Below are 60,948 nucleotides of genomic sequence, written 5' to 3'. Positions count from 1 at the left end.
TTATTTCCTTTTTGAATGTCAGGAGCAGAGGGATGGGTTCATCACACTCATTCCTTCATAGTAGACCATCATCACTCTTTTCCTCAAGGCCCCTATTTTACTTTACTTATGTACATATTTTTTGTTTGTTTTAATTACCAGTTCTCACCCTCATTCCCATCCCTCTATAGGCAACCATTCTAATGTACTCAATATGTATTCTTTAATATGTAAATATCCTTGTTAGATTTGCAATGTTGCTATGTAATATGTACTTCTTAAATTTATTTTATTGTAGTATAGTTGATTACAATGTTGTGTTAATTTCTACTTACAGCAACATGATTCAGTTATACATGTATACATTCTTTTTCATATTCTTTTCCATTAGGGTTTATCAGCGTGATATGTGCTTTTTTTTAACATTTTATTTTTTATTTTTTAAAATTTATTTATTTTATTTATTTATTTTTGGCCGCATTGGGTCTTTGTTGCTGTGCGCGGACTTTCTCTAGTTGCGACAGACAGGGGTTACTCTTCGTTGCGGTGCATGGGCTTCTCATTGTGGTGGCTTCTCTTGTTGCAGAGCACGGGCTCCAGGCACGTGGGCTTCAATAGTTGTGGCACGTGGGCTCATTAGTTGTGGCTCATGGGCTCTAGAGCACAGGCTCAGTATTTGTGGCACACAGGTTTAGTTGCTCCACGGCATGTGGGATCTTCCCGGACCAGGGCTCGAACCTGTGTCCCCTGCGCTAGCAGGCAGACTCAACCACTGCGCCACCAGGGAAGTCCCTGATATGTGCTTTTAATCTATATAAATCATATCACACATTTTTCTTAATGCTCAGCTCTATGTTTTAAAGATCTACACATGTTGATGAGGGTAGGGGGATTATAAGGGATGCAGTTGCTGCCCCACCCAGATCCCCTTTACCAGACATAGTGGCCTGACCACCAGCTGTTGTGAGTATTGGCTAAAAAACACTCACAGCTGCCACCTTCTCCGGAGAATTGCCCTTGGTCAAACAGAAGCCAACTGGCCAGGGAGACTCCCCACCTCCCTCCCTGACCCCTAGACTTGGCCAGTGACTGACAGATAACAGGGTTACAAGAGGCCTCAAGGCGGGAACAAGTCTGTGGCAAAATTTGTGCCACAGAGGTCCCCATGAGGTCATGCTGGAGCGAGTCCCTGGCAGAGACCCCATCCTCACTTGGCCTTTTATCTCCTGCCTTCCTTCCTTCTTCCCTTCCTCCTAAGGACACTCCCCACCAAAGGCAGTTAAACAAGAATACTCATCTCTGGCTCTCTGACCTGTGAGAGTGACCGTGCATTATCATCCAAACTGGTACACATTTGAGAATGCAAGGAGTTCTATTAATAATCAGCCAGGGCAATCTTATGGTAAACCATAATGGAAAAGAATATTAAAAAAAAAGAATGTATATATATATATGTATAACTGAATCACTTTGCTGTACAGCAGAAATTAACACAACATTGTAAATCAACTATAATTTGATAAAAAAATATTGAAAAAAAAATCGTCCAGGGCAAAGGGCAGAAGCCATGACTGTCCTGCCCAAACCAGGACATGCACTGACCGAGCAGGCACTTGGCTCATTGCTTCTCGTTGCTGCCTAGTATCCCATGGTATACACCCAGCACATTTTGTCTATTTGTTCCTCAGGGACACCCACCTAGGTTCACTCTAACTTCCTGCTACCACCAGGAAAAAAAAAAAAAAAAACACTGCAGGAAAATCCTCAGACATGTTCCCTAATAGACCTGTGTGAGAATTTCTCTAGGATGATGGAACTGAAAACACAAGCCACGTGAGCAGTTTTAGCCTCCAAAAAAATCTTCCCAAATGAGAATTCCAGTCTTACTGTAAGGAGGTATAGGGGCACAGAGAGTATTTCTCCCTGTTTCTTCTATCTTAGTAAAACCCCTGTGGCGCTTACTGCTGGCTCCACGCTGCTAGAAATACTGGAGTTCCCCGAAGTTCCCTGAGGAAATCACATTTGACTCAAGCTTTGAGGAATGAGTAGGGGTTAACCAGTGTTGTGAGGAAAGATAAACATGGTTAGGTGGAAGGAACAATAAACTCATTCATTCACATATAAATATTTATTGAGCACATATTTAAAGGTCCTGTAGCCTCAGTAGATAATTTAACAGTAAACATTTACACAGAGTTTTACTGCTTCCCTGCCCAGAGTCTCCCAAGAATTAAGAACACAGGATCACCTGGGCTCCTGAGGCAGGACTATACCTCCTACAAATACAGAGGGTCTCCTACACCAGCATTTGTCAAACTAAACGTGCACTTAGATCACCTGGACATCCAGTAGGTCTGGGTGGGGCCTGAGATTCTGCCTTTCTGATAGGCTCCCCACTGCTACTGCTAGTCTGGGGATCACGCCCTGATTAGCAAGGTCCTGCAGAACCACAATACCATTATCACTCCCAAACAATCCACATTCAAATTTCCCCACGCATCCAAAAATTTTCTTTATAGCCTTTTTTAAAATGTTGTGATCCAGGATCCAATCAAGGATGATAGATTACATTTGCTTTTCCCCTCCCTTCATTCTCCTTTCATCTACAACATAGATTTTTTTTTTTTTCTCTTTCATGGCACCAACATTTTTGAAGAGTTCAGGCTAGTTGTTCTGAATATGCCACAGTCTGGATTTTTCTGATTTTTCCTGATGTTTCCTCATGAGTAGATGCAGGTGAAACATGTTTGGCAAGAAGACTACGCAGGTGATGTGTCCCCCACATTGCATCACGTCTAGTCATTTTGTCCCATCCCATTCGGTGATGCTAAATTTGATCGCTTGGTTAAGGGAGTGTCCACCAGGTCACTCCACTTTAAAGGGAAGCTTTTCCTTTTATAAATAACTAGTAATCTGTGGGGTAAATTGTGTGACTATCCTGTCCCTCAAAAACCTTTCTCCCAAGGGTTAGCATCCACTAATGATCCTTGCTTACTACTTTCAGAATTATTTAAGCATGTAAGTGTGTGTGTGTGTGTGTGTGTGTGTATATGTGTGTGCGCATATATGAGAAAAAAATTGGAAAAACTGAAATCCATTCACAGTGACTGAACACAGTAATAAGAGAAATGGGGTGGGAGTAAGGTCTGCATCTTTCTTTGGAACAAGTGTTTGGTAATTTAACCATCCCAGGCTCTAAACAGGCTCCATTACTGACCTCAGCTCAGATCTCCTCTGGGAAAGTAACACCATACAGGAGGCTTGGCAGATGAAGCCTCGGGGCACCACCCCCCCACCATGCACAAGATTGTCTCATCCCTGTCTCCAGAGAACACCAAGACAGGCTGGCTCCAAGCCAGAAATCCAACCCTCCAGAAGCCTTGACAGGAGCTTTCTGAACTTGAGTCGACCCCTCAGTTCCCTGGGTCATATTCACAGTCTCCCATGAGTGTAAAGGGAGATGGCCAGATCTGCCCCAGACCAAACTAAATCAAGTGCTCAGCCTTGCATGAAGCAGGAGTGTCTCTGATTTCCAATTGTATGCTCTCAGATGAAGAGGCTTGGAGCCATGAGGCCCAGCTGCTGGGCAAATCCTGTGGCCTGAATTATTGATGGATGAATTCATCAGGCACACTGCCTTCACCCATCCACTCAGGTCATGTCCAGCTTATTGAAAAACAGAGCCTGAAACTGTACACCACCTGCCCAGAAGGAAGTCACTCTGGTCCAAACTGCTTAGCCCTCTTTGTAGCTGGAATATTATAAAGAGCAGAGGCTTCGGAACCCTACAGACCCGAGTTCAAGTCTCTCCTCTTCCTCTGCTGGACTGTGTGACCTGGCTGGCTAGTTTACCTCTGTGAGCCTGTTTCCTCATCTGCAAAATGGGACTAATCATATCTTACCAGTGTTTTTGAGATCAAAGAAAACACCCATAAAGTTACCAGTACAGTGCCTGGCATGAACTAGGCAAACTCCATTATGCAAACTTTAATAGTCTGACTCCTTGCCTTTGTCTCCTCTCACTGTGAATGCTATACTCCAACCCCACCTCACCACCTGTCCAGCTTGGACCAGGCCATGTGATTTTACACTATCAGTGTCACTTATCAACTTATTTCCTCTCTGCTCTAAAACCACTCTTTTTGCCAGCTCTGTGATAATGGAGCCAGATCTCGTAAATATTTCTTCCTTGCCAGCTGACATACGTTAAGCCTTTTCAGTAGAGTGTATTAGAGGAACACTGGAGGAGAATGGACCTTCCCTTCCTGGTTCGAGGTTGGCTCACTTCCTGGGTTCCTGGAGAGCATGCTTTTTTCCCACTGCTTGGCACAGAGTTTCTCCAGTGCTAGGTGCCTGCAGGGTACAGCTTTCATCAATTTGTCTGCTACATACTTTCTCCAGCTCTTAACTAGAGCATCAGTAGCATGGCCAGGAGCCCCAGACAGCTTGGGTCTGCACCCAAGTTCAGGTCACTCCTACCCACACCCTCTCCTCACTCCTGGACACACATACACTGGGAGCCCGACAGAGCTGGCCATCTGCAGAGCAAGCCACCTGACTTTTGTCCTCTGGAACTGGCTGGAACCACCCTGGCCCAAGCCATATACAAAAGTTCACTAGGTTCCTAGAGAGGGAGGTCTCTCTAAATTACTAATCTTCCTTAAATTACTTAATTTAATTTAATTTACTTAAATTACTAATCTCTCTCCAAATTACTTAATCTCCTATGTAGGGCTTCCGTGGTGGTGCAGTGGTTAAGAATCTGCCTGCCCATGCAAGGGACATGGGTTCGAGCCCTGGTCCGGGAAAATCACACATGCCGCAGAGCAACTAAGCCCATGAGCCACAACTACTGAGCCTGCGTGCCACAACTACTGAAGCCCGAGCCCATGCTACGCAACAAGAGAAGCCACCGCAATGAGAAAGCCCACGCACCTCAACAAAGAATAGCCCCCGCTCGCCGCAACTAGAGAAAGCCCGCACACAGCAACAAAGACCCAATGCAGCCAAAAATAAATAAAATAAATAAACTTTTTTAAAAACATGCTATGTAACATATAACTACACACTAACATCCTATAGACTTTGATTTATTTATTTTATTCGTTTTATTTATTATCCTCCCAACAACCCCCCCTCACCACACTAAAAATGCAAGCTTCATGAGAGCAGGGACGGACTTTTGCCTATATTGTTCCCTTCTGTGTCCCCAGAGCCTAGGACAGTGCCTGGATGTGATGGGATACTCAAATACTTAAGGAGTGAGGGAATGATTAAATATTGGATGAATGCCTGCATGAGTAAACAAGTTCTTAGTTATTAGGATCTGCGGGGAGTGGGACATCCTGGGGTTAAGGAAGTTGACTGGGACTGGGGAATGGGGTCCTCAGGTCTCCCTAGGGATGGATACCCACTGCAATGGTCCAGTGTTCCTCTCCCTGCTACCAGCAAGTTGCTTAGCAACCAGCCTCCCGTCCCTCCGCCACCGCTAGAGGGCGCGCGGGCGGGGAGACGTGAACGCGCACGCGTGCGCGGCGCGGGCCGGCGAGGTAAGCACGTCACTTCCTGTTTCTTTAGGGGAACGTGGCTTTCCCCACAGCGTCCGTCTTCCCTTCTGCGTCTCTGCTGCAGCTGCCGGAGCTGGAGTCGGACCCCGAGTGCAGCCTTGCCATGGACTCGGCCCTCAGCGACCCGCATAACGGCAGTGTCGAGGCAGGCGGCCCAACCAACGGCACGACGCGGCCGCCTTCCACGCCCGAGGGCATCGCGCTGGCCTATGGCAGCCTCCTGCTCATGGCGCTGCTGCCCATCTTCTTCGGCGCCCTGCGCTCCGTGCGCTGCGCCCGCGGCAAGGTACGGTCAGCGGCAAAGCCGGGCCCTGACACGGCTGGCACGGACCCTTCCCCCGCCCGCCCTAGACGGGACAGACACCTCTTCTGCCCGGACACTGACCCTTCCCAGCATTGCTCACCACCGCATCCCCAACGCGGGCCCACATCCCGGGGCTGACCTTAGGTGCCCCAGGATCTGAGCACCGATCCGCGAACCAGGTACTGACACCTTTCTCAAAGAGGGAGCGGTTTCCACCCCCGTTCGGACCTTGACACATCCCTCCCTCTGTGCACCGTGCTGGAAGCACTGTCGGCCGACCCTGACACTGTGATTCGGGTACTAATTGTTTTGAGCCTGCTGGACCCAGCCAGACCAGCCTCACCCTCTGCTCTGGCTGCTCATCCCGTCTGGGACAGTCACCCCATCCCAGGCTCTGGGTCAACATCCATCTGTACCTGATGGGGCACTGGTTCTGACACCTCCTGAATGGTACAGCCTCTTGTCATTCCTCACCCTAACCCAGGGCAAATTCTGGCACCCAGGCTCATCCCTAGACTCTGACACCTGTCCAGCTGGAATCTGTGACCCCTAGAGTGCTCTCCTAGAACCCCCAGATCAGGCCTTTGCCCCACCTAAAAAAAAAAAAAAAAAAAAAAAAAAAAAAAAAACTAACACAGGAATATTAGCTCCTGGAACCCCCAGCTCAGCTCCTAGTTTTTTGCATCACTTTCTGGAACCAATTCCGGTCAGCCAACTCCTCAGAACCTGGCACTTTGGTGCCTCTCTTTTTAACCAGCCATAGACCCCTTGGTTTGCTGGTTTCCTCTCCCTGACTACACCCAAGCTCGGACCTGTCCGAGCCTGAGCCCAGACCCTATTCCTAACCCCTAACCCTAACCCTGTTCCCACCCCAGACCCTACCTCAAAGTAGCTCTTCTCCTCATGCCTCTTAAGACAGTCTTTCCACCAAATTGGGCTTACCTGCTGAGTAACTGAGCTGCTGTAGGCCTCTCTTGTGAGACTGGGCCAGAGTTCATCCCTGTCCTTCAACATCTGTCCCATTGGATACCTAAGAGGTCCCCAGGGCCTTCCACCTTCTGACTTCCTCTCTGTCACCCTTCTTCCCTATATTAAGCCCTCTCTAGCCTGTTGCACCAGTGGCTTCTCACTTCCTGGCAGCCTCTCCCATCATCCTCCACCACCTCCTGATCTGCAGCTCCCTGCTGCTCCTCCCCCACCCAGACCTGAAGTTGACTCTTAGCGGAAGCCGTCGTACCCAAAGAGGGCAGACCCATAGAGGAGCTGCCACTTTTGAAACTGCTCAAGCCCAGGTTCTCAAAAAACATTACCCAACTTGAGCAGTGGCCGAGGCCTGCCACCTTCCTTTCTCAAGATCAGAGAACTTGAGGCTGGTTCCCTCTGTGGTCAGATGCAAAGGGGATTGGTCACGCAGGGCTTAGGTGGCCCCATTTTCCTTCCTGTTCTGCCTCTTCTAAGCAGAGTTCTGGTGGCTTTCATCCTCCCTACCTTTGCCTTTCGGGCAAACACTTGGTACAGGGGGATGTTCTGAAATAGATTAGGACAAAGAAGGTGAAGGGCAGCATGGAGTGAGCTGGGCACTTGATGTGAGGGGCTCCCTATACTCAGTAATTCTCCTTGGCACATCTACACATGGGTTAGTAATCTCTTCACAAAACATCATACAGACAACAGAATTTCCTGAACCTCCACTGTTGTCCAGGGCAGACGGATGCTGCAAAGATGAATGGGTCAGAGCCCTGTCACCAAGTTTAGGTGTCTGGATGAGAGAGGAATAACTAGATCTGTGATTGTAGTACAGGTAGTGCTGCAGGCTTTAGGGAGAAAGATTGAGCACACCTGGGGCAGGGCAGGGCGGCTTTGTGCTGGAGGCGGGCTGGAGCCTTGATGTAGAGGTCGAATTTCCGCCAGAAGACATTCCAGGCAGAGGAAACCAGGAAAGCAGCCGTAGGAGGCAGTTTAGGTGATGGTGGAAGGTCTGGAGTGGCTGGAGCAGAGGGTAGGGATAGAAGAGAGCTTTAGACCTACTGAAGCATCTAAATACCTCTCCCCAGCATCTCCAGCCAGACAGGGGGGCTGGAAGACTGTGCATGGAATTGCAAACAGCCTGACCCTTAGTAGCCTGCCGCCACCAGTAACCAGGGTATTCTAAAGTTTACAAGCCTTCGCCCTCTGATTCTCCCAGCAGCTGAGTGAGACAGGCAGAGCCAGTTTTATTTTCACCATTGTACAGAGAAACTGAGAGTCAAAGAAATGACTTCTCTGCCAATTAAGGGCAGAACCAGGTGTCCCTGGTCCTAGTCCGGGGCTCTCTCCTTGATGCGGGTGCCTCTAAAGACGCATGCAAGTGGCGTCTCGGCCTAGGGAGAGGACGGGCCAAACGACTCCCTTTTTCCGCCCTGAGTTGTCTCCCTAGTCATTTGGCAAGGGGAGAAAAGTTAGCTTGGGGGCCCAGGAGTTTTGATTTCCCACGAGTGTTAGACTCCCCCACAGCCAGCTGAGAGAGGGCACGTGAGGACAGCATTCTCCCTGGGGGCAAGTTGTCCATGACAGGCAGGGCGAGTTGTGAAATCATGGGAGGAGAAGTCCAGGAGTGTGTGGGGAAGAAGTAGCCATGGGCAGAGCCATCTGAGAGTAGTGCCCGTCCCTGTCAGAGACCTGTGTTCCCAGAAGGGAGCAAATCCCAGCAGTAGCTACTCATCACCGCTTCAGAGGCCTGTGGCCTGTAACTCAGAGGAGCCCCTCAGCCAGCTGGACCGGGTTCCTGCTCTGGGCTGGGTACCTCGGGTGCCAAGACAAAGAAGGCCAAGCCCTCCCCTCACAGCGCAGTCACCAAGGAGAAACAGCTGTGTGACCAGCCGACTGCTAGAGGTGGCAGCAGTGGTCTTAGGCAGAGTGGATGAGAGCTCAGCAGGCAGGACAGGAGGAGAGGGAGGCCTGGGGCCACAGGTGTTTTCTGGGAGGCAGTGAGCAGTTTGATGTGAGCCCAGTACAGGTACTTGGGTGATGTAGCAGGAAGATGCTGTGGGATCCTGCGGCCCTTCGGAGGTACAGAATCCTGAGGGCAATACACCAGTTAATCTTCATAGTTACTACATGTTTGCATTTGTAAAAATTGAAGCAATGCAGAAGTATAAAGGGAAAGCCCCCCCAGTACCACTTCCGTGGAAGTAACCCAGGTAGCTGTTTGGTGTGCCATCTTCCAGACCTTTTTCTGTATATATACAAACACGTATGTGCCTGTGTGTATATACATATGTAAATTTATTTTTATAAAAGTGGGATTTTGTGGTACATAATTGCTCTGAAACTTGATTCTTTTTTTTTTCCTTAACAATATATCTTGGTCATTTTCCTATGTCAGTACATGTAGATGTACCTTGTTGTTTTATGGTGGGGAGGGTAGGTCACGCACGCCCAAGGTGTAGAATTCCAAAGGTACAGGGGGACAAAGTGAAATCTCCCTCCCACCCCAGCTGCCCAGTTTCCCTCCCCAGAGGCAGCCCCTGTTATGTGTTTCTTGGCTATCCATCGAGAGCCTCTGTGCCTTTACAGATAAATAAGCATATGCTTTCCCCCCATTTTTTGCTATATAACTGTTACATTTTGTTATAGATACACTCTTTTTTACACCTTGCTGTTTTCACCACTTATATGTTGCAGATCTAATATGTCAGTACCCATGGCACAGTTGTGTTCTTTAACAGCTGTGTGGTGTCCACCTGCACTCCCCAGCCATGATTCTCAAAATGTAATCCCAGGACCAGCAGCATCAGTATCACCTGGGAACTTGTTAGAAACGCAAATCTGTTCACAAGCCCTCCTGGCGATTCTGATGCGAGCCCAAGTGTGAGGGCCCCTGATTTGGAGTCCTCCACTGGTCAGTTAGGTGTGTCAATCTTCTGCTATCGCAAACCACGCTGAAATTAATCTCCTTATACATTTGTTACTTCACACTTTTCTGTGTATTTGTAGGATAAATTCCTTGAAATCGATTTGCTGGGTCAAAGGCTCTGTGCATGTTTGATTTAGATGGATTTTATCAAATTATCCACCATGGAGGTTGTACCAGTTTATACTCCCACCCGCAGTGACCTCAGTTCTTGTTTGATGGCTGCTTGGTAGTCCATTCTTCAGAGGTTTCTGAGCTGTTGTGGATGCGATCAGGTCCTTCAGAAAGAGCTCCTGATAGGGGAGGTGACAGGCGGGAAGGGGGCTGGTGAGGTGGTGCTAGTGGAGACTGCAGCAGGGGCGAAGGGCTGGGGTGGGGGGGTGGTAGTTCAGGAGATGCGCAGGTGAATGAGTGCACGTGGCAGTGAGGAGAAGAGACCCCGGGGTAACAGAGTGGTCCACGAATTCCAGATCCTTTCTAGGGCATGACCTGGAAGCAGAACTCCCAGAGCTCCAGCTGAGCCAGTGACTTGAGCGAGCCATCTTCCCTCGCTGCTTTTGCTTCCGCCCTGATAACTGAGCATGCAGAATGTCACTGGAAGCTGAATTTATTTCTGCTCTTTATGTCAGTTCCCAACCCCCCCCTCACCGCCCCCAAGTATGTTTTGCACTTTAGGAGCCATTGCATTTGCATAAGAACGTCTAGTTTAAAAATCCAAATTGAATCAGTGGAAAATCCTGACAACTTTTTGTATTTTTCTAACTACAAAGATTCTGTTGCCTTCAGGATTCTGTTCCTCAGAAAGGTCTCAGGCTCCCTGAGCATCTTGTCATAACTTTCCAGCAGAAATTTCCAGATGGAAAAGGTAGAGGACGTCTAGGGGGTAATAGCCAAGAGTTTGGGCTCTGGAACCAGACTGCCTCAGTGTGAATCCTGGCTCTGCCACTCGTCAGCTGTGTGACCTTAAAGCAAGTTATGTCACCTCTCTGAGCCTCAGTTTCTTCATCTGTAATGTGGAGCTATTAAAAGTACCTGCTTCCTGGGCTACTGTGAGGATGAAATCATGTAAAGCACCTAGAACAATGCTTGGCACCTAGAAAGCTCTCAGTAAGTGTTATCTGTGTTACTGTCATCATTGGTCAGATTTGAAGTCTCCCGTTCTGACTCAACATTGCACGTGGGATATTTCTAATAGTCACCCACAGAGGAGACCAGATTCCTCTGTGTGATGGAGCATCTGTCCAACCTGGTTTGTCATCGAATAATATTAAGCCTCTTCCTGCCCAGGATCCTGGGCTGAATTGAAATGACTGTGTGGAAATGAGCGGTAACACTGGTTTGTAGGTGAAGCCAGAGTCCGTGAATGCTTTTATACCATGTGCCCTGCCTGCATCTACAGGTCCCTCTGCCTGGTAAGCGCTTCCCTTCCTCGTACACAAAGCAAACTCCTCAACTTAGTCAGCGTTTATCTGGCTCCTACTACATACCAGACCCTGTGCTTGGCCTGCAAGGCCTTGCTTAAGTGATATCTGCTCTAACCACCTCTGACCCTCCCCTGCTTCCTTGCGAAAGTAGTGTCCTGTCTGCTTTCTCATGTTTCCCTTATAAGAATAATACAAATAGTTTATACAACTTGTGGGAAGTTCAAGGCACAACACAAGTACTTCTAGTGCTGTGGGGGAAAAAAAAAATCATCAAATCCTGGCAACCCATTTTACAGCTGAGGAAATTGAGGCTCTGAGAAGGAAGATAACTTCCCCAAGGTCCCAAACCTGGAAAGAAGCAGAGCTGGGAGTGCAGCTGGGCCTGCTGACATCAGAGCCCTCCCTCCACCACTGGGCATTCATGCCATGTACCACCGCAGTATGCATGTCTCTGTTCTGTCACATGTCACACTATGTGGTGATACTCTGTTTACATGTCAAGGTCTTGGCCTACCTGCCTGTGAACTCTTTATGGTCAGGAGCTTATTTATTTTTGTGCCCACCCTGCTGCTACACAGGAAATATAATGATTTTATGGAGGTGCACAGAGAGGGTGATGAATTTGCCCAGACCCCACAGCACAGTGCTGCCAAAAGCAGAAACCAAGGGCTGGGAGAGAAGAGGGAAGGAAGATGACCCTGCCTCTCCATGTCACTGTTGCTCACCCACCGCCACCCCACTCCCAGCAAAGCTGCCGGAGAGTGACTCACACAGAGCTACCTGGTCCCTCCACAGGGGCGGGTCTCCCTTCAGCCCTATGCCTGGGCCGCCTCATGCATATGTTGGGGTTTGGTTAAGGGCCTCCCCAGTTGACTAAAAAACATTTTTAATATAAATTTAAACCAGAATTATACTACTATGATGGATTTTTATTGGAAAGTCTTTTGTCATGAAGTCTATGGAGCTGACTTAATTTTCTATGTCGCACTGTTACTCTATTTCCAGTTTTTTTCCATTTTGATTATACTGAAATGATTTTGATTGCCTTCAGTTGTTTTTCGTGTAAATATTTATCCTCCGTCAGCTCTTTACCTAGATCACATTCTTGCCAACTATTGCATCTGCCATTGTGAATTTAATTGTGGCTTTTACTCTGACCAGATTCAGTTTCCGCAGTCACACTTCTTGAGTTTGAGTTTTGACCAGATTTGCTTCTCCTTGCAGTTGGTGTCTTCCCATACTCGGTTTTAGCCATTGTTAAGTTTTGTGTGTTGTTGGTTTATTTCCGCTCATAGTATTCACTGCCTACTGGATAAAAGACTGATCATATTTACATCTCAGCTAATCCATAAGAAAACTGGAGGTAGTCCTCACGAGACCCAGAACTGCTCTCTTGTCACCAGTGTCCAGGGTTTTCTCTTTCAGTTATTACGTACCCACTGCCTCTGCCGCATGTGCCCTGGGTCCTCCCAGGACTGTCCCTGTTGGAGTCCAGGTCTCCTCAATAGCAAGACGATGGGATAAGAGCGTCCTGCCCCAGGTTGGGTGGTCCGCAGCCCAGGCAGAGGGAACAGCACTTGCAAAGCCCCGAGTCAGGAGAACTTGGGGATCCCTGAGGCACCTCAGTGATGGCAGGAGGGGAAGGAGATGAACGAGCTGTTGGGACACCAAATTCCCGCCAGCATCCAGCCCTCAGAGGCGAGAAGCACTCCCCGCACTCAGCAGGGCCTTTCTTCTCTCGTCTAGAATGCCTCGGACATGCCCGAGACCATCACCAGCCGGGACGCTGCCCGGTTCCCCATCATCGCCAGCTGCACGCTCTTGGGGCTCTACCTCTTTTTCAAAGTAAGTCCTTTGTCACCTGTTGTAGCATTTGGTTTGAATAACTTTATTTGATTTTGTTTTATTTTTCCCATCACAGGAGACATGCATGTTCATTTATAGACAATAAAGAGCAGGAAAAATAACAATTTACCCTTAGGCCCACTACCCAGAGACCCCACTGTGATGTCGGGGGCCCCTTCCCACCAGTCTTTATTTCCCTTCCTCGAGGAGCTTTCTGTTTTGTTTTCCTGGTACCGGTTTGGTTTCATTGTACTCTTCATGTTGGGGTGGGGTATAGCTATGTCTCGGACATACCTCTACCATACTAATTGCTTTTTTTTTTTTTAATTTATCGAGGTTTATTTTCCCAATAAAAGTTACACAGGCTCAGTGTTGAAAACCTGGAAAACACAGAAAAGTAAAAAGGGGAAAACAGCAGCCATCCAAAACCCCCCTGCCAGAGACAGTCACAGAGTCCCTTTGGAGGTGTGTCCTTCCTCTGCTTTTCCCTGTGCATGGTTCCTCCATAGCTGTGAACATGTGGTGTAGTCAGTCCTGTAGCTGCTTTTCTCACTTCACATTAATTACATCATGAGCATTTTCTCATGTTACTGCAAACTCTCAAACTTTTTTTTTTAATATAACATGTACTGTTTTCTGATTACAAAAGTAATATATGCAGAAAACTTAAAGAGAGGGAAAAATACACAGAGGTAATCACTATTAACGTTTTGGCATATCTTCTCTCAGGCTTTTCATAATCGTATTTTTAACCTAATTATAATTATTTTATGACTAATTTTTTTTAATAATACATTACAAGCACTTTTTTCCTGGTCATTGAAAATTCCTCAAGGATAACTTTTTTTTTTTTTTCCCCCCGGCCACGCTGCTCGGCCCATGGGATCTGAGTTCCCCGACCAGGGATTGAACCCGTGCCCCTTGCAGTGGAAGCTCAGAGTCCTAACCACTGGACCACCAGGGAAATCCCTCCTCAAGGATAACTTTTAATTCACATTTTAAAAATACATGTACAGAGTTTAAAAAAAGTTTTTTCAATCTAAGGGAAGGTGCAAATGAGCCATAATCCTCTCCCCAACATAGTTTCTTGTGCCTCATTCTATTATGCATAGATCTGCATTTATGTAAAAATTTTAAAACAAATATATGTATCGAACATATGGTTCTTACCAGGGAGATATTTTCGTATCAACACAGTCAGAGCTACCTCATTCTTTGTAACAGCTGCTTGTGGTTGTGTTCGTGGATGTGCCCCTGAGGGGCATTCAGTGGTGGGATGTCCCAGCACTGCTGCCATGAGCATCCTCATGTAAGTATCTTGGCAAGTATATCTGCAGTGGCATCACCAGATCAAACAGCATCTGGAATAGTTGGTGCCAAATCCCTCTGATTGTACCAATTTACATTCCCTCCAACAGTTACAAGTGTGCTGGCTTCACTGTACTCCCACCTACACTGACTAGCATCAGAATTCTTTATTTTTACCAGTCTGTGAGTGAGTCAGAAACATAATTTTTAACGCCTGCTTCCTGTTCCATCACTCCCTCATTATTGGATCAGAACTGCTCTTCTTAATGATTTCAGAATATCCCCACAAGCAGATACACCACGACTGACTTACAGCATCCCCCTCACTTTAAACAGAAAATATCGTTCTGATTTTTACTCTTATAAGTAAGAGTGCATCAAATAACATTAGGTAGGTATTCACTGATTTTTTTTTTTTTTCCTGGACCTCGGGAGGAGAGGTGAATTTATCACATGCTTTGGTTCACAGCACACTGGCATCGGCCCGTGCCAGGCCCCCCTCCTTGTTTCTTTCACCGCCTTCACCCTGATGCCCATCTCCATTTGCCACCTTCATTTCCCTTCACCAGAGGCACCTGCCCTAATGCGTTTGATTTGTGTCCTTGGGTGTGTGTCTTTTTATAAAATATATGGTGTTAATGTATCTGTGTGTATTTAGTGAGAGTCTAGTTTCCATAAGTAGAACTGTGTTCCTTTTCCTCTCCCCTGTGCTCTTGAGATCTCTCTGTGGCTCTGTACACATCTAGCTCATTGCCTCCGACTTGGCTTTTGGCAGATATTTCTCGAGTCTCTGCTGTGCTGAGTGCTAGGAATATACACCCAGGCCTTTGCCTCAGGACCATCTAACATTTTTAGTATTTAGGATTCTCTCCTTAGGCTAGATTCCCCAGAAAGGACTTTCTGGCAGCAGAGGGTGTGAACATTTTTATTTAAGGCTCCGGACGCCTGTTGCTCAGCCTGTCCTCCTCTCCAGGCAGGTAAGCCCCAGCCTGTGCCAGAGGACACAGCATACCTCCTCCCAAGTCACCAGAGTGTCCTTGTTGAGATGTCTGAAAGGCAGCTGCCTGGGTAACACGGCCACCAGATCCCTCCCAAACTCCAGACTGACCGCTGGTTGTGGTTTGCTTAACAGTGGCTCTCACTCTGCCCCTTTCCTCCTCCTTTCCTGGTTGGGGCACTGGAGTTTGTTGCATTTCTCAAAATCATAAAATTTACCTTATCCCACCTCATTTAAACCTGATTGCTTTGAGGCAGCGTATAAAAATTAAATCCAACAGCATAAGAAAAATAATAAAGGAAGAAACTGGCGTAAAGGAGAAAAAATAAAATAGGAAAAGACAGTGAAGATTTGGGTGAGGACCATACCCAGACCCCATGCTCTAAAGTCTAAAGACTTGTACTCTTGCCAGAAGTGCCTCTGACACAGGCGTGACTCTTGATTTTCTAGCAGCCGAAGCACAAAGAAAGTGAGACTCGGTGCACAATTCATAGTCCACACAGTCAAGCCGACCGGAAGCTCAGAGGTGTGGCCGGAGAGAAATTTCTCCCCAGGGCCCACGTTGAAAGAACACTGTGTGGGAGGACACCACGTGTTCACGGGTAAGCACGGTCCACACGCCTGTGTGGATAGGAGCATTCACGTCGCAGCCACTGATGTGCTCGTCCATTCGGTCATTCTTCAAACACACACCAGATCCTGTGCTGGGTGCTGGGGACACTGCAGTGAGAAAAACAGCGGGCCCACCCCTGCCCTCAAGGAGCTTCCTGTTAAGTGGTGGAGACAGACACCAGTCAAGCAGTCACACAGATAAATGTGAAGTGACAGTCCTAGAAAGTGGTGTGAAGGCGAGGTCTGTGGCACCAGAAGAGCACAGAAGAATCTGCTCCTGCCCGAGCCCCCATCTCAGACAACAGCACCTCATCCACCTCACTGCTCAGCCGAAAACCCTAGAAGGGCTCCTCCCTCCTCAGCACGCAGCCCTCGGCACAACCCACTTCTCTAGTCCAGAGCTGATCGGGGATCCGACCCCGGCTCATCACATCCCTCCTACCCCCCAGCCCAGGACACCATCCTCCTGGATGCAGCTTACTCCTCGCTGGGCTGTCGGCCTTGACTTTTGCCCTGTGGAGTCTGCCTTCCACACAGCAGCAGAGGGATCCTCTCAGGCCGTCAGATCAGGTCACAGCCTTGCCCTCAGCCCCGCAGTACCGGCCTGTCTTACCCAGGCGAAGCTAAAGCCTTTTTCACAGTCCATCTCCCTCCTACCTTCCCAGCCTCGTCTCCTGACACTCTCCTTCCTACCTTGGCTTCTGGCCACAGGCCCTCACCGTCCCCTGCACACATGAACGCATGCCCACCTCAGGACCTTTGCACTCACCCTTCCCTCCACCTCAAAGGCTCTTCCCCCAGGTATCACAGCCGCTCCCTTACTTCGTTAAGGGCTCTACTCCTAAATGAAGTCAGTGTCGGAGGCTTTCCCAGGCCACCTGTCTGATGGCCACCCCCCCGCCTCCTTGCACTGCTTTGCTTTTCTTCTTAGTGCCCACCTCCACTGGACAGTGTATTGCATGTTCATCTCTTGAGATTCTCCCTCACTGGCACGTGAACTCCATGAGAGCAGGGACTTTTCTGCCTATTCCAGTGCTGAGCACGACGCACTGCACGTAGCAGACAGTCGGTAAATGTGAGCTGAATTAACGGAGGTCACGTCAAGGAAAACTGCTTGGAAGCCTGGGTGAGGAGAGGAGAGCGTCCTGGGCAGCAGAGAGGCATGTACATGGGCTGCCCCTGGGTGGGAATGTGGCACAACAAGGCCAGTGTGGCCGCAGCACGGAGAACGAGAAGGAGCGGCTGAGGAGGCCTGCGGTGGTCACCATGAGAGCATGAGAGACCAAGGGGAGGATGTGGGCCTTGAGCTCGTGGGAGCACAGGAAAGCTGCTGAGAGGCGTTAAGCAGCGGATCGAGGGGATCAGACAGGTTTAAACAGGTCCGTACTTGAGAGTGGCCAGTGGCCCCAGACCCCACACCACAGCACATTATTCCCTCCCAGTTAGAAAGCCTCACGATAACAAATTAGAAGACGATGCAGGGCTTCCCTGGTGGCGCAGTGGTTAAGAATCTGCCTGCCAATGCAGGGGACACAGGTCTGAGCCCTGGTCCAGGAAGATCCCACATGCCGCGGAGCAGCTAAGCCCGTGTGCCACAGCTACTGAGCCTGCGCTCTAGAGCCCGTGAGCCACAACTGCTGAGCCCGTGTGCCACAACTGCTGAGCCCGTGTGCCACAACTACTGAAGCCCGCGCACCTAGAGCCCGTGCTCCACAAGAGAAGCCACCGCAATGAGAAGCCCGCGCACCGCAACGAAGAGTAGCCCCCACTCGCCGCAACTAGAGAAAGCCCATGCGCAGCAACAAAGACCCAACACAGCCAAAAATAAATAAATTTATGAAAAAAAAAGACAGTGCAGCAACCATGGAGCCATGTGGCACAGCCTGCCTGAAGTCCAGAATTAACAACATGTGACCACTGGCTTTAGCCCTGTGAGAGACAACATTCCTTGGGTTCACCTAACAACAGGACCAAGAAGCAGCTGTGAGGGCCTGCCATCAGAGCTTCAGAATCGCTGTGGGAGGGGTCGTCCAGAGGAGCATGGAGAATGGAACAGGGTGCAGATGACTCGTGACTGGGTGGCCGCTGTAGGGGGCTCCCTAGATTTTTGAGCAGAGAGAAGGAAGCTTGGAAGAGTGCATTCTGAGGTTCAGACCGCTCTCTTGGGACTCTGAGCTTCAGACTCCCCTCCCCCATGCAGGACCCTCGACACGCACACAATACTGCCTGTCTGCAAATAATGGAGCCACTAAGCGCAAACCTACAGACTCCTTTGGGAGGTGCATCTGAGGGCTTGAAGTTCCTTCCCTTTTTCCTGTTACCATAGAAACTAGAAGGCCCCCCCCCCGCAGTACCATTTGAGAGTCTTTCTGACACCATTCCCCAACTCCAGAAGAGAAGCGTGGACTCTGGTTTCCTCATAGCCACTGGCAACCCTGACTTCCTGTTTCTCTTTGTATTTCTGCCTCAGATATTCTCCCAGGAGTACATCAACCTCTTGCTGTCCATGTATTTCTTCGTGCTGGGAATCCTGGCCCTGTCCCACACCATCAGGTCAGAAGGCATCTCTGCGACATTTGAAGCAGCTTTCTCAAGAGCAAGTACAGGGTCTCGGATGAGAACATGACCTTTGGCGTCATTCAGAGCCAGGTTTGAATCCTGGCTGTAAAATCCAAGGGAATCTTTCCCCTGTGTTATACCGTGGGTGACCTAGAACAAGAACCATAACCTCTCTGGGCCACAGTTTCTTTACAAGGAATGGTAAGAATATCCAGTGGGTATTTCCCACCACGGTTGTTGGGAAAGTTATTTGTGAACAGTAATGTCATGATAGTTGTCACAGTACTGAGAAGAGTGATGCCAGTGCCACCTGCAAGGTGTCGTAGTTGCTGCACACGCACTAAGCTGGCCTCTCACACGTGGTCTCAGCTCATAAGAGAGCGAGGCAGTATCGAGAGAAGTTAGGAGCACAGGCTCTGGAATTTCACTATCTGACTTTGAATCCAGACTCTGCCACTTAATAGCCCTGTGACTTTGGGCAGTTTACTTAATCTCTCTGGGCTCAATTTCCTCACCTGAACGTGAAGAAAACTGATAGTACCTTCCTTATGGGTCATGTGGAAAGCTTTTAGCACAGTATCTGGCACTCAGTGTGTTCAATAAGTGTTAGCCGTTGTTATTATTATTATTATTATTACCTGTTACATTCAGAAACTGAAGCTCAGAGAGGTTAAGAAATTTGCTAGGACAACACAGCTGATAAGCAGCAGAGCCAAGATTCAAACCTAAGTTTCTGTGGCCCCAGAGCCCATCCTCTTTTCACTGCCACCCTGCTCAGATTGCCACATGCTGTTTCAGTTCAGTGGGGATGAAGGGTCTAAGCCACTGGTCCTCAGGTGGGGCTGCTTACCAAATGGGAGTTGTGCCCCCAGCACACCCCCTCACTGTGACTACAAAAGCATCCCAATCTATTTCCATCTGGTCCCTTGAGGAGAGGTACAGCCTCGGGCTGAAAACCACAGAGGAAGTCAGCAGACCAGGAAAAGTTCCCAGAAGACAGGAACACAACTTGAACTCAACTCCGAAGGGTAGGAAACCTGGAAGAGGGTCTAGGAGGGAGATACCAGGCCAGGAGCTGGAAGGTCTGTGCACATTGACAGCGGAGGCGGGATCTTCCCAGAACAGTCAGAGAGAAAGAGCAGGATCCTCGCGGAAGCCTGGAGAGCCAGGGGGAGTTTGGCCTCGTTCCTCTGAGCAGGACCCTGGAAGTCAGGAGCATAGGCTCAAAAGGCACATGGCCCTGGAACCAAGGCCTGGGTCTATTATTTGTGCAAGTTACTCAAGTTCTCCTAGCATCAGTTTCTTCACCTATAAAATGGAGATGCTGCAAGTACCTCCTTGTAGGGGCGTGGGAAGGATCAAGTGAGCACGTCTGTGACGTGCCCAGAGCAAGTGCCAAGCGCACTGAGAGTGAGCGGCTGGCCCAAATTCACACAGCTGGGACCGAGTTCCGTGTTGTCTTCAACTACACCTACCTTCACCCACAAGGCCTTGTTCTAGCGCCCCCTCTCCCGCCAACCCCGCCATCCTTTTAGGGTGAAAACCCAGAGAGCCTGACTGACTGGGAGCCAGCAAGATAGTGGCAGACCCAGTCACCCTTCCTCAAAGGACAGACCTCTCCTTTCCTGGTGGCCCGGCGTGGGAGCAGTCACTTCCCATGCTGGTTTGGGTCCCCCCCAATTCTAGCCCATCTCCCCCCACCCCCCAGCATCTGCAAGAGCCTTGAGACCCCAGTCCTCCCCACAGCCCAGCCGCCACCTCAGAGTGCAAGAATCCAATATGTTTTGTTCGGCCGTGTGCTGAGGAGCTGATTATTTCACTTTATCTCAACAATCAGTACGAGCAGAGTATTTTGAGCCTGTGTCATTTTGACACCAGAGACCTTTTTTTCCCTTTTAGAATAGTAACTGAGGAACATTGTCCCAAATTTCTCATGGATTAACCAAGAAACAGTTGTCTGTCTTTTAACCAATTCATAATTTTTACTGTTAGAAATTATCAAAGAAAGTAGAACCAAAGCAACTAAAACTGCACATGGTAAAATTTGTTAGTGACTGGGCTTCCCTGGTGGCGCAGTGGTTAAAAATCTGCCTGCCAATGCAGGGGACACGGGTTCAAGCCCTGGTCCGGGAAGATCCCACATGCCGCGGAGCGGCTAGGCCCGTGAGCCACAACTACTGAGCCTGCGCGTCTGGAGCCTGTGCTCCGCAACAAGAGAGGCCGTGCCAGTGAGAGGCCCGCGCACCGCGATGAAGAGTGGCCCCCGCTTGCCACAACTAGAGAAAGCCCTCGCACAGAAACGAAGACCCAACACAGCCAAAAATAAATAAATTAAAAAAAAAAAAAAAAAAAAAAAAAAATTTGTTAGTGACTAAAAATTAACAGAAGAATCATTTTCTTGATAAGATTTAGAGCACACAGTTTGACCTGGGAAGATTAGACCTTATGAAAATAATGGGTGGCCATGGGCATAAAGGGTACTCACCATTCAGGGTCCGAGCTATCCTCTGAAAAAAATGGATACGGGCTAAAAGCTGGGATGAAAGAAATCATTACTGTAAAATGCACATGGAAAAGAACTGAATCAGATGAAAATAATTTTAGTAGAAAAGGGGAAGGGCATAGTTTAATCATGCTATTTAGGTAGTTGATCTAAGAATTAAATTTACTTTTCTTCAATCAAATTGAATTTTCTTAAATATTTTCTCTAAGAAGTCTACAGTGTTGTTAGAATTTTGATGAATTATTCATATGTATCCACAAACTCAGTCAGACCTGCCTCAGGATCCAAACAAGGTCTAAAGGTTCAAGACAGGAAAACTGAGGCTCAGAGAGCTTCATAGCTGCTAGGAGCAGAGTGAGGTTTTGAGCCCAGGTCTGTCTAACGCCACGGCCAGGTATTCTTTCCGGTCTGGCAAAAGTGAAGGGGAGAGAGAACTTAAAGACAGGGGCCTGGGCACCCTCTCTGGTGGGCCTGTGGTCTCCGGAGGACTGGCAGAGGAGAGGCCTGCTGAGAGGCTGTAGAAGCTGAGCCCGGAGCTGGGTAGCCCAGGCAGAGACGCTCATGGGATTCCTTCCACTTCCCCCGGCCGCCTCAAGCCTCCCTGGAAAGATAGCACAGCTTAAGGTTTTGGAGGAAGGCAAGGGCTCACAGCCTGCCTTCACCTTGTACGGTCACCAAGACTCAAGCCCGTGCCAATATCCTTCCTCCCAAGGGAACCACAGCTTATTTTTATCACCTCTGAGTTCATATCCCACCCAGATGACCTTTAGACGAAAAGGTTCATAAGACCAAAATCTGCCACCCCAGGGGGGCGAGGCCACATCACCTGTTTCACTGACCCTTGCCTTCACCCCCAGGGGAGAAGGGCACCAGGATGTGGTTTCCCAGCAGGAAGCAGTGACCTTTAGGCTTGGCATGAGCCATTGAGGGCCAGAAAGAGTCTCTGCCTGCTGCAGAAGCCCGCGTTCAGAGGTGTTCCACAGGTATTTGCTAGCTGCCTCCCAGGCCCCAAGCCTGGCATGAGTGTAGTGAAGGCAATAAGCCGGGACCCCTGCCCTCAACGCAGGCTCACACCGGCCAGGTTGCTTGACTCTTACCATGTGTTACCCAGCAGCCCCTCTTTTCTCGAGATAACAAAGACATCAGTCTGGAGACTTCCTACTTGGAGTTGAAGCTGCAGTTAAGCTTACAGGGTGCCAAGCATTCGTATAATCCTCTTAATATCCCTATAGAAAGATATTGTTATAGTGATCCAAATGAGGAAACAGTTGCACAGAACAGTTAAGTAACTTTGCCAAGGTCACACAGCTCAGTGGCAGGGCCAGGTGTTGAACCCAGGAAGCCTGGCTCCAGAGTCCATACTCTTAACCACTGCATTCTGCTGGTTGAGCTCCTAAGGCAGATGCCAGGCTGGAGTGAAGGACTTAGCACCTCAGGCCTTCTCTCTGCCTCTGCACACACCCTCTGGCTTCAAACTCCCTAAAAGTGATTCAGCAAACTGAGCTGAAAGTAGCTTCCAGCCTCATCCATCCCAGCTGCTGCCTCCCACCTGCTCAGAGCCCATTTGTAGAAACCCACTCCCAATTGCATCCTTGTTTTGACCATGTCTCCCCATAGTCATGAAGCCCTCTCATTATTCACGCCACAGCCCTGCAGACTGGGAGGGATTGGCTGTTGGACAAGTGGGGAAACTGAGGCCCAGAGATGGTTCTTAATCCATATTTTCTTCCTCCAAGCCCCAGGGTCTTGGACAGCTCCCTTTTCCCTGCCTTTACCACTGTGCCCTGGGTACCACTCGGCCTGGGTCCATTTTCCTACAGCTGGGAGCACCATTCTGGATTTGCCTACCCCATCAGTCGTTGTCGGTCTGAACTGGTGTTGCCAAATGCTTTCGAGCTCAGGCTCTGGACAACTGCCAGCGATGATGGACGCTCACAGTTCTTATGACCCCTGTTGAGGATCCAGTGCTGGGCTAAACTTCTCCCCAGCTTCTCTCCTGCCTTTACAGCAGCCCTTTGAGTCAGGTGGTATTATCCCCACATACAACCAAGGAGACTGAGCCACTAAAGTGGCTCGCCCAGGGCCTCACGTGGCAGAGCACGTGTCGGGGCTGGGCCCCCCAAGCTTGTGTCCACTCCACGATGCTGCCGCACCAGGCTGAGCAGAAGCCCCTGGTTTTCTGTTCCTGATCTGAAGGTGACCCGGAAAAGAAAGTCTCTGCTCCCTGCCTGGCCAGGAAGTGGACCATGCTGAGTAATCAGAGAGAATGCTTCCAGAGGCGAGGCCAAGCCCACCGTGAGCAACAGGGGCCTCACGGAAGGAGTGAATGAGGTTGCCCCCACCCAGGGGGCTGTGATTCATCTAGCTGATCGAGTCCGGCTGAGTTTGTAAAAATCCCAGACCTAACAGGTCATGGAGTGGGGTGTCCATCAGGTCATCTGCCTTAATAGGTCTGGAAGAGAGTCCAGGAATATGCATTCTTTTTTTCCCCCAAATTTAATTCCTTTTAGTTGGATTACAAAGCTGACACCATGCTTATTATTGAAATAAGAGGTGCAGGTAACAGCAATTCACATTATACTGTTTATGCTTTGTCTGTGTTGGCATAGTTTATATAATACTTAAGGGATCACCTAGAAGGAATTGCCTCATGTCAACACAGCTAAGTGTTCTGGGAAACTGAAAATTAAAGGAAATAGTTAAAACAAATCCCCTCAAACCAGAATAGTGTACTTTATAGTCAACTCCGGCTGGCTCTGGGTCTACTAAGTGCTAGAGAGAGAGAGGAGGGTGCTAGATTTTTATGGGGTTTAAAAAACATTAAAATAGTTTAACAGGCTACCTTTGAAAGAGTGATTGGATGGACATTTTAATGGAAAGTCTCTAATAGCCTCAAAATGCAAAGGAACACTGCAGCTTTGATTTGCCACATTGAACACATCTGAATGGCTTTGGGAATAAACAGAGACTTCTGAGGAATTGGGACAAGGGGTTTATCTTTCCATTCCTAGAGTCAAAAGCAGAATTCATGGGACTTCCCTGGTGGCGCAGTGGTTAAGAGTCCACCTGCCAATGCAGGGGACATGGGTTTGAACCCTGGTCCTGGAAGATCCCACATGCCGCGGAGCAACTAAGCCCGTGTGCCACAACTACTGAGCCTGCGCTCCAGAGCCCGCGAGCCACAACTACTGAGCCTGGGTGCCACAGCTACTGAAGCCTGCATGCCTAGAGCCCGTGCTCCACAACAAGAGAAACCACCGCAACAAGAAGCCCACGCACCGCAACAAAGAGTAGCCCCCACTTGTCGCAACTAGAGAAAAAGCCCACGTGCAGCAACCAAGACCCGACACGGCCAAAAATAAATCAATAAATGAATTTATTTAAAAAAAAAAAAAAAACAATTCATGCCTCGTCACCCATCTACCTCTCTACCTCCAGCCCAGGAGAGAGGGCTGCAGATCTTCTTTCCCTCTGTGGGCCTGGCCATGTTTGCTGCATCCTCTGCTTTACTCTGGACCAGGCCAGGTCAGCTGCCTTTGGCTGGGCGGGAGCCGGCAAGGAGAAAGTGGTTTATCTAGGACCATCTGAGGTTAATGAGCCCCTCTCGGCTGCTAGCCTTCCAGCCTCCTAAGCAGTATGGGGCCCAGGCATGCTGACCCTCTAAGGAGTCAGATCTCACCCCAGGCTGCTGGTTGGCACCTCATTTCAGCTCTGCCATCTGCCTAGACTCAGTGGGTCTCCTTCAAGAATGAGGACTTGCCCTACTCAGGCTTGAGCCAGAATATGCATTCTTGACAAGGGACTCTGATACAGATGGTACATAAACTAGACTTTGGAATCCATTGCTCTCCTAAAAACTGTGTTTTATGTGAAAGTCTGCCTCTGCTTTGTGTTTCTTCGGTGATAACTAGGAGGCAGTATGGAAGCACTAGGAATCCAGAGACCTATGTTCAGGTCTCAGCTCAGATATTGACTTCCTATGTGACCTGGGCAGTCACTTGCCCTCTGAGGGCCTCTGTTTCCACATCTGTACAATGGGCACAATAACACCTACCTCTCAGGGCAGCTGTAGGCTGTTGGGAGATAACAGTTTGTAAACAGATGCCTGGGGGCTGGCATCAGTGACTGTTGCCCATGAGGGCTCTGTTTGCCAACCTGCTTTGTCTTTCCTTCCAGCCCCTTCATGAATAAGTTTTTTCCAGCCAACTTCCCAAATCGACAGTACCAGCTGCTCTTCACCCAGGGCTCTGGGGAGAACAAGGAAGGTGAGTGCTGCCCACTTTCCCCTGCCTTGGGTGTCTTCCCCCACCCCCGCCTTCGTCTCTCCAATACTGGGACTCCCCGGTACAGCGATTGATGGAAAAGGTGGGCTCTGGGATCACATCCCAGCTCTGCCGCTGGGTGCACACCGTTACCTCTCTGAGCCTTGAGTGGTTTTGTTGGGGTTTTTTTGTTTTTGTTTTTTTTTCATCTGTAAAATGAACATCATTATCTAGTACCTCCCTTATAGGCATGTTGTTAAGACTGTGAGTAAGTGATGAGTGGAAAGCATTCAGCACACCACCTGACTCATAGTAAACAGTAAACAGTTGGCTCTCGTGGCTATTTTTATCATGTCAATTTTTAGTGTGATTATTCCCCACCTAAGATTTGAAAGGGGAGTTCCGTGGCTTTCGAAAAAATGAAATCCGTAGGGAATTGGGGAAAGCCTGGGTCACGTGGGTTAGTTAGGTTGTGGGTTCTACTGCTGTGACAGGGTTATCAACGGCTTGGCCAGATGGAAGGTATTTCTCTCTTGTGTCAAAGTCTGAGCTTGTGAATGTCACACTTGTGAATGTGCCTAGCATGTTCTGCCTTGTCCCTGGAGAGCAGCGATTTTACATGCAGATCCTGGAGAGCAGGATTCCTTTGTGCATTTCTAGGCATCTGTGCCCAGTCAGTGACTGTTGAGTTTTTTCACCTGTTTTGTGCTCTGCCGCACTCGGGGGCCCGCGGGTCCAGAATAGCGCACCGTTGCTCCACGGGCCCTCCCGAAGGAAGGAGAGACAACTGTATCACGGGTCCATTTAGCTAAAGGGAAGCTAGAAAATGTGGCTGAGAGCTAGTTGGCCTTGTGTCCAGTTGAAAATCATCAGGGTATTGTTAGCTCAAAGGAAAGAACAACAACTGGGGCCAACCAGCAGTCTGCTACAGTCTGGAATCTGAAAGGAAATGCTGTGCTCTGTGACCCTGGGCAAGATCCACCGCCTCTCTGGGCTTCCTTAGTAGGACACTTGGAGGTGGTGGAGAAGGGGTCTAACATCAGGACGTCTGCCACAGGCTCCCCACCAGAGCAGCCTGGGGGCCTCCCGCCTGCTGCTTCTCCAGGCCTCCCTCTCTTACCTTCCTCCTCCTGTGCTGCTGACACAGCGCTGCCAGCAAGCTTCTTGATTCCTTTGGTGGCACAGTAGAAAGATTCCTGAATGAACTGGGACCTTGCGAAAGCCTTGGGCTCGGTGCAGTCAGCACTGATTGAGCCCCCGCTGTGTGCAGGCTCCATGCTGAGCGCTGTGTAAGGGCCATCCCACTCGCTCCCCACAGCAGTCCTGTCAGGGAGGTGCTGTGATCCCCTTTTTACAGATGAGGAAACTGAAGCTCAGAGAGGGAACTGCCTCCCCCGAGGTCGCCCAGCTACAAGTGCAGAGCCCGTGCTTCCAGCACCACGAACCACCTCCCACTGACCCTGTGTCAGGCCTGGGTTCTCTCTGGGCCTCCATTCCCTCCTCTAGGAAATTGGAGGGGCTGGTGGGGGGGCTCTAGTGAGCGCCCCCAACCTGTGGATCTCTGACAGAGCCCACAGCCATGCCCTCCTCCGTCCAGGGGCTGACAGGTGGGAGGGGCAGCCCCGCCCCGGGGAGTGGACTTACCCGGCCTCTCTGCCCAGAGATCATCAATTATGAGTTTGACACCAAGGACCTGGTGTGCCTGGGCCTGAGCAGCATCGTTGGCGTCTGGTACCTGCTGAGGAAGGTAAGTAGCCAGGGCCCGGGGCAGTGTTGGGGGACGCGCCTGAGGGGCAGCTTGGGGGAGGGAGAGCTGGTCTCACTCACATCTTTCCCCAGCACTGGATTGCCAACAACCTCTTCGGCCTGGCCTTTTCCCTTAACGGGGTGGAGCTCCTGCACCTGAACAACGTCAGCACCGGCTGCATCCTGCTGGGCGGGCTCTTCATCTACGATATCTTCTGGGTGAGTTGGGCAGGGACGCAAAGGATGTCTGGCTACCGGGCCACCTCGCCTCCTCCTCCCCTGTCTCTGGCCCAAGCAGCGGTCGTCTGATAGAGGGAAGCTGCCCTGACCTGGAGGTAAGACCACAGAGCAGGTCCTTCCTGGGCCCAGTGCCCTCAGCTGTGGAATGGATGAGAGAGCAGGGTCTGCACTTGCTGAGAGCCCACCCTATGCCCAGTGCCTTCCAGCCGCCCTCTCTTCCTCATGGTGGCCCCAGCAGGGTATTGCTTATCCTGTGTCTCTCCGGCAAGCGAGCTGAGGCTCAGAGACGTTGAGGCAGGTGTGGTTAAAGCAGATGAGTGGGCACTGGTGAGCAAGGCACCGACTGAGGACGTAGGCTGCGTGCCAGCCCTGGGCCAAGAGACCTGCCACACTCACTCTGAGGGGCCCTGCTGAGGGATCGAGGGCAGCCTGACTCAGGCACCCTTTCCCTGGCCTCAGGCAGCCTCTTCTCCCCTTAAGTGCGTGGTGCTGGAGGACTTTCTCTCTTGGGAGGGGCAGACCCCTGAACTAACATAGGATGCCTGGCCGGGGCCATCGGAGGCCCTTTACCAACTCCTTGGAATTGCCCCTCGTTGCTACCTAGAACAAGGAGCCCCATGAAGTGTCCACATGGCCAGTGTCGGGGGCCACCTCATCTCAACTTCACATCTGCTCTGGAGCCCTTCCTGGCTCCCTGCCCCTTTCCCGCCCGTCTCAGGCAGCAGCACATTGAGAAGCCCAGGCACAGCCATTCCTTCCCACCCAGCCCTCACCTCCCTCCAGACTCCTCTCTTCTCCTTCTAGGTATTTGGCACCAATGTGATGGTGACAGTGGCCAAATCCTTTGAGGCACCAATAAAATGTAAGTGACCACCCCACCATGGGGAGCCCGTCTGCCCCCACCCTGGTGGCCCATCCCCTCGTGGTCCCTGTTTTGGTCAGTACCCTCCCTTAGCTCTTCCTCCTCCAAGCTCCCCTGTGTCTCCAGCCTGGTTTCCTTCTCCCCTTTGATTCGTCCACTGTGTTCCTGCACAGCCATCCTCCTCCCAGGCCCTGGCCTCCGGCCGTCTGGTCACAGTGCATGGCGCTGTGGGACGAGCTGGAATGGGGGCGAGCACAGAGAGGGGTGTCTAACGCAGCCTGTGCAGGGCAGGCAGGGGCCTCCAGAGGAGGAGACCCCCCACGCCAAGACCTGGAGCCCCCTCCCTGGATCCCTTTGGCACATAAATATCAGGTGCTGTCTGCCCCACGCCTCTCACACTGCCCTGATTTTGTTCTTCAGTGTATCCATTGTTATAAATATTAGAAAGCCCACCTACAAGCATCTGTAAAGAATGTGGAGACTTCCTTGGTGGTCCAATGGTTAAGACTCCGCACTTCCACTGCAGGGGAAGCGGGTTCAATCCCTGGTCAGGGAGCTAAGATCCTGCATGCCATGCTGCGTGGCAAAAAAAAAAAAAAAAAAAGTGGAAATGTTGTTATTTCGCACTGCAGCAAGCCCAGTGGCAGAGCATCTAGAGTTGGGTTTCTGACCCTCAGTGGCGTTGCCAAGAGCCAAGGTCACCTCAGCCCTCCACCCCACCATTCTCAACATGTTCAGGGGCAGAAAGGGGGAACTTTATGTCTCTCTTTCATCAGAGAGGGATGTTTTTCCCCAAATCCCCCCGTAGCCTCTCTCATATTTCACTGACCAGAATTGGGTCACAGGCCCGATTCTGTCATTCATCATCAAGGGGGATGGGAAAAGCATGATGAGCTTGGAGTTTAAGCCTTAGACTAATCAAGAATCACCTCCTGGCATCACAAGACCCAAAGAGGAGGAACGGAATCAGTCAGACATGATGGAAGGAAGCAGGGGGATCCTGTCAGGAAGACATCACAGCTCCACGAGGAGTGCTGCTTGGGCAGCGGGCAGATGGGGTGGAGTCAGCCCCAAGAGTCAAGAAATGGCTGTCCTCACGGTCGGACTCTCCCCTGATGCACACAGGTCCTCTCTGTGAGCTGGAGAGAGGTTGGTGGCCACTCGTTGTTCCTAGCTGCTGCAGTCGCAGCTCAGCGACCCTAGAGGAAAACAAGTTTCTCCCAGCTTTGGCTTGGATGAACCCATGGAGCCTGGCCTGGCCCGTGAGCTAGGCATTCCAGCTGGGAGTGGTGGAAAGGCCAGGGTCACTGCCCTCTCCAGTGCCTGAGGGCAGAGTATTTGAATCAGCAGCCTCCCAGAACCAAGGGTGTAAGGTGAGGGCCGTTCTTCAGAGCAAGAGAACAGATGCTGGGCAAGCCAGAAAGAAGAGCAGCTATGCCGTACGTGCTGTGATGGATGAACCCAGCCAAGGTGTCAGGACAGCTTTCCTGGGTCACGAAGGATGAATATGTGTTTACCAAGCATGCAGGGGCAGTAGGGGCATTTGAAAGAGAGAGTACAGCTTCAGCCAAGGGCTACAATTAGGAAAATGTATGGAGGGAGCAGAGAATCGGGGAGGGAATGTGGCTGAGTTTAGGGGAGCAGCAGAAAAGAGGCCAGATATGGGGAAGCCAAGAATGGCACGTCAAGGAGCCTGGACGCTGCCCAGTAGGCAGTGGATGAGCCATTGAAGACTCTGAACAGGGAAATGACAGTCATCTCTGGTTTCTGGTGCTTGAAATTTGGTTTTCTGGCTTGGGGAGAAAGCCCGTTGCCCTCCACTGCTAGGAGTGGCGCTGAGAGGCAGTCTAACAGAGTGGTTAAGTGGACAGATGTTGAAGTCAGGAGGCCTGGACTTGAATCCCAGATGTGACGTTCACTGGCTACGTGGCCTGAGGGAAGAGACTTCACCTCCCTGGGCCCTGGTTTCCACATCTGCCACTCAGAATTGAACGGCACCAGGTTTGGGAGGATCAAATGAGGAGAGCTGTAAATCACTGTGATTGTGCATTCAAGGCAGGAAGAAGCAGACAAGGAAGGGCCTCTGTACAATTCATTAGGGAAGCACAAGCTTGCCCAGAACCCCCAGCTTACCTCTGCTTACGTACCATTGGCCAGAGCTGGGTCACATGACCACTCCTAGCTGCAAGGGAAGTCAGGAATTTGGGGACCAGATTGTCCTGATTGTCTTAGCCTTATGCCACACTTGATTCATCCCCTGGGAGGGCGGCCCCCCACAAAAGCAGGACTGGGTTAGTAAAGAAGGCATGAGGAGCAGTTAACAATGTGTGCAAATCACCTAATCCTCACCACAACCCTATGGGGTCAGTTCAGCTGTTGTACCCATTTTATAGGTGAGACAACCAAGACCCAGAGCAGTTAAGCAACCTGTGCAGTCACACAGCAGAGCCAGGATTCAGACCCACACAGTCTGACCCTGAAGCCCACACATAACTGCTCTCTGCTCCAGGCGCCCATGGATGAAATCCAGCTACAGCTGCCTCTTGCCATAACTGGACATACAGGGAGGCATTTCTCTCAATCTGTATTTATTCAAACAAGCTGGCCAGCAGGATTTCTGAGTAAGGGGCTCTAAGCAAGGAATTTATAGCTATGTGACCTCTTCACCCTCAGCAGATAACAGAAACAACCTGTAGCCCAAGCTCTCCCTGCTTCAGAACAAGGGTCTGTCCACACCCCAGCTGCAGTGAGATGCAAAGCCTATTAGATGCCAGCACCGTGTGGGCTGTTTGATCTTTTATATACTAGGCTTTAGGGTCAATCCCATTTAACCAGAGTTCTAGCTATAAAAGGGCATTGAAATTGTATGACATGTGAGTTACAGCTGAATAAAGGCATTAAACCTTTAGCCTAGGTGATCCTAGATTCTCCCCTGCTCTAACCAGCTGTGATTCCAGATGGAGACATTGCCCTTCAGCCCTTCGACATCCTCTCAGCTCCCCATTCCCATCCCCCCACCCAGAAATGCAAGTGTGTAAGTTCCATACACCAGAGGTGGAGGGCTAGGAGTCAGAGTGAGCTGGGCTCTCACCACCTCCTCGCATCCCTGCCTCCCCCTGCAGTGGTGTTTCCCCAGGATCTGCTGGAGAAGGGCCTGGAAGCGGACAATTTTGCCATGCTGGGACTCGGAGACATCGTCATTCCAGGTGACCAGGCTGAGGTGGGGGCCACAGTGCAAAGGGTAGAGGGGGCTTCCCTGGAGAAGGAGGAGTCCTGTGAAACACAGCCTTACCCACCAGGAGAGGGAAGGAGAAAGGATTAGGCTGGGAGATCCCCCCGCCCCCTGCCCGGGGGTCTGGTGAAAGGGTCCACCACAGCACACATTGTGGAGTGCCGGTCCTGGGCCAGGCCCTGGGCTGGGCACTGGAGGGACAGTGGTGAGCAAGACTGCCCCTCACGGAGCTTCTGACTGGGTGCGCAGACATTACTCAAGAGCTACAGAAATAAATGTATATGACAGACTGAAATACACTCTAAAAAAGCACGTTCTGTCGCAGTGTTAAAGGAATCTGATCCCCTCACACACTTGCACGTGTACACACCCCTTCCCAGTGTTTTCAGGTAAACAGATGTGCTAGAACTGCCACAGTCCCCTTGGTCCTGCTCTCCCCAGTGCTGGGAGGGCTCCAGGGAGAATATGCACTGTGTGTGGACACGGGGCACCATGGCTGTGGGCTCCTTTGTCTGCAGTCTTAGCAGAGGGACAGGTGGCACGCACCTGCTCGACTGCACGAGCTGGCCTCTGAGCCCATTATCTACGTGTGGGTGCTAGTCAGCGTACCTGTGGATACAGGGACAGGTGCTCCGTGTGCAGGTCTGAGCGTGGACGTACATCCCTGGCAGCCTGCAGCCCGAACTACCTGGGGGCAAAGCTGAGCTGCCTCTCTGAGGGCAGCTGAAATGGCTGAGGCTTGGATGCTGTGTGTCTGCGAGATCCAGGCCTGGTGACAGGGGCACGGAACATCCAAAGAGCACTCTTACTCCCCTAGTCCCAGAGGCTCAGAGTCAGAGGATTAGAAGCACCCCTGGTGCTTGCTTAAAAGAAGAAAGTTTGGAACAAATTAAAAGCCAATTTATTTTCCAGTGTAGGACATAATAGCAGTTCTGCTAGTAAGCTGGCATGGTACAGGCACTTGTGATACCTTCTTTTGTGTTAACGTATGATGGTGAAGCAAAGGCTTTCTCTCTTGTGCCAGTGAGGAAACTGAGGCTCAGAAATGAAGGGACTTAAGGTAAATTCACACACTAGGAAGCAAAAGGGCCAAGACTCAGACCAGGTCTATCTGACTGCAAAAAAGGTTATATTATCAGAACTGCTTTTATGACAGTAATAACTATAATAAGATAGTCCCAGAACTATCATTTGTCAAGCACCTGTTGTTGGCCAAGCACTATGCTGGGTGTTTTTTAATATGTTATCTTTGCTACTTCTGGCAGCCCGATGAGGTAGAGGGTATTTCCATGTTACTGATGAGGAAACTGAGGTTGAGAGAGACTTGCCTAAGGCCGTGGGGCCATGGTCTTGAAGCCAGGTGTTCCCATAGCCTGTGGTGCTGGGAGGAGGGAAGCAGCTCCATCAGACTGAAGAAACTGAGTCCCATAAAGCATTCATCTCGCCCTGCAGGGGAGGGTCTGTCACAGGCACCCGCAGACTTCCCCACTGTCCTTGTTGGGTGGTTCTGGGCTTGAGGCCTGCATGGGACATCTCTGCATATCCCCATATTCCTGTGTATCAGTCTTTTCAGCAGTCACAATCAGTGTGAGTTACTGCACCCTCACAGAGCCTCGGGGATGATCTTGAAGGAAGAATGGGTTGTGGTGTGTTGCTTTGAGGATCAGATGCGTTATTGTGAGTAAAAGCTCTTGGGAGTTCTGGTCCGTGGATTAGTTGAACAGTTGTAGAATTCAGCTTCCAGGGGCCACTGAGTTCCCAGTTTTGTTTCCAGAACGGCAGCATTTGTCTGTTCTCAGCACCCACCAGCTCCCTACTCACAGTCTTCAGGGAGGACTAACTCATTTTCCTCTTTGAAATTAATCACATGTTGCCAGTCAGTGCTTCTGATGAGCACAGAATGTTTTGGCTCCTGAGAACCTGCTCTCAACTGAATGAGGTTCAGCCCTGCTCTGTCTGAGCCCAAAGATAAGTCAGGGAGACAGACACACAGATGGACGTGTGTGCAACATGCAGAGGCCAGACTGGCTGGCTGTGTCTCAGGGACTCAGGTTTCCAGCGTGACTGGGCTCGGTTTTGAAGTGCAAATAGTGCAGTGGGTGGACAGAGTTCACTGTCCCCGCCTCAGCTCCTGCAGGACCTCCCAGTGGTCTGCTTGCTCCTACTCTTTCTCCCTCCAGCCAAGCAACTGCCATGGGGGCCTTTTTCAAAATCTTTTTAGGTTATTCTCCCACTTAGAATTCTTCCAGTGTGTCCCCTTACTCCCACTCCTCTCGTACCCATGGGGCCCTGCATGGCTGATCTGTCCCCAGCATCTCCTGCTCTGGGCTGCAGCCTTACTGGCTCCTTGACCCCTGCCACACCTCCTGAGCCCTCTTTCCTCTTTGCACACGCTGTTCCCTCTCCCTGGCAAGTGTCACTTCCTTAGAGAAGCCCTCCTTCCTCCTCACCTCCCCCCAGCCTGGGTCTCATCCCATGATAGACCTTCCCATGACACAGGAAGCACCCTTTCACAGGCACAGTCTTACATTGATTTTTTTTTTAACATCTTTATTGGAGTATAATAGCTTTACAGTGGTGTGTTAGTTTCTGTTGTATAACGAAGTGAATCAGCTATACATATACATATATCCCCATATCCCCTCCCTCTCACACCTCCCTCCCACCCTCCCTATCCCACCCCTCTAGGTGGTCACAGAGCACCAAGCTGATCTCCCTGTTCTATGTGACTGCTTCCCACTAGCTATCTGTTTTACATTTGGTAGTGTATATATGTCCATGCCAGTCTCTCACTTCATCTCAGCTTACCCTTCCCCCTCCCCATGTCCTCAAGTCCATTCTCTACGTCTGCATCTTTATTCCTGTCCTGCCCCTACGTTCTTCAGAGCCTTTTTTTTTTTTTTTTAGATTCCGTATATATATGTGTTAGCATACGGTATTTGTTTTTCTCTTTCTGACTTACTTCACTCTGTATGGCAGACTGTAGGTCCAGCCACCTCACTACAGATAACTCAGTTGCGTTTCTTTTTATGGCTGAGTAATATTCCATTGTATATATGTGCCACATCTTCTTTATCCATTCATCTGTTGATGGACACTTAGGTTGCTTCCGTGTCCTGGCTATTGTAAATAGAGCTGCAGTGAACATTGTGGTACATGACTCTTTTTGAATTATGGTTTTCTTAGGGTATATGCCCAGTAGTGGGATTGCTGGGTCGTATGGTAGTTCTGTTTTTAGTTTTTTAAGGAACCTCCATACTCTTCTCCTTAGTGGCTGTATCAATTTACATTCCCACCAACAGTGCAAGAGGGTTCCCTTTTCTCCACACCCTCTCCAGCATTTATTGTTTCTAGATTTTTTGATGATGGCCATTCCGACTGGTGTGAGGTGATGCCTCATTGTAGTTTTGATTTGCATTTCTCTGATGATTAGTGATGTTGAGCATCCTTTCATGTGTTTGTTGGCAATTTGTATATCTTCTTTGGAGAAATGTCTATTTAGGTCTTCTGGCCATTTTTGGATTGGGTTTTTTTTTTTTTGATATTGAGCTGCATGAGCTGCTTGTAAATTTTGGAGATTAATCCTTTGTCAGTTGCTTGGCTTGCAAATATTTTCTGCCATTCTGAGGGTTGTCTTTTCATCTTATGTTTTTCTTTGCTGTGCAAAAGCTTTTAAGTTTCATTAGGTCCCATTTGTTTATTTTTGTTTTTATTCCATTTCTTTAGGAGGTGGGTCAAAAAGGATGTTGCTGTGATTTATGTCATAGAGTGTTCTGCCTATGTTTTCCTCTAAGAGTTTTGTAGTGTCTGGTCTTACGTTTAGGTCTTTAATTCATTTTGAGTTTATTTTTGTGTATAGTGTTAGGGAGTGTTCTGATTTCATTCTTTTACATGTAGCTGTCCAGTTTTCCCAGCACCACTTATGGAAGAGGCTGTCTTTTCTCCATTGTATGTTCTTGCCTCCTTTATCAAAGGTAAGGTGACCATATGTGCATGGGTTTATCTCTGGGCTTTCTATCCTGTTCCATTGATCTACATTTCTGTTTTTGTGCCAGTACCATACTGTCTTGATTACCATAGCTTTGTAGTATAGTCTGAAGTCCAGGAGCCTGATTCCTCCAGCTCCATTTTTCTTGCTCAAGATTGCTTTGGCTATTTGGGGTCTTTTGTGTTTCCATACAAATTGTGAAATTTTTTGTTCTAGTTCTGCGAAAAATGCCATTGGTAGTTTGATAGGGATTGCATTGAATCTGTAGATTGCTTTGGGTAGTACAGTCATTTTCACAATGTTGATCCTTCCAATCCAAGAACATTGTATATCTCTCCATCTGTTTGTATCATCTTTAATTTCTTTCCTCAGTGTCTTATCGTTTTCTGCATACAGGTCTTTTGTCTCCTTAGGTGGGTTTATTACAAGGTATTTTATTCTTTTTGTTGCAATGGTAAATGGGAGTGTTTCCTTAATTTCTCTTTCAGATTTTTCATCATTAGTGTATAGGAATGCAAGAGATTTCTGTGCATTAATTTTGTATCCTGCTACTTTACCAAATTCATTGATTAGCTCTAGTAGTTTTCTGGTAGCATCTTTAGGATTCTCTGTGTATAGTATCATGTCATCTGCAAACAGTGACAGCTTTACTTCTTCTTTTCCGATTACTTACATTGATTTTTGTTAATATTCGATCAGCATGCCCTGCCCCCTCGGCTGGGCTCTGAGAGCAGTGGTTTTGCTTCCCCCTGTATTGCGTACGGTGCCTAGTGCTTAGGCACCCTATAAATGTTTGGTAGGGTGGGCCCAGTGTGCCACACTGTGGTGCTATGAGGTGCCAGGTCAGCGTGGTCCCAGACCAAAGCAAAATCCTAGGACCGTCTCATTGTTCCAGGTGGCCTGAAGGTAGAGAAACGGGATTTCTGCTGGCAGTTAGCAGTGTCAGCCACACCCTTGGCCCCTGATAATTGCTCCGTGGCTGAGAACAAGTGGGGACCCAGTTGCATATTAGCTGACTACCCTGCTCCTCCTCTACCACTGTCTAACCTGGCTTTCTCCCCGCAGGAATCTTCATCGCCTTGCTGCTGCGTTTTGACATCAGGTAAGCCGCTTAGGCACGCTAATGCTCAGGTTCCACAAGTTAGGGGCCTCCCCTGGGCAGGGAGGTTCTCTGGGGTTCTTCAGCTTCCAGGAGCCCAAAGGAGGTAACTCGGGACCACACCTTCCACCCCCACAGCAGCCAGGGCAATTCCGATTTTATCTGCGTTTTGCATCTCGAGGTTCTAAGTGTTCAAAGAGCCTGGAGAGAGTGGGGCGAGGTATGAATCACAGAGTGAGATTTAAACCCAGAGGGTCCTGGTGGTACCCATAGAGCTTTCTCACCGTGTGATCTTGGCAAGTGAACTGACCTTTCTGAGGGAAGGTTTCTCATCCTTAAGTTAGTAGTAAACAGGAGCTCCTGCCTGGGGCTGACCGAGAAGATGTGGAGGGAGTGCTGAGCACAGGCTGACCTCAGCGGCTCCCAGGGAAGTCCAGCTGCAGGCTCCGTCGTCATCATTATCGCTTTTTATCAGCCCGGGGTCAGGTCACCGTGTCCCAGCTGCTCTAGCTGTTCCGCACCCTCTCCTTACTCAGACATTTTCAGCCCATTGTAGAAAGTGAGCACAAGGGGAGGGAAGGGGGCCAAGTGGAGCCACCCCTTAAAACTCAGAAAAGGTCACACCGAGTTAATGCACCTGGTCAGCCGGGCCTGCCACCAGTAGGTGGTGCTCAGTCTTCCCAGTGGAGGGCTTGCTGTGTGTGCGCTTAATTTTGAGGTGGTTTATGAACTTTTCTTAATCTCCTTGGGTCCAATAGTTGCCAAAACAGTAATAGTGTTGAAAGTGGTAGTGAGAAACTCAGTGCCAGTGTCATGGAAATCCAAGTTGCATGTGAAACTTTAACTTTTCCTCACTGACGTAGATCTGGGTTATTTGGGTAGTGCCACTGGGGAGCCTTTGGAAGGGACCTGGCCAGTCTGTAAGTAGAAGCACATCTTTGCCAGCTGCTCTGCCCCTAGATGTTCAGAGGTAATACAGAGAGCAACCCACGGGAGTCTCCAGGCCATTTGCTAGAGATACAGATTCAGCTGGCAGCACCCTCGGAGGAAGGATCTCATTCCTGGCCTGGACTTGCAGGATAGGCAAGTCCTTCCGAGATGGTTCCAGAATCTGCGTGACATTCCCAAAGGGAATCCGTTACCCTCCAGGCTGCACAACAGGACAGGTCTCAGTGTACTGGCAGCTCCAGGCTCAGAAGCTGCCAGGGTAAGGAGGGAAGGGCATCAGAAGTACTCATTCATTCCACAGATGTTGCTGGACACAGGCAAAGGTCCTGAGCTGGCATTGTGAAAGGGCATCAAGTGATGGCAATGCCAGGTTGCACGGGTCAGCTCTTCTGAAGCTGATCTTGGGTGAATCTCCCAGGAAGCCACTGGCGTTCTATCCATGTAATCAGCGTCCATTCAGTATTCACAGCGAGTTACTGAACTATTAGCTCCACTGCGCTTAAAAGAACTTGGCTGTACAGTTTCTGTGTCAGTGTTCCTCAAAGCATGATCCACCTGTATCAGATTCAAAATGCAGATCCCCAAACCAACAAGGACCTACTGTATAGCACAGGGAACTATACTTAATATTTTGTAATAACCTGTAAGGAAAGAGAATCTGAAGAAGAATATATATATATATATATATATATATATATCTGAATCACTGTGCTTTCCACCTGAAAGTAACACGATATTATAAATCAACTATACTTCAATTTAAAAAAAAAAAAAAGCCAAAACTAACGTTATTACAAAATTTAAAAAAAAAAAAAATGCAGATCCCCAGACCTATTAGATCCAACTCCCTGGGAATTGGACCTAGAACTCTGGGTGTTTCTTTTGTTTTGTTTTTGTTTTTGTTTTGTTTTTTTGGCCATGCTGCGTGGCTTGCGGAATCTCAGTTCCCCAACCGGGGATTGAACCCGGCCATGGCACTGAAAGCCCAGAATCCTAACCACTAGGCCACCAGGGAACTCCCATACAGCTCTGTATTTTTTTTAACATGCTGTCCAGGTGATTTTTATGCTGGCCTGAGCTTCCTAGCCACTGTTCTAGGTTATAGCATTTGATATTCAACAACCACTTGGGAGATGGCTCGTGGTTTTCCCATTTTGCAGATGAGTAAACTGAGGCTGAAAGAAGGAAAGTGACTGGTCCAAAGACACTTAGCTGGGGCAGAATCAGAGTGCATGCCCACCTCCAAGCCCGCGGCCCAGAGCTCAGCCACCCCACACAGCCTCCAGGGTCATCCCCAGCTCCCCTCCTCCTCACTGTTGCTCTGCAGTACCTCAATCTCACCCTCCTCTCTCCCCACATCATCACTGAAGCTTGAAGAAGAACACCCACACCTACTTCTACACCAGCTTTGCAGCCTACATCTTCGGCCTGGGCCTGACCATCTTCATCATGCACATCTTCAAACACGCCCAGGTGAGCATGACTGTCCTCGGTGTATCGGGAGTGCTTTCATTGCCAGTGATGGGCACTTACTTGTCCCACATGCAGGCAGTCCAGTGGTGTAGAGCAAGAGTGTCTGTGATTCTCTTGGCCTTTTCACCTGTGGTCGTTGCAAGGTGACTGCCCTACTTCAGGCAGCGCATGCACACTGGTGGCAAGGAGGAGAAGCAGGAAGGATGCCAGCATGCCTGTCGCCTTCATCAGGAAGGCGACACCTTTCTCCGAGTCCTCTCAGCAGATTTTTGCCCACATCTCCTGGGACAGATCAGTGTCACTGGGCCCCAGCTGTAACGTGGCCATGGCTTCTCAGCCTCGGTAGTGGGAGCAGACAGAAGAACGGGATCAGGTGGGTGTTGGGGGTCTCAGACCATTGTCCACCCACCAGGTAAGTGATAGGATGTCAGGGCCCCCCTTCCATCACTCCCCAAGCAGGCCAGGCTCTGCCCCCTTCTCCCACCTAGATGGGTACTGAGCTGCCACAGAGTGAACCAGGCTGGGCTGGAGCTGAAAGCTGTCAGTGTGGCCTGGAGAAGAGGAGCTGGGGAGGGGAAAGCCAGCAGACAAGGTTGCTCTCTACTGGAAATACGAGCACTCCCCATGTGTCAGGCTCTGCTCAGTACTTCACGAGGATCCTGTGAACAGATGAGGGAACTGGAGTTCAGGTGCTACGTGGCAAGTGTGTGGTGGAGCCAGGATTCAAACCTGTGTCACGTGAAGACCAAGCCCAGGCTCTGAACCCCCGGCCATGGGAGAGGCAGTGTGGAGTGGAGGCTAAGGGAGCCGTGGTGTGAATCCAGGCTCCACCGTCTGCTTTTGCAGGACTCTGGGCAAGTTGCTGAAGTTATACTCAGGATTCCTCATTGATTCATGAAAACAGAAAATGAAGATAAATAATAGTAGCCACCTTGGGGTCGTCTGAGGGTGAAATGAGTTAATATAAGTGAAGTGCTCAGAACCATGCCTGGCCCAGTTAGCATTACTGTACCCCCTCCATCTTCCCCTCCTCCTCCTCCCTTCCCCCTTCCCCAGGGCACCGGCCACAGAGAAGCCACATTTAAATTAATCACAAGAGCTGCTGGCCAGTTACTCTGTGCCAGGCTCTGTGCTAAACCCTCTCACTCATTAACTCATTTAGTCCTTACAATATTTTCATATCTACAATGTCTGTGAAATTGATACTAATGTTTTACAGAAGGTCCAAGGTCCCCTGGCCCATAGAGAAACCAAGAACCAGTGGGGAAGCACCTCTCATTCACTTCTGCCCCAAATGGCCTTGTTGGAAGCTCCGCAAGCTGAGAGGGACATGCACTTGGCAAGGAGGGCGCAGAGTGCTTGGGCCTCCTTGGAGGTCTCTTCTCCAGCTGTCAGTCCCGTGAGGGTCCAAGCCCAGAGCTATTCCACAGAGGGCCACCAGGTGGCAGGCTTGCCTTCTGCCTGGGCTAGACTCAGCGAAGGCTCCATTGGGAGCTCTCACACAGGCTCAGGGCAGAGGTGGGAGGGGTGGTCCTCTATGTGGGAGAGAGAAAAGGGACCTTCCCTGGGTGACAGAGCAAGTCAAGCTGAGACCTGGCTGGAGCCCTAGACTTCTGGTCTCAGGCATCTGCTACTCCCCAGCAGCAGCTCAGCTGTTCTCCCCAGTCATCCACATGGGCATCTCTCTGAAAATCTTTTTTGGGATGGGGATCGGGACACAAGGGAAACCTGTTCTTTGAGCTCCTTCTCCCTCTCCAAGACATAGGCAGTCCCAGTGCAAGCAGTTCCCTAGGTAGGGGTCACCTCTGCCTCTATGCTCCCATTTGGCTTCTATCAAAAATGCACTCCGGGCTTCCCTGGTGGCGCAGTGGTTGAGAATCTGCCTGCCAGTGCAGGGGACACGGGTTCGAGCCCTGCTCTGGGAAGATCCCACATGCCGCGGAGCAGCTAGGCCGGTGAGCCACAATTACTGAGCCTGCGCGTCTGGAGCCTGTGCTCCGCGGCAAGAGAGGTCGCGATAGGGACAGGCCCGCGCACCGCGATGAAGAGTGGCCCCCACTTGCCACAACTAGAGAAAGCCCTTGCGCAGAAACGAAGACCCAACACAGCCATAAATAAATAAATTTTAAAAAAATACTTTAAAAAAAAAAAAAAATGCACTCCAAGCCAGGACTAGCAGCCTCCTAGAAAGGCCTTTAATGATGATCAGGTGTCTTCATCATACGGACGGAGGGGGAAGCCCAGAAAGGAAAGTGGTTTATCTGTGGTCACACAGCAAAGCCAAGGCACGATGGAGAGGCAGGAGTCCTGACCCCCAGCTCACTGCCCCGAGCTGTACATCCCATCCTCTCCTTAGCACTGACTTTCTTTGGAGAGGTTCCCTGGTGCCTTGAGAGGAAAAAAAAGAATAGGTTTGTATCCCTGTGATACTAAGCAAACTCACTTCTTCCCAAAGGAGCCCCTCAGTTGCTGCCAGCTCTTAAGTGAGGCAGGCCATGGTGGGGCCAAACTTCTTCTCACCCTCCTCCTGGGAAGCCTTCTATTTTGCCCAGCCTGGCCTTGGTGAAGAAAATATACTGGACTTAGAGACAGAGGAACCTGGGTCTGTATCCTGACCAACTGTGTGATTTAGGGCATATCCTTTTTTCTCCTCTGATCTTCAGAAAAAGTGATCTACTTTTCAGAAATTAAATTTTAATCAGTTTGTATTTGTTTTATTTTTATTTCATTAATTTTTGCTTTGCCTTTATTATTTTCTTCCTACTTTGGGGGTGTTTATTTTATTCTTTTTCTGGCTTCATGATTTGAAAACTGAGATTGTTTATTTCCAGTCTTTCTAGTAAATATACTTAGGGTTACAGATTTTCCCCTGAGTACTGCTTTGGCTGCCTCTCACAAGTCTTGGTGCACACCTTTGTCGTTGTGATTTCTATCATTCTTGGCCCAAAGCCTATCTCATAGCAAAGACCTGATGCAGGAGAAGAAGCTCAGCTGCCCAAGTTCAAATCCCAACTCAGCCACTTAACACCCTGTGTGACCTCAGGCAAGTCATTTCCTTCTGAACCTCAATAGCATCATCTGTAAAACTCAGATCCAAATGATTAGGGTGTTATTAGTTTCAAGAATAATATATATGAAGTGGGGTAGTTCACAGCTCACCCATGGCAGGAGCCAGGAAATGGTCTGATGGTCAGCCTCAGGAGACTGTGGAGCCCTGTTCTCTAGCCAGGGGCTGGCTTTGCCTTTGGAATGATGTCTCCTTCACCCTCACCCTAGTTATCTCCAGGACACCCCCTTAATTTTGTGAGCATCTGTGAGGAAGCCATTGGCTTAGTATTTACCAGGCCCTCTTCTGAGTACCAGGAATACAGCAGTGAACAAGACAGCTGTGGAGCCTGCCCTCATGGAGTTGACAGCGTAACAGAAGACAAACTCCAGCCTATAATGGCACAGGGATGTTTCAGTCCAAGTTGCCAGAGAATGTTGTGAAGAATTGCAGGGGGAGTGGGGGGGCTGAGAGTGTGCAGCAAGAGGGCCTGACTCCATGCAAGCAAAGGCTGCCCCACAGAAGTAACAGCTGAGCTGAGGTCTGATGGAGGAGGAACCTAGGCACGGGTGGGAAGAACATCCCAGAAATGGTACATGCAGAGGTCCTGTAGCTTCAGGTGACAAGGAGGACCAAAATGAGACCAGTGTGGCCAGAGTAGGGCAGGGCAGGTAAGGTTGGAGAAGGAAGCAGGGGTCACATCTCATGGGGACTTCAGGCTGCTGGGAGCATTGGGGGCCATGGAGGGTTGATCAGTAGCATGAGGTCCAGCTTTCAGATGCTGCAAGGAGAAGAATGGCTTTGGAGTCTGGGGGGTGCCCAAGTTCAACCTCCAGTTTGCCATTTAGGCCTCCAAGGCCTGGGCTACCCCCTCTCCTCCCGAAGCATCAGCCTTCCTTCCGTACACAAGGAGGATGGTCACAGCGGGTGTAGAGATGGACTGAAGCACTCCCCAGAGGCTGAGCTCGGTGCACACAGTAGGTACTCTGGGAGTAGGACCTGTTAGTGTAATTGTCCCATCCTCCAGACCCAGCTTCACCAGGAGTTTCCTCACAGGCTCTGGGCCCAGACCACCTGGGCATGAATCCCGGTGGAGCCAATGACCAGTTGGGTGACCTCAATCCAGGCCACAGAAAGTACTCCATCCATAGCAGCTATGTCGTAATCATTGTCATTCTAACAGCATCTCCTGGAGCGTTGTTAAAAGTGCAGACTTCCAGCCCCAGACCTAGGCAAGCAGGGTCTCTGGGAATAGGACCAACTCAGGAGGTTGCAAGTTGGAACCTGATGTCGTGGGCAGTTGGGATGCTGCCATCCAGACTCATGGGCGCCCTTAAAGCCCTGCATACTTGAGTTTCTTTGGGTTTCTTGTGTTCCCTCCCAGAGAAGAACAGCCCTGGTCTGGAGTCAGGAGCTCTGGGTTTGGGCCCAGCCACTGACTTGCTCTGTGAACCTGGGCAGTCAGTGTCCCTCAGTCACACCCGGGAGAGGGTTGGGGTGATGGGCACAGCCCTGAGCGTGTGCCCTGCCCATCATTGCCTCACCAGCCTGTGTTCTCTCTCAGCCTGCGCTCCTGTACCTGGTCCCCGCCTGCATCGGCTTTCCTGTCCTGGTGGCACTGGCCAAGGGAGAAGTGACAGAGATGTTCAGGTAAGAGGCGGCAGGGGGCAGAAGTCTGCATGGCACAGGTGCACCTGCAGGCAGCTAGTGGAGCTTGCCAGGGCTGTTGGTACATGTCTCCAGGGGAGCACTGTTCCTACCACCGGCCTTACCCCTCTCCCTTTCCACCAGCACATGGGTGCCAGGCCCGCGGGCACCAGCGGAACCCTCCTGGGGGCCAGGAGCCAGGGGAGGGCAAGGCCTTGGGGCTCTCGAGGCAGCCCCCACACCCAGATGCCAGCTGAGTCTTGAGAAGGAACTGGCTGGTGTAGATTCCCCCCCCAGGCTGCCCCACTGTTGGGAACCCTGGGTTCCCATTCCTGACTCTGCTGCCATGTGACTTCAGGCATGTCCTTCCCCTCCTCCAGCCTCAGTTTCTACACGTGAGTAATAGAGGGGACCCTAGTGTGATGGAAATGCCCTATTAGAAGTCAAGTGTCAGTCCCCATCCAGTCGCCTCTGTGGCTGTAACCCACAGCTAGCTGCTTTCTCTCTGTCTCAGTCGCACACATACCCCTTCCCCATGGCCGTCCGCACACGTGCCACACCGATGATCAGCCTCACCCTGACCCCAAGGCCTGCATGACTCCGACAGGTGTCTGCTCCCCAGCAGCACTGACCCCACCCGCCAGGGACCCAGAAATAGCTGCCAGCTGCAACTGAAGCTGCCCACTCAGGGGCCTTCCACCCAGCTCCACCTGCCTGGCCTCCCGGTTGTGCCTCGAGCGCCTGCCAGAGCCTTCTGTGCACCTGGCTGCCTGCAGGGGAACCTGTGACTCACCCCTCCCCCGTACCTGCCTCTGCCCTTCCTAGGAGCCCCAGGCTCCCAACCTGCCTGCTCGTGGCTCCCGGCCTGGCAAAGCCCTGTGGACTCTGAGGCAAGGCTGGGGGTGAACTTGGGGGCAGATCTGGGGGAGCCCTGGGGGCAGGGGTGGGACCTGAGCCCTGAGCTCAGTCCCTACCCTCACCCTCGGCTCCCAGCCCCCACTTGGGGTCACCTACCCCGCCAGGACAGAGGGTGCCTGCCTTTAACCACTTGGTGCTTGGTTTCTCTAAATGTTCGCCCACATGGGCGCCCCACCTTTCTGTCCCCCACTCCCCAGGAGGTTCTTAGATTGAGGTGATAAAGCAAATGGTCTCTCTCTTCTCTTTCTGCCCATCTCTCTCCCTAATTCTCCACCTTATCTTTGGTTTTACTTTTCTTTTTATTGGCACTCTCTTTTTTTTTTAATTCATTTACTTCTTTTTAAATAGGTAACACATGCACATCGGTCAAAATTCCACAGCATGGAAAAAAAAAAAAATTCCATAGCATGAGAGGGACAACCCCTCAGACCTCAGCCACCCCCAGAGGCCAGTTCTGTCCCTGGACATTCAGAGACATCTCTGCACCTAAAAGCACGTATGTGTGTACACATTCTTGTGCAGATGGTGGCATTCTTGGAGCATTCTGCATCTTGATTTTTCACACAAGGGTGTATCTGAGAGATGTTTCCGCAGCAGCACGTATACATCTCGGGCATCCTAGTTCTTTTGCAGAGTGTCCCCCTACGTAGGTGCATCTTTTTTTCTTTGTTCTCCAAGTAACACTGGCTTCTTTCCACAGAGCCGGAAAGTGCAGAGATAGATAAAAGTAAGACCCAGTCCTGCTCCCTGCTCCTTGGAAGAGAAGTCTCTGTCCCCCCTTAGTCTCTTCCTCTCCATCTCTTTTTTCTGTCTCTCTGTCTGTCTCTCACACAGCTACGAGTCCTCAGCGGAAATCCTGCCTCATACCCCGAGGCTCACCCACTTCCCCACAGTCTCGGGCTCCCCAGCCAGCCTGGCGGACTCCATGCAGCGGAAGCTAGCTGGCCCTCGCCGCCGGCGCCCGCAGAATCCCAGCGCCATGTAATGCCCAGCGGGTGCCCACCTGCCCACTTCCCCCCACTGCCCTGGGGCCCAAGGTAGGGCAGACACCCCAGCTCCAGTGTACAGGGCAGGGAGGCTTACCAGGGGCAGGCGGCAAGAGGCAGCTCCTCCCCCACCACCAGGCAGTCACAGTGCCCAGCCGCAGGGTGGGGGAGCAGGGCCCCAGAACCCTGGTGTCCTCACCAGTACGGTGGGGCTCATGTGACAGTGGGTGTCAGCAGCCCTTGTCATACAGCAGTAGACACTGTTACCACTCTCCGTATATGTATAGCCTTGGGCAAGTCACTTTCCTCTCTCGGAAACCTCTCTGTTCATCTGTAAGTGGGCACGTGCCTGCCTTGTGGGGTTGATCTGGTAAGGAAATGTGAGGATGGTTCTTGGCATGAGCTCACTTGCTCAATAAGTGGAGCCCCTAGTAAGAGTTAAGCAGGGTGTCCGCCTGGGAGAGTGGCACCCTGCCACTTGCCAGTAGAGCAGCCCCCTGCCTGCCCGCACCCCTGGGGCTGAGCTGTGACTCCTGCCGTGTGCCCTGGGAGGCAGCGCATCCCCCGTAGCCTCATCCTGGCTGCCCCTTTTTTCCCCCATTCTCTCCAGTGGAAGGTTCAAGAAGCTTAAAATTGGTCTTCACAAGCCCAAGCCCAACCTCTCCCGTTTGCCGCTGCCCTTGCCACCTCTTGGCACCACCAGGCACAGAGAAAGCGGAGCAGGCAGCCTGTCTGAGGAGGGCGCACAGCGGGGCCGGGCCAAGTCCTGGAAGGTGCTGGGCCGAGGATGTGTGCGCCCAGGGGTTTCCCCGCGATGGTGGGAGGTGGGGCACAAAGATTCTGCTCTTCCCTTCTCTAAATGTGTCGTCGTCGTTGTTTTGTTCTTTTGGTCAGTTATGAGGAGTCAAATCCTAAGGATCCAGCAGCAGTGACAGAATCCAAAGAGGGAACAGAGGCCTCAACATCGAAGGGGCTGGAGAAGAAGGAGAAATGATGCGGCTGGTGCCTGACCCTCTGAGGGCCAGACACACGGGCGGGGTGGTCCCCCCCACACGGGCCCGCACGGCCGCAGTCCTGCTGAAGGGGACCAGCAGCTCCAGGAGAGGGGCAGGGGCAGCAGGCTCCCTCCAACGGGGCCTCCGGGGCCTGGTTCCCTCTCCCCCTTCTCTGGCCTCGCTCTGCCCCTCCCCATCCCTGCCCGCAAAGGAAGCCCCAACTGCCCCCACCCCCCACAAGGTGCCAGGTGGGAAAAGTGGGTCTGATTTTTAGACTTTTGTATTGTGGACTGACTTTGCCTCACATTAAAAACTCATCCCATTGCCCGGGCAGTCCACTGTGCTTCTGGAAGTTTCTTACCCAGTATCTTACAATGGGTTTACTAGGTCTCACCCTCCCACCCAGAGACTTTCCTATAAGGAAGGGGACTGTGGACCGTCGCAACCTGTGTTGAGGCCCTGACCTCTGGGCCCCTCCTTCCTGTATGCCCACCCAGTGCCTGGCCAGTATGCCAGCTCAGCACCCCCAGGATACTCTCTGGCCAGAAGAGGGGGCCCTCGAGCCCGCTCCCCTGCCATCCGGTTTTCCTGCCATGCTGCTCCCAATACTTGGGGGCAGTGAGGGTGTTGGACAGCTGCTGGATGCATTACCTACTGCCGGAAAGGTTTGCAGGGAGGAGGCCGTGGTACCAAATGGCTGACCTGACTCAGCAAGGGGATCATTATCTGTAAAGCCAGGGAAATGGGCAGGGCCGTGTGAGCCCCAGGAAGGAGTTTGGATTTTATTCCCAGGCTGGCAGAAGTCATCTGTGATCCTGATGTCCGAACGGCTTCAGCTGGAGAGCACTTGGACTCTAGGTTGCCCTAGAGATGAAGGCCCCACCGCTCCCATTCTGCCCATTCTGCCCATTCCTGAGATTGTTCCCAAAATGACTACTATAAGGCCAGAAAGATCCTGATTCTAGGAGCCGCCCCCAGGGCCCCTGGAGAGGCTGGGGGGCGGGGGTGGAGGGACTGGGCCCAGTGTTTACGAGAGGCCATCCAGGCCCAAGAGCTGGAGATCCCATAGCTAGGGTTTGTCCAAGGTTTGCTGAAGACAGCAGCCCTGGCCTGTAGGAGAACCCCCAGTGGACCAAGCCAGGGGTGGGCACAGCCCTCATCTGCCTGCCTGGGGTGGGGTCACTGGGTGGAGAAACTGATGTGGGAGAGGGTGGCCACTGGCCTGAGACTCGGACCTTCAGCACCCACCCAGAGATCTCTCTTGCCTGAGCTTCAGGTTTAAAGGCTGAAAGTGACAGGGGCTTCCAGACAGTTTGGAGCTAAAGCACAGGTAGGAGCAGAGAAGGGCAGCTGTTACGTGTACCGAGCACCTCAATACAGGATTTCACTTAATTCTCATACTCTCAGGCTGTGGGTGCTAGTATAAGCCCCATTGCACAAGTGAGAGAGTTGAGGCAGATTACCTAATCGTAGACATGGATTTGACCTTGAGCAATCTGAATCAAATTCCAGAGTTCCTAAGGACTTTGCAGCTCCTCTGCAGACCCCTGGGCCTGAGTCCCTACCAACTTCTCTGGGCCTTCTGGAAAGGAGGGGTAGGAAATCTCAAAAGCTTCTCCCAGTCCAGGGGGTCCCTTTCAGGGACTTCTCGGATCTCTGCCGACTCCAGCCGCCTCCAGAGAGGAGGCCGTGTGGTCCTGGAACAAGGCCTCTCTGAGGGCGGCAGATGGGGCAGGCAGCCCAGGCACACAGCACGGTTGGTTCTGCAGCCCGGAGCCCACAAAGGCCTCATTGAGTCACCGCCGGCCCCCGGCGGAGGCTGAGGTGGCAGTGGCGCCGGGCGCCTGCCACCTAATGACCGTCCTGGCCCGGCCAGATGTTCCACAGACCTCGGCAGCGGCCGGCCAGGGCCCGCCGGCCAGCCGGCACCGCAGAGGCCACTCTAATTCCAATTAACCAGCTTCAGCTGAGCAAACAGCGGGCAGTGGTGGCCCAGCCCGGGCGGTAGGCCCGGCCCGCAGAGCCTCCGAGTCTAGACTCCAGATGTGAACCGCCACAGCCAGAGTCCCATGGAAAAATGGCACCAGGCCGGGCACGGATTGGGTCTGCACGCTGGAGAGGTGGGGGTGGGCAGAGCCCTGGGTGGGCCTAGTGCCAGCCTCACCCTGGAGTGGGAGTGGATTCTTGGGAAACTGCACCAAAGCCCCCATATTCTGCCCCTGGTTTGTTAGGTGTCCCTCTCTGTGGCCTCAGTCTCCCTTGACTATGGTAGGTGGGAGGGGTCTAATGTAGGGGAAGGGAGAAGGCCAGCCCTGCTGAGAGCTCCAGTACATTATTTCATTTGTATTTCACATGTGTCTAGCATTATGCTATGTATTTTAGAAATATTTATGTAATCGATATAACAGCCCTGTAAGGTAGGTACCATCATTTTTACAGGTAAAGGAAATTGAAGCAGAGAGACATTAAGTGCCCAAGGGGAGGATTTGAACCCAGGGTGCCTGGCTTCCAGAATCATGATGTTCACCACAGGTGGTGTTGATGCAAGTCAGGATGCTGAATTCCGGGTTCCCGGCCTTGTGGTGTTGGAGGAGAGGGTCAGCGTCTGACAGCAGGGCTGGCTACCACAATGTGACGGGCAGGCCTGCCCACTCTGTCCTGTTTCCTCAGCTGTGAAATGGGTAAGACCCTCCTGGGTGGCTCCAAATTTGGGAGTAAAGCCCTGAGATGCCCTTTTGGGGCTTCAGCACCATCTATGAGCTGGGCATCGGTCAAGCCGCTGGACACAGCAGGGAACACAGGTCAAGCGCGGGTTCCCCAGCTGACCTTGTGATCAGGGAGACAGACTTAAAACGGCTGAACAAATGGATAATGTCAAGTCAATGATAATGTCAAGACCTCAGGCAGGAGGGGTGCCACCGGCCCCACGCCAAAAAGAGGGCAAGACTTGCCCGGGGTCTCATAAGGAGTGGAGACCAGAGGCGGGGCCTGCTGCTCCCTGCCCACCCGGCTCTCCCACCGCTAGGATTCCCTCCACGTTCCAGGTCGGGTCGTGGGAGGCGGAGGTTGGGGAGGAGGCAGCATCCTGCCCGGGTGCGTCAGGAAGGGCCGAGCGGGAAGGAAGGCACCACCCCCACCCCCGCCGCGGCCACACCTGGGCTCTCCAGGCGGGCAGGGGGGCCCGGGCCGGCGCCTGGCTCCAGCGAGTCTGGGCCGCCTCCCCTCGCCGCCCGGCGGGGGCCGCCAGATGGGCCGGCCGCCCGCCCAGCTACGCAGGCAGGAAACAGCCGCCAGGGCTGCCAGGAAGGCGGACGCGAGTGGCGAGGCGGGGCCGAAGTGGCCTCGGCCCGTGAGGGGAGGGGTCAGGCGCAGGCGCGGCCAAGACCCTGTGAGCCGTGGAATGCCGGCTCAGCCGCCTACTTATCAGGGTTTCCTTGGGCAAGTCACTTCTCTTTTCTATCCCCCAGTTTCCCCACCAGTAAAATGCGTCTGCTTATCCCAGCTCTTTTCTTATCACTGTGTGACCTCAGGTCAGTTTCTTTCCCTTCTGTTCCTTGGTTTTCTTACCCAGAAAATGGGGCAACAGCGATGGGCCATCTCCACTGAGATAAACTCTGGGAGGGCTGAGCCTTTGCTTTCCTCCCCCACCGTTGTAACCTAGCATCTGGCCTAGTGACGTAAACAGTGGCACTCAGTATTTGTTGAATGACTTGTTGAATGTCCCAGGTCTAGGACAATCCTAGGGGACTGGCACATAGAAAGCACTTCATAAATGGACACGCTCACATTGCCTTGGGTCTGCTGCTTACCCACAGTATGGCTTCAGGCAAGCAGCTTCCGGTATCTGAGCCTCAGTTTCCTCGTCTGCCCCACGGGTGGCTGTGAGGATTTAATTGAAATAATCCATGGAAATAATCCATGGAAAGCACATACAGCAGGTCCCCAATAGATGATATTTATGGAAGAGTCTACAAGATGTGTAAAAAGAGATACTAATTTGGGTAAATTTGACAAGAAAAATATGAAGGTGGCTTGGAAGGAAATTTTTACTGTACATGTAATCTTTGGTATACTTTGTATTCTTTAATTTTTGAATTTTTCAAAAACAAATAACAATTGAAAATAAAAATAAATCCATCCCTAGCAAAAAGAAGTATCAGCTATTATCTCCAACTGTCAAAGGAAGCCCCTAGAGCTCAGAAAGGGTCCAAAACCTTTCTGAGTCACAAGGAGCTGCGAAATGGCAAAGATGAGATTTGAACACAAATCTGTCGGACTCCAAATTAAAAACAAAGAGGAGTGAGGAAAGGAAGCTCATTTAGCCTTCATTACTGTTTCCAGGAGAGGATCCCTGTCTGAGTAGAGGGAAGAGGCCAGCAGAGTGGAAAAGAGTGAGAGATGAGGAAAGATGAGCAGATCTCACAAGGCCAGGCCGTGGAGCTTTGGCTTTATCCCGGAGGCATTGGAAGCAAAGGAAGGCTTCTGAGCAGGGGAGTGACATAGTCCTTTCTAAGCATTAAAATTGGGAAGACCTGGAAGCCAAGGATGGGGCCCCAGGTCAGTGATAGTGATGCGCTGAGTGATAAAAGGTCAAGGGCTCCGGGGGCAGATGAACAAGAGAGATTGAGAAATCAAAGCAGGCCAGAGAGTGGACCCACGGTCATCCAGATATCCCTCAGCAGCATGGCAGGGCCATGAACCCACGTGTCCCAACTCTACTTACCAATTTCCTCTTCCTTGGAGGTTGTTCAACCCATACCACTCCCACCCTTAAAAATGTCCTAAGACCCCTGAAGGGGCCCTGAGTCTAGTCTAGTGCCAGGAAAGCAGCTTTGAGCTGAAGGGAACCAAGGGATGAGCGCGTGCTGGGGTAGATAACTGATTGAAACAGCATTTCCTCCACCCCAGCGTGTACTCGGAGGGAAGGGCCTGTGATCTTGTTTGCAGGCACTTGTGCATATGCCTGATGCCCCCATGGGAGTGCAGTGCTCCTAGTGCAATGTGCATACTTTGGGCGTGCCCAAGGCACACATAAGTGCAGGGGCAGACCTATATGTGTGTGAACCTGCATGTGCACCAGCCTAGGGGCCTCGTGCACACCCATCCTTGCAGGCACCCAGGAGGTGTCCAATCTGTACTGGGCAGTGTGAACAGAAACCTTCATGGAAGAAGAAGAAGAAAAGCAGCACCATTATTGAGCATTTAGTGTGTGCCAAGCACCATCCCAAGTGTTTACATTCTCCGTGTGTTGAGTCTCCATCATACAGATGAGGAAATAAAGGCACAGAGAAGGGAGCTGCCCACACAGCAATCAAGAGCTTCCCCAGCTCTGAGTTCACATGAGGCCACCACCCCCTTGTCATTTTTCATGTCATTCAAAATTCATTTATAAAAACCTTTTATTATCTAGAAGTTGCATCCATGCCTTGTAGAAAATGAGAATATGTGTTAAAAAAAAAAAAAAGGGAAAATAAAACAGCATATTCCTGCCACCCAGAGATTACTGCTGTTAACAGCCAAACATAGATTTCAGGGGTTTTTTTCTATTATGTATTTTTTGGCACAAATAATATCTATAGTGCAAACTATTTTGACATCTATTTTGTTTCCCTAGTTGACAATCTTCCCCTTCTCATTTGGGTCAGGTATCATCTCCTGTAATACCCAGACAGCATCCAACCTCTTTGTCATTTTAAGGCAGACCAGGTGAGACAAATAAGCCATCTGCATGTGAAGGCGGACGCCTGAGAGGCGGAGGAGGCCTGCTGGGGTCTGTGATGGGCCCTTCCTCCCCACTGCACCCTGCCCTCCTCAAAGCTGTGGAGGGGCCCAGACCCTTGCCCTCCTGAGACAAGCTATTGGGGAGGGTGGGCAGCGGCAGAGGGGACCAAGAGAAGGCCCAGCCCCTCGGCACTGCATTCAGGGCCTCTCCATGTGCCCGTGTCCCGCAAGTAGGCACCCCCCCCTTGCTGCTAAGAGCTGCGTGCCCACCCCCTCTCAGGCTATCCTAGGGTCCAGCTGGGGCCCTGGAGTGGGGAGGGGAGGTGGAGGCACACAAGACACACGCGTCAAAGGTGTGATGGGGCGGGGAGTAGAGAAAACCCAGGGGCCAAGGCCGGAAAGCCAGCTGCCATGGTGTGGAGTTGTGGGGAGGGGCCAGGCCCCTTTCTGCTTGAGAGGTTCTCTGTGCAACTATACCTGTGTGTGAGGGTGAAAGAGTGTGTGTTCTTGTGGAACCTGTGTGAGTTTGGGGTTGGTACAAGTGTGTGGGTAAGTGTGAGGATGCAGAAAACTTACGTGGGGCAGAGCTGCAGATGTGTTTCTACCTGCTGGTGGTTGTGAACTCATGCTTATGCGTCTGGATCTATCTTGGTGTGTTTAAGAGTGTGTTTGTGAGAACGCTTGTGAGCCAGGGCCTGCATTGGTGTGTGTGTGAGAGAGAGCAAGAGAGGGCGATCCCGTGTGACTGTGGGAAAGGGTTTGGGGAAAGGCTCTGCTGGTTCGAGCTGGTGAACGTGTGCTGATCCACCTGCTTTCTGCCCTCGTGTGTGAGTAGGTCTATGTTCCAGGTCTCGTGCTATGGTCTGTGCTCCCCTCTGCCTGGGTCCTTCCAAAGCCTCAGCTTCCTCATCTGTAAAGTGGGCACACCCAGTCACCGGGTGCTGTTTTGATTCTGATTACCTTATTCTCTCTCTAACGCCGGCCTTCTGTCCAAATGCTGGCCAGTCCTTACTGCTCCAGTCAAATTGATGACACCTTGTTTTTTAAGCCTAAAACCTGCTTCTCCCAATTTGCTCAGCAACTATTTGCTAATCGCCCTGGATTTACCTAGGACATACTTTCCATGAATGAAAAAGCCATTCAGGGAACAGCGCTGGGAAATGCCCCCACGGAGATGCTGATTTGTGCTTTATGCTGTGAAAGTCTCCTACTCTAACTGTTCAGGCCCAGATGTGCAGCACAATCAGTGGGAAAGTTGCAACTGAGAGGGGAAAAAAGGGTTTTATCTTCCTTAAAAAAAAAACAAAAAAACTTTTTGTTTTCAATCTGTGTCTCTTTTAAGCCCCATGGGATGGAGATGTCCTAAAATAAGAAATTACACAAGAGGGGAAACCCCATTATCTTTTTTTAATGGGTCCCTGAGGATTCCACGCAGACCCCCTTCCCAGCCGCTGTGTGGTCCAGGCCTGAGAACACCCAGCCCCCAGCCCCGCGGCCCACGCCCACCCACCACCCAGCCAGGGAGGCAGTTTCCCAGGATTCACATGGTAATGAAGGCATCCATCTTCTCCCAGACACACACTGGGCCCTCCGACCCTCCCAGGCCCCCCACACAATGGCCCCCCAGAGCGGAGGCCCCACCACCTGTTGGATTTTCCCAGGGAAGGGAGAGAGAGGGTGGAGGAGAAGAGCCCCTTCCTCCCAACCCGCAGCCCACTGGCCCCTTCTACCTGGGAGTCAGACAGTGAGAAAGCCCATGTCCTCACTCCTTCCTTAACTGACTGCACCTTCAGTTTCCTCATCCGTGAAATGCAGGTGGTGGTACCTGAGTCATTGGTGGCTGGAAGGATTCCATTGGGAGTGGTGCTAAGTGAACTGCAGACAAATGGGGAGTGGAGTCAATGCTAAGCTCTCAGCGATCACCACCACTTTACATGGGACCAGGCCAGATGCAGCACGTTGCATCATTGTCACCGTGCATCTCCATCACAATCCTGCGGTTGACACAGCTAGGATCCATTTGTAGAACAGGACACTGAGGCCCAGGGAAGATGGACTTCGTGCCCAGAGCACCACAGTTCTCAAAGCCACAGAGCCGTGAATCCAGTTTGCCTCACCCCAGAGCCTGAAATCCTAACCACTACTTTAGATCATTACCATCATCATTATCATCACAATTATTAAATTAGATAGTGATCCTGGAAAAGGCCACATGAAAGTCCCTAGGGAAGCCAGGAAGGGTGGCTTTACTCATCTCTGTCTCCCCAGGACTTAGCCAGAGCCTGGCACACAGTAGGTGATTAATAACTGAGGATTGCATGAGTGACATAACTGAAAAATGAAACACACATTTATTCTCTGGGTCATAGAGTCTGTTTCATTATCTTTTACCTTCTATTGAGCATCTACTGCAAAATGCTCATGAATAAATGATTCCCCAAATAAATGCATAGTTCCACCTTGCAATAAGCAAACAGAGACTAAGGTGGGGAGAGGGAGGGCATTCACAGCAAGTAACCGAAAAGCAAAGTCACGGCCTCTTTAAGTGGAATCTTGGAAATCCCTGGACCACAACGCCTCCACACACACACTGCTGCTCCCCAGTGCAGAAATTGCCTCTCCTGCACCCTGCCCAAATCCTTAAATATTCAGAAGTTATCTCTATGCATTTATAGGTGTGGGGACAGGATGATTTTTATTTTGTTTAGAGCTGATCTGTATGTCCAAACTCTCTATAATGAATATGTGTTATCATTTTAATCAGCCTTAATATAAGGAATACATTATTATGAAACAACAAATCATGTAGAAGTACATGCCACAGAAAGGGGAAGGTCCACCTTCAATCTGAGTCCTCGACCTGATCCCACATCCCAACCCCAGAGACAACCCCTATGCAACCTGCTGGAGTAACTGGGCATTTTATTTTACTTTTTGGCCGCGTCGCATGGCATGCGGGACCCTGACCAGGGATCAAGCCTGTGCCCTCTGCAGTGGAAGTGCGGAGTCTTAACCATTGGACCACCAGGGAAGTCCCTCTCTGGGCATTTTAAAAGTGTATTCTAGGGCTTCCCTGGTGGCGTAGTGGTTAAGAATCCGCCTGCCAATGCAGGGGACACGGGTTCGAGCCCTGGTCCGGGAAGATCCCACATGCCGCGGAGCAACTAAGCCCGTGCGCCACAACTACTGAGCCCGCGTGCTATAACTACTGAAGCCCGCATGCCTAGGGCCTGTGCTCCGCAACAAGAGAAGCCACGGCAATGAGAAGCCCACGCACCGCAAGGAAGAGTAGACCCCGCTTGCCACAGCTAGAGAAAGCCCATGCATGGCAACAAAGACCCAACTCAGCCAAAAATAAATAAATAAATTTTTTAAAAAAATAATAAAAAGTAAAAAAATTTAAAAAAAAATTTTTTTTAAGTATATTCTAGAGAAACCCTGAAGACATTATGCTACATGAAGGAGACCAGTCACAAAAGACCAAATATTGTATGATTCCATTTATAGGAAAGAGCCAGGATAGGCAAACCTATAGAGACAGAAAGTGGATTAGTGGCTACCAGGGTCTGAGAGGTAAGGGTAAATGGAAAGTGATTGCTAATAGATTTCTTTTGGGGATAATGAAGATGTTATAAAATTAATTGTGGTGATGGTTGCACAACTCTATGATATACTAAAAACCATTGAGTTGTACACTTTAAATGGGTGAATTGTATAACATGATATGTGAATTATATCTCAATAAAGATGTCAAAGAAAAAAAAGTAAATTCTAGAAATGCTCCTACCTCGGAGCCCTCAGACCACTGACAGGGTGTTTCCCACCTCCAAGCCCCGGGTCCCACCTCCAGGGGGCTGTGACTGAGTGATTCTCAGGTCCAGTCACAGGTCCAGGTGAGTTCCTCAGACTGGATCACAGATGTCTCCTTACCACACAATCTCAGACTGGGGGAAACCCCAGAAACAAAGCAGTCTCCCTTAATCTTTTCTGGGTCCAGACCTCTCCCCTTTACATTGTAATTTTATTTCATTTTTGAATCAGTAATACACTCTCATGGTGTATAATTTTAAAAATACAAACATCTCCCTTTTCACCCCCAGAGGCAGCCACACGGTGATCAGTTTCCTAGTGAGTTACAAGCAAATGCATATATTTTCTTTTTTATTCTTTTTAAACACAAGTGGTGGCAGTCTATGCATACTACCCTGCAACTCTGCAAATGGTTTTGTTTTGTTTTTCTACTTAACGAAGTACTTGGAGACCTTAGTATTTCAGGATAAAGGCAGCTTCCTCATTTTTTCACAGCTGCATGTATATATTCCGCTACATGGAGAGAACAGCCTTTATTCAACCAATCCCCTAGTGATGGACATATGGGTTTTTTCCAATTGGCTGTTCTTCCTGGACATACATCATTTCACACATTTGAGTATATCCTTAGTATAAATTCCTGAAAGTGAAAGTGCTGTCTCATGATTTCCCAGAGCCACAAGGTATTTCATAGTGTATTTAGCTATTCTTTTGATGGATATTTAGATTGTTTCCAGTTGGTTGCTCTTATGAACAAGACTGCTATGAACACTTTATAGATTCCTCGCAGACCCCTTTGGCAATGTGTTAGAAGCTGTGGAGCTTTTCCCCCCAAAAAACGCATCAAATTCACCCAACATCGAAACCCATCCAGGAGCCTCAAAGTTAAGAAACTCTGATCTAAACCAACTGCTGTCACACAAATAGAAACACAAGGCCGGAGATGAGCAGGGACAACCCTCCAGTAGCACGGGGATAGTAACCTTGCAGCAGTGGGCTCAGAGTTGTAGAGATTCCGCTCAATGAGTCGGGCCACCATCCTCCTCTGCTCAAAACCATCCCAGGGCTCCTATCTCACCAAAGTCCTCACTGTGGCCTCTGAGATCCAGCTATGCCCCTTCCCCCATATCTCCATGACCTTCACTTCCTAGCAGCCTTCTCCTTGCTCACTCAGCTAAAGTCACATTAGCCTCTTGAACATACCAGGCACCTTTCTGCCTCAGGACCTTTACACTGATTATGACTTCTGCCTGAAATGTTTTGCCCCCAGTAGCTGAAGGAAGTGAGAGAAGAAGTTCTTTACTGAGATATCACCTTCTCAGAGAAGCCTTTACTGATCACCCCCACCCAAGATTGCAACCCACCCCAATTCCAGTCCTCCCTATCTCCCCGTTTCCTGACTTATTTTCCTCCATAATATTTATCACCAGAGGAGATAACTATTGCACTTACCCTGTTCATCGTGTGCCCTCCTCCCCTAAATATAAACTCCACAGGGTAGTGAGTTCTGTCTGTTCTGTTCACTATAATATCCCAGTGCGGGTCCGGAGCCAGGGTCGCAGTAGGCGCTCCACAAATATTTGTTGATTGAATGAAGAAATGAGGTTTGCAAAGCACTTAGCACACAGGAAGCTAAAGGAGGCGTGATATATGGGAACCCACAGGCTTTGAGAACCCCAGACTTCAACCCTAGCCCTACCCAATCCTTCTTTGACCTTCGCCAAGTCACTTGTCACTCAGGACCTCCGTGTTCATCATCCCTTAATTGGAGGTGACGCTTAGAGCATCTCTAGCATCTCTATTCAGGGTGGCTGTGAGAATGAAACGAGATAACGATTTAAAGCCCTGATAAGTGCTTAATAAAAGTCAGCCAGCATTGCCGCTGCTATGATGATGATGATGATGATGGTGGTGGTGGTGGTGGTGGTGGTGGTGATGCCGACAGACAGGGGTGTGTGCTGGGACCTCCACACGCAGATGCCCCTTCTCCTCCTGGGGAAGGAGGTCACGTGGGGGAGGGGCATTCAGACCAGAGTCCTGAGATGTCTCACTGGTACTTTACAGCAAGAGGATGGGACTGTTGGGGTGGGGGGCAGCTAGAGGTAAAATGCTTCCACCAGAGAAGCCCTTAGACCCTTACTTCGGCTCCCCGCTTCCCAGTCGCCCCTGCCGGTGGCCACACCAGCCGCACCACGCTCGCCGCCCGCCCAGAGAAGCTTTGGTGGGAGGGCGGCGGGAAGGCAAGCCGGTTTTTCCCACGCTCCCCAATCCCCTGAACATCTGGCTGCGAACATCTGCCTTTAGCCTTTGTCTCCGGGCCCCAGGCCGGCCTCGCACCCGCCTGCCGCCGCCCGCGGCCCCCGCCCACCTGTGAGCCGCTCCCGCAGGGCGGCTCCCGATACCCGCGCCCGCCCGGTCGGTTCCCACGGGGTGAGCGCGGGAAGCGGGGCGGCCCATCTGCCTGGCGCGGCGGGTCCGGCCGCCGGGCGGCCCCAAGGGGCGGAACGCCCCCTTTCAGGCGGGTGCGCGCCCCAGCAAAGCCCGGGGTGCGGGGCCGTTCCCTGCGCACTCGGCCCAAAGTCACTGCCGGGGCTGCCGGGGGCGCCCGGGCTCCCAGCCTCTTCGCGAAGCGTCTCCCTGATGACCTGCCCACCGCCCCACCCCCACCTCTCCCGCCAACCCCGGACGCCCCGGGTTCCCCGCGCACCCCTCCACCTCTAGCCCCCAAGCTTTAACTGCGCTGGCCCTTTTGCCTGGAAACGCCCCTTTCCGTCCTTGCTTGCCTAACGTTCCATTTCGTGAGGTGTAAAAATGACGCACAAATATAGCGACTTCTGTTTCCAGTACCCTATTCCCACCGCCCAGAGCTAACAACCCGGCAGTTTGATGTGTTTGCTCCCCTCCCATCTTCTTTAAAAGGAAAAACCCGCCACGCCCCGATCTTACTTCCCCGACCGGGATCGAACCCATGTCGCCTGCAGTGGATGCATGGAGTCCTAAGCACTGGACCGCTAGGGAATTCCCCCCTCCCATCTTCTATAAAGAATAAAACTTTACAGGTAGTGCTAGCTTTCTGGTAACCAGTGTCCCTGTCCTTTTCTCCAAGACTACTTGCCGCCCCTCCACCTCCCAGTTAACAACACGACGTGACCATGTTTCTTCCAGGCCATGTCTTCTTATACTTTTACTACACAGAAATTTATTAACATTGTTTGTGGGTTTTTTTAATTTACAGTTAAAAAAAAAATCATTTTGCGTTTTTCCCTAAGCAGCATCATATTTTTGCATGTATCCAGCAGAATACATACAGGTCTAGTTCATTCCTGTTAACCGCTGTCTACCACTCCACTGTCGTTTCATTTCCCTGTCCTCCTGTTGTTGGACGGGTCGGTACTTTTCAATCTGCTCTGCTATCTATCGGCACAGCCGGGGTGTTGCTGCCTGTGTCTTTGGCATCTTGAGGGCAGGACTGTCAGGGTATGTCCGTGGGAGTGAACTGCTGGGTCATAGGGCATTCCCATGTTCACTTTTACTCAATATCGCCGAACTGAGCTCGCAAGTGATCACACCAGTTTACATACTCACCAACGGTGGATGAGAAATTTTGTTTTCCCACATCCTCACCAATTTACATTATCGGATTTTGAAGATTTTGAGTTTGATGTGGCAGTTAGTTGCCTCCTGTGTACCTCCCAGATGTGCAAATGTTCAGGCTCAGGAGCCTCTGCCTTGTCCTTCCTCACTTTGTTTCATCTCAGCTGGCAAATCGCCTCTTCTTACAAGAAGGCCTCCCTGATCTCCCTTAGTTGACTGGGATATCTCCCAGGCCATGCCTCCCACAGCCCCTTGTGCTTCCCCATCTCAGCTCTGGCAACTGGGGGTTGACTGCCTGCCCCACCAGACCGTGAGCTCCCCAGGCAGGGACCAGGTTTGCAGGCTGTGAGGAGCCTGAAAGTGCTCCCGAGAGTGCTCCTGGAAGGCTTCATCCCCTCGAAATAAGGGGCTTCTCTTCCTAGTTCCTGCGAAGTCCCCCCTTGGGAGGGCAGCAGCTCAGATATCGGTGGCGTCTGGGTCCCCAGCATGTGGACACAGCAGCCAGGAACCAACCACCTGGTTCCCTGAAGGCACCTTGTTCTTTCAGTGCTGTGTCTAGCACAGAGTTGGTGTGAACTAACTGTTTACAGAATGAATGGCTGACACTTTATGATTCTAAAGTTCCATAATTCAGTGGTGAAGCATGTACCCGACTATTTCAATGGGGTTACCTCTGGGAGAGGTGGAAGAGTCACAGTAATAATAATAGCTAGTGTGTATTGAATGCCGACTTTGCTAGGCACTGTTCTAAGCTCTTTATGTGATTTAACTCATTTAATCCTCATAGAGATGGGAACTCTTACCGACCCCAGTTTCATAGATGGGGAAACTGAGACACAAGGAAATGAAGTGACTTACAGACCCACAGCTTCTAAGCAGTGGACTGGGATGTGGACCCGGAGCTCTCTTCCTGAGAGACCTCAGCCTGCAGTCTTCTAGGAAAAGGGCCTCTTTCTTCCTGAAGTGTCTCTGAGGTGTCGACTTCCTTTTTAACCAGAGCAGTTCTGCTTTTGCATCAGCAAAAAATAGTAAGACTTTTTAAAAGACGTGAGAGGTTGACCTGAGTCACAGTATCTGAGGAGTATAGCCTCACCCATGACCTGAGGCAAGGGTGCATTTGAACAGCACTTAGAGTTGGGGTGACCGCAGAGGGTGGGACTCCTTCAGGCTTTTTTGGGTGGATAGGGACCTGGGCAGGCCCTGAGAGACACACCCTCAGCCGGTTCGGGTTCCGGGCCCCAGGGCAGGAGGGGGCCCCAGGTGTACTGGGGCAGGTGAGTCAAGGGAGGGCTGGGCTGGGCACCAGGCAGGGGCGGTGATTTCTGCTTCTGGAAAGGGGAGCTGTGGGGCCTCCTGTGTATCCCCTGTGGGCATACGGGGAACCCACCGAA

The 60,948-nt window shown here is 50.8% G+C and overlaps 1 protein-coding gene across 10 annotated transcripts; it reads left to right on the top strand.

The window, feature by feature from the left end:
• The first annotated feature begins 5,524 nt into the window (after positions 1 to 5,524).
• HM13 (histocompatibility minor 13) lies at positions 5,525 to 46,765 on the top strand. 10 transcript variants are annotated; one of them, XM_082432196.1, is made up of 14 exons: positions 5,525 to 5,832; positions 12,913 to 13,011; positions 18,399 to 18,481; positions 25,167 to 25,255; positions 26,821 to 26,999; positions 27,092 to 27,217; positions 28,043 to 28,100; positions 31,223 to 31,306; positions 36,386 to 36,422; positions 38,738 to 38,840; positions 43,451 to 43,536; positions 45,286 to 45,432; positions 46,048 to 46,210; positions 46,332 to 46,765. In XM_082432196.1, the coding sequence occupies exons 1-14, from the start codon at positions 5,650 to 5,652 to the stop codon at positions 46,335 to 46,337; spliced, it is 1,443 nt and encodes a 480-aa protein (XP_082288322.1). In that variant the 5' UTR covers positions 5,525 to 5,649; the 3' UTR covers positions 46,338 to 46,765. The 10 variants fall into 10 exon arrangements, 7 of the variants coding, with proteins under 7 accessions (XP_082288322.1, XP_082288324.1, XP_082288325.1 ...); XM_082432199.1 differs by having other exon boundaries at positions 5,526 to 5,832; positions 26,914 to 26,999; XR_014255194.1 differs by lacking the exon at positions 46,048 to 46,210 and having other exon boundaries at positions 45,286 to 45,488.
• Positions 46,766 to 60,948: the final 14,183 nt, after the last annotated feature.

Source organism: Balaenoptera physalus, assembly GCF_965194825.1.
Source record: "Balaenoptera physalus genome assembly, chromosome: 16".
NCBI classification, from domain to species: domain Eukaryota; kingdom Metazoa; phylum Chordata; class Mammalia; order Artiodactyla; family Balaenopteridae; genus Balaenoptera; species Balaenoptera physalus.
The sequence above is the reverse complement of the archived record's forward strand: the minus strand, read 5'-3'. Positions and strand labels throughout refer to the sequence as shown.

What these genes read in the sequence shown, in the direction of transcription:
- HM13 (XM_082432196.1), top strand. Translation starts at nt 5,650, where the DNA reads ATGGACTCGGCCCTCAGCGACCCGCATAACGGCAGTGTCGAGGCAGGC. An exon ending in TGCGCTGCGCCCGCGGCAAG is followed by an intron (nt 5,833 to 12,912) that starts GTACGGTCAGCG and finishes TCTCTCGTCTAG; the next exon opens with AATGCCTCGGACATGCCCGA. An exon ending in TCTGGTACCTGCTGAGGAAG is followed by an intron (nt 27,000 to 27,091) that starts GTAAGTAGCCAG and finishes ATCTTTCCCCAG; the next exon opens with CACTGGATTGCCAACAACCT.